Genomic DNA, 56,498 nt, shown 5'->3' with positions numbered 1-56,498 from the left:
TTTTTTTAAATATAATATTTTTTAAATTTTCAAATTTTAATTCTTTCCAAAATTTCAGAATTTCAGAATTTCAAATTTTAGCTATCGATGTAAAACTAGTCCAATTAGTTTAATAGTTATACTAAGTCTTACTAGTTTAATAGTTATACTAAGTCTTACTAGTTATACTTATGTAAGTGTACTGAGTTCTACTAGTTATACTCACATAGTTGTACTGAGTTCTACTAGTAATACACACGTAGTTGAACTGAGTTTTATGTAGTTGTACTTATATAGTTACACTTAGTTATACTGATACAGTTCTACCAAGTTATACGAGTGCTACTGAATTCAGATCTACAAATATAATCAAAGAAACACACGACGAAATACAAAAAATATATATCCATGACTTATAGAATAAGAAACAAACTTAAATAAAGAAAACATTAAAAAAACCCCAAAATTGAAGAAAAACCCTAAATGAAAGAAAAAACCAGATTTTTTCATCAACACCGTTCTTCCATCTTTGTAGTTGATTTTTTTTTTTCTGTCGTCAGTTCAATTTTTTGTTCAGTCTTAAATAAAGAACGTGACGACGGATGAGATCCGAGATCTGATATTTCGTAGAAAGACATATCTAGATGAATGAAGAAGAAAGAAAAACTCAAACAAATGAAGAGAAAAAGAAATAGTGAGAAGATAAATAGTTGTAGTTTACAGAGAGAATCACACAAAAAAAAGAGAAGAAGAAGAGAAGAGAAGAGAAGTAAATGGAAGTGAAGAAAAAGAAACTGAAACACTTTATAATTAGGGTTAGGGGTAAATTGGTAAATGGATTGATTTTCAAATTTAAAATAAATCAAAACGGAATTATTATCAGAAGAGGGATATTTGAACTTTTCCATTTTGATTGAGGGATAATAGAGACAATTTTTCAAAAAATATGTCTCTAACACCAAAAATCCAATAAATATAATAAAATTGAAATAAATTCAATAAAATCATAGAAAGAAAGTGTCAACAGAAAATGCAATAAAATAATCTCCAAAGCATGAATCCGATATGAATCACTCTTGCTTGTCAATTTCACCTAAAAAGGAGAAGGAGGGTAAGTAACATGGGAGTTACTCTGTGAGATATGGATGCTAAACACACAAATCACTGACTTAGATATGAAACTCTAATCATGGAGTCTATCCCTAACACGAACAAGCATGTCGCCTAATGCGTAGCAAAAAACAAGAAATACGCCGATAGTACATATATAGCTAGTCTCTGCAACCTATGTTCTCCTCATATACAAACTTGTGTATACACAAAGTATGTGGGGGTACAAAAGTCCCTCTCCACACATCCAAATTCTCTTCGTATACATCGCTATGTAGTACAAAAATCCCTCTTTATACTTATGCAGCTCATATGTGGTACATAAGTCCCTCGATGTACTCACGTATGCCAAAATAAGTGTTGTACAAAAGTTATTTTGTACTCCCACATGCTCATGTGTGGTATATAAGTCCCTCCTTGTACCCCTGCAATCTACACACAAAACATCAGTCGTCACTATGAACTTGTTGTTATAGTCGGGTAGATGTTTTTTTATAATTAGTGGAGACATAAAACTATTTGTAGCACCACTATTAATTATCACAATGACACTTAATTTCCAAATAGTTCCTCTGATCTTTGTTTTGGTTGGAGTAGACCATCCCGAAAATGAATGTAATGATAACTCCATCACTTCTGTTATATCTTGTTGACCATTCTCTTGGGCATCATGAAAGTCTTCCTCATGCATTTCTATATCACATCTCTTAGCCATAATCATGACTTGTAATTGTTTGTTCTTACTAACATGTGTCTTAGACCATTTATCTGGACATTTAAAACAAAGACCATTCCATCTCTTGAAGTCACATCAGAGAACCTTAATTGACTGCATGATCTTGTTGCTTATTAGGCCAAGTTTTATCCCATGGTTTTTGGTTGTACTTCCGATAGTGGTTGTCTAGACTTCCAGCCTTGTGAATTTCCCACAGGTATTGTACGAAAAGATTGACCCGCAGCTTTGCTTTGGTTATAAACATCCTGACTCTTCATCGAAGTAAACATCCTACAAATTCATCAATGTCCTCTATCTTGATAACAACTGCGATGTGTCCTGTTAAGGTATGAGGTTCTTTGGTTTTAATAACCTCTTTCATTTATTTCTTCAGTCTGTTAAAGAAAATGTCAATCAAGTGTTCTTCATCCACTTTTACCTGAGAAGCCAACTCTTGAAACTCTCAAAACATATTCAGAAATTGTCACCAGTTATTGTATACCGAAAAACCTCTCCCCTGGAGTTTTCTCAAACGATTACAAACCTTGCTAACATTCTTCTTTTGACCTCATTCCAATCTGCAAACGCAAACAGTCTATATTCAGTCTCATAATTGTACCAGCTTAAGGTGTCTTCCTCTAAACTCATTGATACTATATCCATTCGAGCTGACTGTTGTAATGAGAAATCTAAAAATATCTCTCAGCTATTGCTAACCAACCATACGGATTCAAACCTCCAAAGATCGACATTTCTACTTTGCGAAATAATGCTTCATGACCTTCCGACATCTTATCTAAGGACCGATAACCTACCTCATGATTCATTCTAACAGGTTCCGAGCATTTACTTGATTGTTATGAAGCAAATCAGATTCAATTGCTTTGTATGGCGATTGAACAGGTCTTAGTGTATCAGACTAGAGCTTAATGTAGCTAGAATTGCCATCAAAGTTCCATCCATCGCCTCAATCTCCGTTTGTGACCTTATTCACCGTAACCACACGATTGTAACCATCGTATAAGTACTTGAACTTCTGATTAAGATACACTACCGAAGCGTCCAATTCACTGATCCGTTGATTGGAAGACTCGACATGCCGATCTTCTTCGGTTGATTTCGTCATCACGCTGAGTTTAAGAAGTAGAAAGACATTGTATTACTATATACGAATTCAAATGCAAATCTCAGTACGAAAAGGAAGATTTACATTTAAAGTAGGTAAATACCGTAACTGAGCTTAACCCAAAGCAAAGCTAATGAATTCCTTAACTACACACTTAAAGCCCAATCCCATAAGAATTATAAGCCCACTTATTTATTGCCAGTAAGAATTTGTTACAAGCTCTAACTAACTCTCCAGCCAATTCTAACGGCCCTCCTTCTCCATCAACTCTAACATAATGTCTCAACGCCTCTTCTTCTTCTTCTGCATTCTTTCCTCTAAGTCTCTTGCGGTAGTAAGCTCTCCATGGAAAATCAAATTTCAAAATATCATCAAGCTGAGTCTCTTACAGTGCACAATGATGAAAATAAATCTGACAAGCGAAAACAATACTTTGGAACCGTTAGTTTTGCAACGCAACTTTCTTAATCTTGTGTAACTGCATAGTTTTCCTAAGCACTTGGATTCGTGATATATATTCACGCCCGCCCGCCCGCTGCGGAAGCAACATAAGCGGCAGTCTAGGGAACAAAAATGTTTCAATTGTTTTTTTACAGCTAAATATGTCATTTAAAAAAAAAACTCACCCAGTTGATTAAGATGCACATATTAATTTTGATTGGGGCATCTAATAGTCATGAATTGTTGCGGAAATGGAATCCCTTAAACCCATTTTCCTTGCCTCTTTACTTGTTTTCACTAAAACATCAAAACATAAATGCGTGATCTACAAGACTACAAACGTCAAAACCATAAATAATGTGTGCTTAATAATACACATCATTGTGTTTTATCAGAAACCATGCGTTCGAAATTTTCTGAAACGACAGAGATTTTTCATATATACATAAATGGATATATATCATGTATCCCTTCCTACTTTTAATTACGAAAAATCAAAAGATTTTAAAAGATTTTTTTTTTGAAAATTCGAAAAAAATCTTGAAAACAAATATTCGTATACGGATTTTATTCTCTATATGCAGGTCAACTTTCTATATAATATTTAAGGTATTTACGTTTAAGTAAGTTTTTATTTTGACTAAAGGTTTAAGTTAGGACTAGAAAATAGGGGTTCGACTAACATGGTATAGTTCGTATTACTGTCGGGTAAATATTTTCAAATATGCCATATATTCCTTTTCAAACGATATACTTATATTATTTTTAAGATTAGTCAAAAATAAATTTAGTGGCAAAAAAAACTTTGGTCAACTTACTATATATTGTTTCAGTATTTATATTATGTAAAGATTAGTCAAAAGTAAACTTAATGACAAAATTAAACTTTGGTCAACTTACTAAATATTTTCGACGACTTTGAACCACTTACAATTACAGTTACGTATATTTTACCACTATAAATAAAAAGCTATTCAGCATATTTGAGAATAAGTTCATCACAAACTAGAAAGAAAAAAAAAAGAACAAAACAAACGCTTGAAGTAGAAAAAGATATGGGAATGATGAAGATAATAATGGTAACGATGATGATGACGCTGTTGGTTGGGACCATACGAGAGACGAAGGCTACATCTGCAGCATATGCGGCATGTGTGAAACATTGTAATGACTTGTGTTCACCCAAGGTTGGGGATAGGAATTGTGTCCCTAATTGCATCTTTTTTACATGCGGTCCTCCTCTTCCAAAAAAATATTCGTCATCCCAAGGTAAATATACTTTTATAATTAACTTTTTTCTACATGTACTATATGTATACTGTGTAAATTTTTATTTAATTGTTTATAGTAATTTTTAATATATTTTGTGGCTCTTAACAGGATGAAGGATCCACATAATCATTAAAACCCCGAGGATCAAATGTTATTGACTTTTTGGATCTAACTGAAGCTGTTAAACTTAAAGATCAATCAATTACACTATTGTTCCTATTTTCATAAGACATTATGATGTTTTAGATGCGTGACGGCTTATTTGTTGCTACTACTATACGATTTATAATATTTTGGTTTGGATTGGCAGTTTTTCTGTTTGATTTATATATATAATTTTAAGTTATGATATTGCTAGATGAAAAATACCACATCAAATGACAAATTACTATAAACACCAAACATGTAAATACAATATTTTTCTTTGACCGGTCAGATTAATTGCAAGAAACTCTATTGTATTGCTTTATACTTTTAATGCCAATTTCAAATATTATTACAGTTAAGAGTAAAGAGATCATAAGATGAAAATATATAACAACACAAACTATTTACTGCAAACATTTTAAAATATATATATTTTACATACATTTATCTAATTGATTTTATTTTTACTATATTAAAAACTAATTATTAAAATTGTAATCACACTTGATCATAGTTACTAGAGCTCTAATCATTTTTCTCTGCTTAGAATATTCTGTTATTCTATTGGTTTTTAAAATTTACTAGGGTTTTTTTTTCTGTGCTACGTGGATTACATTTTTTTTTCACTTTTAAAAATCTGTTTAGATTTAAAATAGTTTTACATAATTTAACCCAAATTTTTTGGAATGTCTAACACAAAAAAACAGACAGTGATAGTTCTTGATATGATTGGGCGTTCTGGTACCCATTCGGATTCTGTTCGGATCTATTCGGGTTTCTGGTTTTCGGGATTAAAGATTTTAGCCACATTCGAGTATTTATAAATTCCGGTTATAGTTTGGGTTCGGTTCGGATCTTTGTTGTTTCAGTTTGGGTTCTGATAACCCATTTATATTAATTTTTAAAATCTAAAATTTATTATATACTTTAATTTTCTCAAAAACTGAAACAAAATAATATATTGCATATAAATTTTAATAATGTATGCCAAAATACCTAAACTTAAAATATCAAGTTTTGGCTTGAATATTTGGATAGAGAGAATAAATAGATATTTCAAGTATTTTCAGTGTTTTGAGTATTTTCTAACTATTTTAGATATTTACTTTTAACTATTTATATATATTTTCAAGTATTTTAGACAACTTCACATTTTGGATATTTTTTGATATGTTAAATCTAAATTAATTAATGTATTAATGTATATAAATCTATTTCGGATATATTCGGGTACCCAAAATATTTTGGTTCGAGTTGGGTTCGGTTCCAGTTCTCTAGATACCAAAATTTTGAGCCAGTTCGGATATTTAACCAATTTAATTTCTGATTTTGTACTTTACTTTGTCGGACCGATTCAGTTCGTTTTTTTTTTATTTAGATTTTTTCCCCAGCTCTAGCTCTTGATTTGATGAACTTTACTTTGTAGCTGACGCACTACAATAAAACAAGGTGATTTAAGACGAAATTCCAAATGATAAAAACATTGTTGAAAATTCCTAAAAAATACCCGATGAAACTCTGTAAAAAAAAAAGCAGAGAGAGAGAGAGTCATCGGGAATTATTTAAAAATGTTTTCTGAAATTTTCAAAACTTGTTTTAAAAACATTTCTATATTAATAATTATTATCATATTTTAAAAACGTTTGAATAAAATTAAATCCATCTTGATTTTTTTAAATATTTATTACATTTAAAATGTTTTAATTGTTATTTATATTTTCAATTTAAAACATTTCAAAAAATTTACATTTAAAAAAAAAAAATCTTACAAACTTTTCAAAAAGGTATGGATCTCCTATACAGGAACGCCGTTCCGGGTCTTGTGGACTGATAGCAATACTTCTTTGGGCCTTACCCCCAGAGTTTTCACCAACCAAACCTTCTCAAGGTTTAATACAGGGATTTCGGACTACGATGAGCGTACAAGAGTTGGTTCAGCCACCGGGCCAAGAATCCTTCACGTGTCTCCATCCTCATTATCTGCAAGTCCCAAACACTAGGTATGATTTCCTTTTTAAGAGTATTTTATTATTGTATATTCAATATTTACTATTAATTAACTGTGTTCAATTTTGGCTTCGGAGGTTTTAAGTTGTCAAACAACAGCATCAGCAAAAGCATTCTAAGGATGGAGTACCATATGCCAGAGAATAGTTATCCAACGTACAATGACTTTCATAATTTTAAGCGCAATCGCTGGTTTGAGAAATTTGCTGTAAAATTTTCTCAATTTTTTTTTGTTTTTGCTTTTAAACCTTACATTTTAACCTCATTTATCGTTTTTTGTTTTGTTTTTAGCAAGAGTTCACTTGAGATTTAAGATTGACAAAAACGGTGAAAACCGCTTTACACCAGTACGCGAGTGGCCTCTACAACAGTCAAATCAATGAGTAGAAGCATAAGTGGGAGGTTCAGAAAGTGTCGAAGCACATAAACCCGGCCGTTTGGGAGGATAAGAAGCATTGGATTAAACCAGAAACGAAATCTCAGTCAAAAACTAACTCCGGTAGCCGGCGAAGCGAGCGTGGAAGGAAAGGGGTTTATGTCCACAACTTGGGGTCGATCAGTTTATCTTCTCCGGAACTTCAACTAGTAAGTTTTAAAATTCTTATACAAATTAATTCTTTAATATCTATTGTTTTTAGATTGCAGCAAACTATGGTAACCCATCAACAATTTTGAGCTGTTGAAGTGTGCCCACACCAACAAGCAGACTGGTGAAATTCAGGAAACGGTTATGAAGGAGGTCATCCAGCTGGTCCATTCTCAAGCAGACAAATTCATTTTGACACATGATTATGTGTCCGAAGATGGATCTTCTACTTCTTCCAACAGCTTAACTCGATAGCAACTGAACAACCTTGTAGTTGGGTTACATTTCAAATACTTCCTTCATATTATATGTCTAATATGATTGTTATTATAACTTGGTTACTTTTCCTCACATGCTGTTCCAAAGGAGAAATGTCGTTACGTCGGGTTAGGTTGTCCAACCTGATATACCATGAATTTTACCCGCTTTTAGCCATGGTATATATGTGTTTTTAAATACATTATAGTTATTTTGCCGTCTTTTTAGTATGTTTTCAGGTTTAGGTACGTTTTGGAGGAAAGTGGTGATTTTGGAGTATTTTGAGTGCATAAATGCACTGACGTGTCAGATGTTTAGATATGGATGGAGAACTTACCACGGTGCGATTGAGCTGATCTTTTTACACAAGATATATCTTGGCATTAGCTTTCCAATGCCACCGGCGGAGGTTAATCCAACGGTTAGATCAGAAGTTATGCCTGTTTTACCGAAGAGTGATCAGTCTATCTCGCGAGAGAGAGAGAGAGAGCTGTCGAGGAGATGAAGGAATGTCGATCGATGGTGCACCCTTGGTGTTGATCGATGGTGATTCCATAACGTGGGCCGAGTATGTTTTAAGGCCGACTTAAGCCCATAAGCAACCAAAAATTACCAGAATACCCATGGACGACCTAAAACTCTATTTATGTGTATTTCTAAGCCATTGTTGACGGCTACGCTTTCTTTACATCTTGTTATTAGTTTATGTTAGGAGAGAAGGGAGGAACTCCTCCAGAGTCCTCCTGGAACTCCTTTGGTTTTATCATTTCTTTCTATTTTATATATATTCATCTATGATTTCTGTGACAAACTTTATGATTGAATAGATCCACCTGTTAGGTTTATGGTTCAGATATTCATGAAGGATTAACCAAAAATATAGAATTGCTAAGTGTCAGGATATGAATCAACTAAACCGTTCTTAATTCATGTGTTCTAGAGTAGCTAACTAAGAACTTGCATATAGATATTAGGGCGCAAGCGGAAGTTAGAAAATTCGTAAAAAAATGCATAATTCGTAAAACGGTCCATAACGGTCTAAAAAACGAAACAGCCCATTTTCAACTTAACACGTAAAGTAGCCCGATCTCAATGGCAGTTTAATTTACTTGGAGAAGAATAAGGAGGAAAACAGGATAGTGGAAGATTTTTGAAAGGGATAAACTTGAATCTGTACCAAAAAGGAAAGATCAGAGGAAATGTGGAAAGAAGGAAGATGTGTATATACGGGAAAATTGCAACACGGCTGACCTTGGAGGAGTATATAGTTAAGGGCGGGATAGAGAATAATGAAGACATAAACTTAGCTATTGAAACTCTTTGCAATTAGAAACCTTAGGCTTTATTTTTGCTTCTTTGCTAATCAAGCTGCAACTCACATATGATTTATTTGCTAATCTAGCGGATTTGTTTAGATTTTTCTAACTCTGCTCATTTGATTCCCTTAAAATCTCGCTTCCAGACGGACATCATGTAGCGTTTGGTCTCTGAAACACTCTTACGAAAATTCAGAATTAAGTCTTTTGTTTTCAAGAACGTTTTTCTTATTTTGTTCTGCGTATATTTTTTCGGTTGGCTCTCATAATTGGCTTTTCTCAAGTAATCAATCCTTGATCTCTCCATAAACGTCTTTCGATTAATTCACCGTTAAATTTGTGCTTTCATTCTGAACGCCCCAAATTCAGATTCAACAATTGGCCCTGCCTTTGGGAATTAGGAAACAAATCCAAGAAAGATCAAAGATGACCGGAGAAAACAATACTAAAACGGACGGTGCCACCGCTCCACCAGTTGCAGATCTCTCCACCATGATGAGCATCATGCAAAACCTCATGGATCGCTTTGAACAAAAAGATGCATCAAACAATGAAACTAATAAATGACTGGATGCCCTAGCTGCAGCTTGCACACAACCCCTTGCCGATGAACTAGATCCTAAAACTGAAAGGAGACAATAGTTAGAAGAAACGTCAACACAATAGGGCCCTAAGTTGCGGCGAATCGAGTTGACCAACTAACAACTCAAGTGATCAACATTCTTCGGAACTAGATACATAATATCTATTCTAAATCCATCAAGAAACAAAATTAGCTCCTGAGATAGAGCGTGTTCTTGCTGCAACGCAAAATACACCCTTTACGAGGAGAATCACGAAAGTTTGACTCCGGAACTAGACAAACTCAAAGTCTCGTCTTTCTTGGAAAAAAAACTGATGCTAACGATCTTATGAATATGTTCAAAATAGCCATGAGAGATGCATACTTTAACGATGAGGAGAAAAATGCCTGCTACTGTCAACTATTCGTGGAGAGCCTTACTTGGCGGGCGTTGAATTGGTTCAAGACTCAGGTAGAACTCCAACGATAGTTTTTGCGAACTATCCGCCAAGTTTTCAAAGATTACTTGATGTTAATTAGGAAAGTAGCTTCAGAAACGCAATTGTGGAAGATGTGTCAGGGTCCCAATGAAGGACTCATGGTCTTCGTTAACAGATTCAAGGGTCTAGTGTCTAACACTACAAGAAATAGTGTGATTTGCAAGGAAAATAATTCTAGAAATTCCCTTGCAAATGGCCATTTGAAAGGAAATTTCTAGAGAAACACTCTCCTCGAAAATCCTTACTCGCAAACTGCTTTTGGTTGCTAATCCCTAGCAAATTTTCCGACGGAAATGTTTTCCTTGTAATTTGCGACGGAAAAATAGTAATATGTATATATATATATATATATATATAAGACAGGTTCATATGAGGGATTCACAGATCCTCTAGATGCAGAGCAGCTGGAGCTTTGAACCCAAATCCGTTACCCACGTATATCCTCTACAATTGCAATGGAAAAATTTCCCTTGCAATTCTCTTGGAAACATTTTCTTGCAATTCCCTAGCAAAGGGAATTATTATTTCAAAAAAAAATTACAAAATACAAACTATATGTAATTAAAAATTAAATATGTTTTAAATTAGATACCTTTATAAATGAAATACATTTATAAATTATATATAATTATAGATTAAATACAATTATAGAATACAATTATACAATCATACTATTAATTGAAAAGATGCTTAATTGAAAAGATTATAATTTGATTGGCTGCCTTATTTACTAATGTGACTAAGCAAAGATGACATGGGAGAATGAGACATATGTGACTCATCAATACACTTAGGATTAGTCTCTCTAAACTTAATGACATGACTGATGCGGTATTAGCTTCCCTAAACCGTTTGATTTACCGATTTCTCAATCTTGGTTTGTGTTAATCTATCCTTTGGTTATCCTAATCAAAACTCGCTAGGTTTGTTATCCTCTAATTCAAATCGTAATTTCAAATCATAGTACTGAAAATTTACTGTAGAAATCTAAGTTCCATTGTTGGTTTAAATTATTTATATGTGTGTGTGTGGTTTAGATATACAAAATTGTATTGATGCTATTAATTTATGATTTCATGTCCTCATAAGCTATTCTTTTATATACATACAACATTATAATTTTTTTTTGAGTGGTATAATGTTTAGGGATTCGTATTCCATACAGTTAGAGTGTAATATTTAGGGTATATGGTTTATGGTTCTTGTGAAACATATGAAATATAATAGATTATGTCGTTTAGATATTTAGAATATTATGGTATTTGATTGATTGATAATCACATATAATTTGATATTCAGTTTTGATATTGTTTCCGAAAACCACACTTCTAGTTTATTCAAGTTATGAAATTTTTCTTCGTAAAAGAGAATATCCCAATGCATATACCATAAATCATTTAGGCATTCATTTAAATATCACATATTATGGTAGTTTAGGTACTATATTTACTGTAAATCTTTTAAACAGAAAATTATGATATACTTAAGAATATTCTTCGGTCTCCTAGGTTAAGAAGTCGAAAACTTATATATACTTCCTTACATTTACAACCAAATCGTTTGACTCTCTCTCTCTCTCTTCTCCAAAACAATGTCGATTGCCGCGAGAAATGTTCCACACTATGTTCTGGTGAATCTTATAGAAGCATCCAGTGACTCAGAAAATTCGCAAATGGACTTTGTACAACTCCAAAGCGGGAAACTGATGCAATCATGGACAAGAACAATCCAGTTGATGGACATCCAGCTGATGGTCAGGACAATATGGATGAGCAAGTTGTTGGTCAGGACATAGAAAACCATGTTGATGGTCAATCCATACATGGTCAATAATGGGACGAGCCAGTTGATGGTCAATCCGTAGATGGCCAAGCTGATGATCAGACCATGGACGAGCCAGAATGGTCAAGAAAAGAAGATGGACGAGACAGCTCTATTTTGACCCAAAATGATTGTTGGGGTCAAAATCGGTTACGACGAAATCAATGTCAGAAAAGACGTCCGAGAAATTTTTTTCCTCATTAAAAAAATGAAGTCGGAAAAGAACGGAAAAACTATCAAAGGTCTAAAGATTAGTTCGTGAAAACAAACAAACTTGATCATCGAACACGGATTCAAATCGACCGTTCACCGAGCTGGACCAGTCCAGTTCGGCGAACGGCCGAGCTGGACCCAACACGGATTCAGCTCAACCAATCGCCGAGCTGGATCAACCGAGGATTCAGCTCGGCCGTTCACCGAGCTGGACCTGTCCAGTTCGGCGAACGGCCGATCTGGACCCAAGATGGATTCAGCTCGGCCGTTCGCCGAGCTGGATCAACCGCGAATTCAGCTCGGCCGTTCGGCGAGCTGGACCCAAGACGGATTCAGCTTGGCCGTTCGCTGGGCTGGACCCAAGACGGATTCAGCTCGGCCGTTCTCCGAGCTGGACCAGTCCAGTTTGGCGAACGGCCGAGCTGGAACTAAGACGGATTCAGCGAACGGCCGAGCTGGACCCAAGACGGATTCAGCTCGGCCGTTCGCCGAGCTGGATCGACTGGATCTGTCTTCACATCGTCCTCGTGACTCCTCTCCCGAGATTGCGTCTAAATCATTCTTGTTTCGTCTCGATCGGAGGCATCGTTGGAACTCTCTGACTTAAAAACCGCGGGAACTCCTCTTTTCTCGAAGACATTCGGATTGATCGTATTGAATGGCAACGGTTAGCTGAACATCCAAAGTTGCCTACGCTATACGAGGAATTTGAATGATCTTCAAAATTGACGTTGATTCGGAAAAATACTTATCATAAAATCATAAAAACGCAAAAGTTGGGAAACAGCCCAAAAAGGGCCAGAACACGGCAAAGAGCCCACTTATGATTTTATGAAACCAAGCCCAATCATTATGACGGTTTATCATCTGTCGCCCAGAAGAATTTAAAGTCAAGTTTCCGAAGATAAATGTCAAGTTTCCGAAGATAAATTCCAAGTTTCCGAAGATAAATATAGAGATCGAAGGAAAATGGAAGATTTCCGCGAAGCGATAAACTCGACCGGGGGCAGAAAGGGAAAAATGTAAGCCGCCTTAGAAGGAGTATATAAGGAGATCGAGGCTGAAGGGGTGAAGACACACAAGAATTATCATTCAGAGCAATACTTAGAGCAATTTAGGCAACTTTCCGTTTTTGTTATTCGAGCTGCGACTCAATTAGGGTTTTTGCAGTCTTAGGTGCTAGAACTAGGGATCTCGCCGACAGCTCTCGTAGCCAAGGCTCTTACCTCGTTGTAACGCTCATACGCAAATTCAGAATAAGATTAATTTCTCTCTCTTTTCGATTCTCATATTTTTTCTATCTGTCTTTTCGTGTTTTTGATTGCTTGGCGTGTGGTTTAGCTGATATCCGGGACTTCTGGGAAATTAGAGCTTTCCTAACTTTCCTAATTCAACGGAATTCGACAGTGCAAATTTCGGTTCCCACAGTTTGGCGCTAGAAGGAGAGAAGGGGGGGGGGTACGGATCAATCTAACTCTCAGCCACCAACGCTCGATCAGACATGTGCTGACGATCTCAATAGCCAACCAAACTCGTGGCGGCACTGTCGCCGACGACAACGTTGAGAAGACTCCAGCAACAAACGTAACCGCAGTCAACGCTGACGCAAACACTGCAGCATTCGAGGAAGTCAAGAAAATGTTCTCAAACTTCGAAAAGAAGTCAGCAGAACAAGACAAGGCTATGAGTTCTCTCGCTAAACAGGTTGAAAACCTAACAGCAAGAACCAAGGCCGTTCTTCCACACGGAGCAACCCGAATCCATGGAAGAAGACTCGATTTCGCAACTCCCATGGACCGATCCGCCAACGCACAAGGGAAATCATCTGGACAAAATCCCGACGAAACTACCCCCGCGCCAACTCGGAATTTCTCAAGCAGTACTCCATGTTCATAGACCGAGAAACCTCTGATGTCGATCTCTAGAGCATGTCCCAGGGAGAGGACAAACCTCTCTGTGACTTCATAAAATGATTTAAGATCGTCATGGCCAGAGTCAGCGGAATAAGCGACAAAGTAGCATTAGACGCACTCCGTAAGACGCTCTGGTACAAGTCGAAATTCAGGAAGTGGATAACCTTGGACAACCCGTGTACGATTCAGGACGCGCTCCATAAAGCCACGGACTACATAATTATCGAAGAAGAGACGAAAGTCTTGTCGCAAAAACAGAGGCTGGCGAAAACATCATCGAAGGATCCTGGGTCGGATCGAAGGATCCTGGGTCGGATCAGAAGCCTAAAAGGAGAAACCCCCGTAACGACAAAAACGTCCATCACGGGGAGAAAGAGATCCAGGAAGCGCATAACTATGCCATCAGATCTGGACCGGAGCAAGGCCGGACGACGGGTAATACATGCACCCGAAATCCGAATTACGACGAAAACGCCTTCTGCGACTTTCACCAGGCTCGTGGCCACTCGACTGTAAATTGCAAGGTTCTCGGTGCCAGGTTGGCTGCAAAGCTGTTCGCGGGAGAACTCGCCGAAGTATCTAGCGTAAAAGACCTCATTTCAGAGCGCCCTCCGAGAAACGATAAGGCCCCTCAAACAGAGAACCCTCTCCAAGGGAACCAATCGGGAGAAAAGCGCGGGAGAAGACAGAACGAGAAGGGCAACGACAATAGTCGCCCCAGGGTCAACATGACCATCGAAGGATCACAGTACTGCAGCGATACCATCTCTGCCATCAAAGCTTATGAGCGCAAGGCTGAGACGAGCGCGAATTCGCTAACCTGGTCCGCGCCTGGTGACTTCCCGAAAGGAGTGATCACTTTCGACGAAGAAGATGCCGGCGGGATCGATCAGCCCCACTGCGACCCGCTCGTGATCGACCTCATGATAAGAGACCTCGAGGTCGCGAGAGTTCTCATCGATAAGGGTAGCACGGTCAATGTTATGTTATGCGATACCCTTAAAAGGTTGAATGTTGAGCTAGGAGAAGTCGTACTGTCCCCCAAGCTGCTAACTGGTTTTGAGGGGACGACATCTATGACTCTCGGGTCGATCAAACTACCCGTTGCGGCGAAAGAAGTAACAAAGATCGTCGATTTCGCAGTCGTTGACCACCCAACCATCTACAACGTCATCATGGGCACACCTTGGCTGAACGCCATGAAGGCGGTCCCGTCGACTTATCAAGTAGGCATCAAATTCCCGACTCATAACAAATCGCCGCAATCTGGGGATCCCAAACACAGTCGAGACGCTGCTTCCTGGCCAAACACAAGCTACGACAGATCTTGACCACCGCAATGGTGAATCCCAAACGGGCAAAGCTGACTCAGACGTTGACTAAAAACGCTTCGAAAAAGATGATCCAGAATCGTCGACTCAAGCAACGGCCAAAGAACAATCAGTTTCAGAGCCTAATGCTTCTACCTTACCGGAGTAAACAGATCCGGTAAAAGACGTCGATCCTGCAACTAACGCGACCGACGCAGTAGCAGAGTGAACATACTCGCACAAACAAACAGAACTACGATATGGCTTGATCCTCGAAGAGGGTACGTAGGCAGCTCATTCAAGGACGAGTTCAGCTATCCTCCCTCTCCAAAAAGGGGGGGAGTGGGTACATATACGAATACTCGTAGATCCATCCTAAGGATAGGTCCTCTCACATCCGACTAGGATAAAATAGCGCGCTGTAAAAGAAAACCGAAATTTCGGTCAACACTTTCGGGAGACTTAAAAATTGTCCTCGAAGAGATGCTCGATTCCTACCATACACGTCGTATAAGCCGAGAACATATCGCGGACTTTAAAGCGGAATGAAGTCAGGTTAAAATCGCAACAGGCTGAACGACAGCCAATTAGTCATCGCAAAAGCCTTCAACCGAGAGTAAACCTAGGTCTCACCCTAAACCCAACACACTGGTCTCCAATGTCTCAAGGCATGATATCGAAAAGATACGAGATTCTGAAAGCATGTCTCTTCGTCCCTAACCAAAAACACGCTCGAAGCTTCAATGAGCAACCGGTTTGACGATCTACCAAAATAAAAAGAAAGAGGCGAAGGACGAGATGATAACTCGAACCCTTCTCCTTACACTTAGCAAGAATTCAAAATCCATAAAACCTCATTTTTATAATAGCATGGTTCAAACACAAAGCCGGTAAAACGGCAGGGATTCAAAGCGTCACTCGGCCAGTCCCGTTACTTAAAAACAAGGCCATACTAGGCCAGCACACGAACAAATAACAGAAACAAATTACAAAGTCGAGGAGATACTTCCTCAAACAACTCACAACAAGCCGTGCAATCAATCACCAAGATCAAAGTTCCCACTCATCGACCTTCCAATCGAGTAGTCGTTCACATCAAGCGGAGCCACCGGCTGGTCCACCTCACCCATCTCATCGAGACCTCCCGTCTCGGCCTCCGCCGTGTCGGGGGAAACGGGAACTGGTTCCCATTGCTTCCAAATCTCTTCTTCGACCTCAGAAATTTTGGGATCTTTGTCTTTCTCCGCTATGAGCCCGGTCTGCTTCGCATACTCGCTAGAAAACGGGTAGTCGGGAAGATGCGTAAAATACAAACCACCCACGGTTCCACGACACTCGCGATAATCCGCGAACGCCTTGTAACGCCCTTCGAGCTCTCCAAACGATTGCGAGAACTTATCACGACGGATTTTCTTAACTTCAACTATCTCCCTCTTCCCCTGCCTATAGGCATGGTTGACCTCCTTCTCAAACGAATCTCTCTCACGACGACGAGAACTTTCCAACTCATCTTTCAAACGAGCAATCTCTTTGTCAGCCACCTCGGCTTTGAATCGAGCCTTGTGAGCCTCTTGTTTGCTCGTATCAAGGGCTCGGTTTATCATAAGAAGGCCCTGCAAGAATTCTCAAAGTCAATAGATCTTAGGACAAAGCAAAACCCGAGAATGTTAAAAGATGAGAACCTACCCCATTGACCATCCTCGCCGCTTTGGAAAAATCTGACACTTCGTTGGATCCACCTGCGGTCGGAGGAAAGTCGAATTCAAACAATCCGTCGAGACTAAACTGAAGATAGGAGGAATCTAGTTAGCTTGCCTATCAAACCAGATCGGAGGAATCTAGTTAGCTTGCCTATCACTCTACCCGTTCAAAACAACCATCAAACAAAATTAACCAGCTACCATCAACCCTATTTCGATCCAACCAAAATCAGAGTGAGATTCATTGGGATAGTTGCATCAAGTGGTATCAGAGCACCACTCTGAAGATCGATTTGTTTTAGGTTTATTTCTTTAACCCTTTCTCTGTTACAGATTCTATGTTTTCTGGGTTTCTATTCAGTTTCTGTTTTCTCTGGGTTTGATTTTTGTTTCTCTATTGTTTATGGGATTGAATTTCGAGTTCTCTGTTGTTTCTGGGTTTATTTCTTAGTCCCTCATCTGTTTCAAGATCATCTCTTTTTGGGTTTATTTTTTATTTTTGGTTAATTTCGAATTATTTGTTTCTCTGGGATTGATTTCTCTGAGTTCTGGGTTTGATTTCTCTGAGATCAAGAGATCTATCACATACCCAGCAATATTCCATGTATTTTTTTGTAATCAAGAGAACCGAGAAGGAGAGATCTGACCCTAAAGCAACAATGGAGTTTTTTTTTGGGGGGGGGGGAAGGAAAAGATCAATCCAGATTCCTTCCTTATATGGGAAGATTGATTCAGATGCATACCAGGAATGAGAGAAAGAGATGGAGTTAGTTTTTTGTTGCCATGACTACACCAAGAAGAAGGTACATCTAGCAGTCACTGGTTTCTGTGGATATGCATTCACTTGGTGGGATAAAGTTTCTAAGACCAGGAGATTCAATGGAGAACCACATGTTTCTTTTTGGTTTGAAATAAAAGCGATCATGAAGAAAAGGTTTGCATCCAGAAGCTATGGTCAACTTGATTTGAATGAGAGTCCATCAAGTTTATCCAGGATACTTCATCCACAATTTAGCAGCAGCAAGACATCTTGTTCTTCTCATGATTATGGTTCAGTAGATATGAAAGAAAAGAAGCCAAAAAGATGCAAATCCATGGGTAATCAACAACCTGCTAGAGATAATGAGATTGGATAGAGAAAGAACAAAGCTGAGAAAAGTTCAGATCAGGAAGAACACAAAGACAAAGCTGAAAAGAGTGAGCAGCTGATCATGAAGAAGTGTCTCAGGTTCAAGGGTTTTAAGCTTTCTACAACTATGGTTAAAGTTCACCTCATCTAAACCCTAAACATGCCTTAAATTTCAACATCCAACACTTATAGTAGATTTCAAAATGAACATTTATAATTATCAAACTTTAAAAAATTATAACTTTATAACTTTATAATTTATTTTTTTAATCTTGATTATAAAATTTAACTCCAAAACACTAAGTATGTTTTAACCCCTAAACTCAAAACATAACTAAAACTCTAATTTGTGTTACAAAAAAATAAATAATTAAAACTCTATTTTTTTCAGACCATAACCTATAATATTAAAATTAAACTTAAAATTTAGTCTTTTATTGTTAAGTTATAACTTACAAACATAAACCTTAAATCTTCAATCAAACTCCATACCCTAAACCCTAACTCCTAATATAAACCATATTTTCACTTAATAAGAACCTGAAATCTAAATTTTAATTCTTTAAAAGAAAAAACTTTATACAAGTGTGTTATAGTAAAAAAAGAAATGTTATAGAAACTAAAAAGTTAAATAAATAAATAACAAAACACAATTGACAAAAAAAAATAACAAAATACAAACAACAGAAATGTTTTTTTGGTTAATAAACACACAAAGGGACTGAAAATATGAACCACTAATACAAAAGTGCGCGGATCACCATCTTAACCGTTGATATACTTTAATCCAATGGTCAGATTTAACCCTTTTGTGTTTATTCTCTTGTCCCTCTCTCTCCTCTGTCGTAACTTTTTCTCCTCTATCTCCCAGTTTTTTTTATTCTTCCTCTGTCAACCTCTACCACCGATTTTCCTGATTTCTTCCATCTTCATCCTCTTATCTCACTGATTTCTCTTTTCCATCTCTCTCCCCTGTCGAACTCATGAATTTTGTGGCTTTTATTTAGGGGTTTCACTAAGCTTAACAAAGCAGACTTTACTAAGTTGAGGCAAGAGAAGCGTGTTGCTCCTACGTCCATCTTCTCCGACTCCCTCTTTCTCTCTCCCACGGCTCCATGTCTCTTCATCTCCATACTGGCTATGTCAATGGTAATGAATCCCCTCCTCCTTTTTAGAGCTACAAATAACTACTATCTCATCATCTCTCTTATGTGTGTTTTTAATTTTGGTGAAGGTAGAAGAATTGAACGTGTGAAGAAGAACCAGAGGAGGTATGCGACTGCCGTAAGCGAATAGAGGTTGTGGAGGCTGGAGTAAGAGAACAAAGGCTTGAGGCGGATGCTCTAGAGGCTGGAGGCGCTGCATGCGGAGGCTGGAGGCGGACGCTCTGGTAGCGGCGGCTTATGTTTAGGTTAAGCTTAATTATGTTTTGGTTAGTTAATTAGTTTTAAACCCGGTTTGTATGTAAACTGGTTTAATTTATAAACTGAAAACATTTGTAATCTTCTGGTTTAATTTGTAAACCGAAATCAGGTGTAAACCAAATTTTTAATATCAACCGAAATCATTTGCAAACCGGTTTAATTTATATATCGAAATCAGTTGTAAACCAAAATTTAATATTTAATAATAATAATAATCAATTTTATTTTTTTAAATTTTCAGCAAACGATTTTAATTTTCATAGCATTGAAAATATGTCAATATAAATTATGCCATGGCAAAATAAAAACGCGATAGAAAATAATGTCCTAGCTAAAACAAGGTGCTATTAAAATAGTTTAATATAGTACTGGGTAAACGCTATAGCATCTTTATTTTTTATAGCACACGAAAATACGCTACGATAGAGGAAGGATCTACCATAGCTGCGGCTGTCACGGCGTTCTTCGAAACGCTACGAAAACGATATGGTTGCACATTCTCGACGCTATTAATGCCGATATTTCTTGTAGTGGGAACATCCTTGAACAAGTTTGAACTGTTCTGCATTAATTGCATTGAAGATTTCATAGATGGCTTTGGAGTTGTGCTTAGATGCTAACTTATCAGTTTCTGTTCACTGCTCCTTAGGTTTTGGAGCATACTCTCCATCCTCCGTTTTGACACATGGCTCTGTCCATCCTGACTTGACCGCAGTCCACACATCTTCTTCAATACCTTTGAGTTTTTGTTTCATTCGAACTTTCCAATGTCCAAAATTGTTTTCATCAAGCATAAACGTTCTTTGCACAGCCACAAGCTTCTTTGATGAATCCATGCTCACCTCAGGATCTCTACCTATTGTAGATCAATGGATCTAGATAGGTTTCTACTCTGATACCAAAAGAAAAACCTTGAGCACAGATATTCAATTGTAAAGCTTGAATGAATTGCAAAACAATACTTTTATTAGAAACTCTTTAAAAAAATTACAACCAATCTGTTTAATCAGGTTTACTTGACTTCACCACGCGTGAATCAACACTGACCAGTTTCTAAACACTCACGAACAAACTCGTATCCTTCTCTCTCTCACACACTTTCTAATACTTCCAAAAGCGCAACCCGCTTTTTCACATGGCATCACCTATTTAACTTCAATAAGTGATCTGATCTTCTTGTTAGAGATAATCTCGAATCTTCAACTCTACTCCTAGAATCTCTCGATTTGATGTATATCCTCACAATTGATAAGTCTTCATTTGCCATGTCATCCTCCTTCTTTGAATGACTCCCGCCAAACACTCCGACTTGCTCATCATTGTTTCGGTTGAACACTTTGGTGATTTTCATGTCTCTACATTTTGAATTAGGAAAAAAATCTTATTTGCTCTTTTTTCTAATTTAGTTTTTTTATTTAAAATGAAAATAGAAAAAGATTAAGAAACCAAAGCAAACCTAACTAATTACAACTTTACAAAGTGGACTATCCAATCCAAAATTATACCCACCCGTTAAACAGGGATTCACTCCCTTAAAAATGACTATGAGTGTCTAGATTTACCTCTTTCACCCGTTTTCTGAAATCGACAGTTATCAATTTCTTTCTTCTACAGTTTTATTTAATTATCTTTATCACCATCAATCCATTGAAATTCAATTGATTTACAGCCCAAACACCGTCCAAATCAAACATGCATCAAGGGAGAAAGGCCCGTACGAAGAATGCATATGTACCTTTGGGTGCAGTTAATCTGAAGAAAAAAGCTCTGAAATGGTTTGAACGAGGGATGGAACGAATCCGGATATTTACGAAATTTAAGGTATCCGGATCCGAGTAGATCTAGATATGCTGCTTCCGGATATCCGTCTAGATATCAGTCTAAATATTATACTATACTCGAGTATTTGGATTCAGATCCATAAAAATAATTAAAATATTTTTTAATAATAATTCTAAAATAATACAGAAATTAAATATTTATACCAGATTTATAAATACATATAAATATATAAATAATATTATAAAATTAAAATATAATATTATAAGACTAATTTTATGCATAAAGATTAATATATCAAATATAATTATTAATATAATTCAAAATTTAATATATTTTTAAAATATGAATCCAGATATCCAGACTTAAAAGTTAAGATATTCGAATCCGGATTCGATTTTGATGGATCCGGAATTTTCCTATACGGATCCGGATTCAGGCACCCTAAACATTTTATTTTTGGAGCAGATCCAAAGCAAATCTCGGATCAGATCCGAATCTCGGATAATAAGTTCCAGCCCTAGTTTGAACATGGATCTATAAACAATTATGAGTTGAAGCAAATGCTGAAAGACCAAGATGCAATGTTACACGATGCAAAGGTCCATTAATTAAGAGCTCAAGCAAGGATGAAAGATAATGCTGTCAATCACCTGCATGAATACTTGGTGTTTCCAAACCTGAGACCGTATAGACAAACTTCACTCACAAAGAACTTTTTCAAAAGATTGCACTAAAATATTATTGCCTTTTTCTGATAACATAATGCATTGAAGAGACTACTTATCGTCTTTAACTTCTACTGGATTGTAAGATTCATCCGGTTTCCATGTTTTTCAGCTGAAACTAGCCCTTGGCCAAGGCCATACGTTATCCACTTTACCTACATCGTTAGAGGAGTCGGAGGAGTTTATTCTGCAGCCACTTATTGTTTTTATTTTAGTTTATATAGATTTTGTTGATGTGACAAAAAATGATTTTACTCTAAAACTTCTATACTACTTCACACTTTTTTCTTTTGTGATTCAATTAGATTGACCATTGATCAAATGGAAAAGTATAATGATAAAATGAATATTGAATTAGGAGATATTGGATATTCGAACCCGAATAGGTAATGTATGAGTTTGAATGGATATCCGAAGATAACCAAATATATGTATAATTAACCTTATATTTCTAGTTTACATCTCCTATTTTATTTAAAATATTAATATTGATGCTAAATATACTTTAAGATCATATAATATACATACAATTATGGACAAAATGATTTTAAGATCATATAATATACATACAATTATGGACAAAATGATTTGTTACTCACTTAAATGCATGTCAAGCTTTTTGTTTCATGCATTAACAAAAGTTACATCCAAAATTTAAAAACAATAACCAAATTAGTGTTTTTTTATTTTTAAAATCTTATCTCCGAATCTATTAATCATTCAATCTAAACATCTAAGTGAAAGTTAAAAGATTTAATACAAGGAACTTGAAATTTGAAAAAAAATATTCTTTTCTTCAAAATCTAAATATCTGAACCCGATCCGAAATAACCGAACCCGAACTAAAAATACTCAAACCCGACTTGAAGTACAGAAATACTGAACGGGTTTTATACTCTTATATCGAAATACCCGAAATACCTTATCCGAACCTGAACGCCCACCCCTAGGTAGTATATTCTTAAAACATAAAAAATAAAATAAAGGAAGATCACCTGACATTACTTTTTCCATGAGTATATTATTAGAATATATGGGCATTAATATCGGATCACCTTAGTGCAGATTTTACCACTTACGAATATAAATAAGCAAGTCAATATATCATTTCCGCCAATTAGCCTCTAAAATTATATATAATTAACGTTATATATAGTATATATTTAACATATGGACATCACCTGCGTAAAATGATTTCATTGTTCTTACGTTGCTTTTGCCATGTGTAGTCATACATTATTGGCAGAATTGAGTCTTTTCAAACATTTGCTTCCAGTTCGTGTTAAGATTATCTGTAAGGGGAGGACAGAAGTTGGAACAAGGTTCCAGAAATCGGAACTGGTTATAGAGATGAGAAAGTGAGTTGTATTTATTGTACAAATTTACAGTGATATTTTCTAGGGAAAACTGTTTTTTTAGAGCAAAAAAATAGTAACTATGTCTATTTAGACTAATCTATATTTTGTGTCATATTTTCCTATAATACCCTTTAATATTTATGAAAATAATTTTAATAAATATTTTTACAAACAAAATTTTTTTGGAAAAATAGTAACATTTGTTAAAATACCTATATGAACTTAATGGTATATTTTCCAGTTATAAAAAGGTTAAAATTATAAATTTCAGATTATGTTCTAAAAAAAGTAGAAATGACATTCTACGAAGTAGAAAACGAAATCTACTTTTTTCATTGAATCTACAATGTTTAGAATACGTGATCTACGTAAATAGGAGTATTCTACAAATATGTAGAATACACATTCCGCGCTTAACCTACCATTCTAAAATTCTTAGAAATCGAAATCTACACATTAATCTCATTCTAAAACATGTAGAAACCGACTTCTACAAATTTACTATAAATCTAAAACATGTAGAAATCAAATTCTAAACATTACTATAATTCTAAAAAACTGTAGAAACTGATTTCTACATATTAGTTGTATTCTACGGATAAGAAATCAGTTCCTAAAAATATGGAAACAAAATATTTGAGAATATTCACTTTTATATTTTTTTTAAAAATCGATTTAAAAAAAACGTAAAAGGAACAAAAAAAGCGACAAAAAAAACTTTGGCAACCTTCTTCGCCGTCTTCTATATTCCATTGATTGTTCACAAAATTTTCACATTATTTCTACCATGATTCATGTCTATGCTTCATGTGGTGTTTGGGAATTGGTTGTATCTTCAAGTTGGAGTTTTAATGTTGATAAAAAGAAAGGGGGAAGGTTACTTGCTTTGGGTGAAATAATCGTCCAAATCAGAGTGAAATTGAGTGAGTTAGGGTTAATGAACTTGGGTGAGAATTTGATTTTGTCTCCCTTTATTCGTGAATGGGAAATTATGGGTTTCATCCCAGAGAAATCGAGTTTAAAGAGTTGAAATCATGCTTGGTCGGTTCAAATCAAGTGGGAATCAATCCGGATATAATCGTACAAAACCAAAAAAATCGATTTGGGATTCTTTCCTCGGCACGGGATCGATCGATCTATTCTTACAAATCGGTCGATCTGTGTAAATCGACCGATCTGTGTAAATCGACCTTCGCCGATCGAGTGAAATGGACCAGGTCGATCAGTATATATTTCGCGTTTTTTTTTGTTCTGAATAATGATCGGGATCGATCGATCCACTATAACTTGTAAGGTGGGATCGATCGATCCCCCTTGTCGAACTCAATATATATCTTTTTAAAAAAATTACAATTTTAAGGGCATTACTGCCATTTTGGAAAAAATTAGTCTAATAGGACATAAAGTAGTATAAATTAGTCTAAAGGGACATAGTTACCATTTTTTGCTCTAAAAAAACAGATTTCCCTATTTTCTAATACTTTTTTTTTTTGCTACTAACGCATTTGGAGTTGTCCTTTTTTTTTAACGCTAGATAATTATGCTATTACAACTATGAGAAATATTAAAGACGATTCTACAGTCGACAATTCTACCTGCCGTATGAAGATTCACGCCTGACTGCATCACCTGAGCCGTCCTATGGGATCTACGATTGACGGTACTCCTTGCGCCATGCTGCAGATCTCTTGTAAGTTTTTTCTCTCTTAATTCGCATAATTCCACCTTCTCCGGGAACTAAAACTCAGACCTCATGGTGTGGAAGTATTAATGAACCCTTGGTCAAACCACTGGACCAAGGGGATTTTATTTGGAGTTGTCTCAAACAGGGAAATACCATTCAAGTTATATTAATTAGAGATTTGGATGCTTCAACTGAAATGCCTTTGGAGAAAAGTCACTCCTATGAAATTAAAAATTTCAAACTAACTCATGCATCAGAGCGTGTTCGGTTGACAAAGAACCTATACCATATTAACCTCAGTAACTCCTTTGTCATTTTGAAGATTGATCCAATCCGAAATTCCAACTTTTATTGTTTTCCAAAATTCATTGATGTCTATCGTGGCTTAGTTCATCCTAAGTTTCCTATTGGTATGATTTCTATTCTGTCTAATTTAATCTAACCGTGAATCTGTTAATATTTAGTGAGCACTGTCTAAATTTGTGTAAATGTTTTTTCACATATCAAGCCGATATTTATGCGGCTGTGGTTGGAGGAGGATTTCTTGAAGAATATATATTACAGAACCTATTGATGGGAGCAATGGTTTCATCGACCATAAAATACGTAGTCAACATAGAGTAAGTATTCACCATTTGTAAATAGAATACACTTATTTTTATTCTATCATTATGTGCTAAATTATTATGCTTTTCATTGATTACAGTAACATCGCCATTAGTGTGTTGCTTATTTTCCAATATTTATGGAATTTGACTGATGCAAACGTTGTATTCCTGTGTTTTAAAATTTTGGTAAATTAATTGGGGAGTAGGTAATGTATTGTGCTTATTTTAAATCAAAAGTGTTGGAGCTTATTTTATCTGTATATTTTGCTAACATTATTTTGTCTTTCATGATAAGGTCGATCGACGAACGTTACTAACACTGATGGATTTTCCAAAATTGTCGTTGAGCCTAATGATGTTCCAGAAATCGATGCTTTCAGATTGAAGTAATACATTTCGTTTACTGATTTTTTAAATAACTGTGTTTAGTTTTGTAAGCTGATATATTTTATTATTGCTCTCAATAGGATTGCAAACGAAGAGTTCTGAAGACATTTTTCACAGTAGTTGTGGTTTTATGAGTTTCTTATTTATTTGATTCCTTAGAATTTTTTCCTTTCATATATTATTATTATATTGCATATGTTTATTTTTATCTTATATTCATAATTTATATTATGAAAGCAAATTATTTTGCCTATGTTTAATTTTTGCTTTAATTTATAACTAATTTTATAGAAGTCTTTGCTTACTCTTATAAGTGTTGGAGCTTATTTTATCTGTATATTTTGCTAACATTATTTTGTCTTTCATGATAAGGTCGATTGAAGAACGTTACTAACATTGATGGTTTTTCCAAAATTGTCTTTGAGCCTAATGATGTTCCAGAAATCGATGCTTTCAGATTGAAGTAATACATTTCCTTTACTGATTTTGTTAAATAATTGTGTTTAGTTGTGTAAGCTGATATATTTTCTTATTGCTCTTAATAGGATTGCAAACGAAGAGTTCTGAAGACATTTTTCACAGTAGTTGTGGTTTTATGAGTTTCTTATTTATTTTATTCCTTAGAATTTGTTCCTTTCATATATTATTATTATTATATTGCACATGTTTATTTTTATCTTATATTCATAATTTATATTATGAAAACAAATTATTTTGCCAATGTTTCGTTTTTGCTTTAATTTATAACTAATTTTATAGAAGTCTTTGCTTACTCTTATAGATTCACTTCCATAATCTATACTTCGTTTACACATAATCAATAACACAAGTTAAAAAAAAAACGAGGCTTGCCTTATATAGACATACACAATTTCGTTCAATCGTTCATTGTATAACATATAATATTGGAAATACGACTTTTACATTTCTAATACCTATAGATTAAAAGTTATAATTTTTTTAGTCCATTCACTCCGTGCAAGGCGCAGATTATCACCTAGTACTGGAAATTTCAAAAGTAAGTTGAGTCTAAAATCAAATTATGGTCATCTTCGGAGGAAAACCAAATTAATAGATTTTTCAACAACAAAAATAAAATCACACCACACATAACTGCCAAAATTAAGCACAATTGTTTCCAAATAGTAGATAGATGATGGGATCATGAGAATCGTATATTGCAACTTGCCCCCATTTCAACTGGGCCATTAATGGCCATTGCTGTCATTTGCCTAGAAACGCTATATGGACAGACGTCAATAATTCATTGGCTTCAAGTAGGACAACTCTCTGCCAATCAGAAATTAGTTATAGAATTTACAGAAAATATTTGTAATTTCTTACACTCGCCCGGAAAAGAAAAACAGAAACGTAAAACCCACAGTCAAAACAAATAAAAAGGGCGGGGGGGGGGGGGGGGGAAGTCTCTTTACGTCTCTCAACATTCGCCGTCTTCCTTTCTCTCGATCGATTTCTTCTCCGCGATTCCAATGTCGAGCCGTTGGTTGAGACCTGAGGTACTTTCATCCATCTTTGATCAGAGTCATTCCATTGATTTTCTTTTGACTACGCTAACAAGTGTTAGATCTGGTATCATCGATTCTTCTAAGATTCGCCTCGTGTGTTTTCTTTGCCCTGTTCAGGTGTATCCCTTGTTCGCCGCTACAGGAGCTGCGGTTGGGATCTGTGCGTTCTCGTTGATTAGGAACATCACCGGAAACCCTGAAGTCAGGTTTGTCTCTCGTTGTAAATATTGTTATTTTGCAAAACGGTGTCGTTTGGTCTAGATACTGAAACAGAACTTATCCCTAGGAATCACTTCAAAGGCTGTTTCGAAGTGTCTTCATAGGGAACCAGTAATGCAGTTCTGTATTAGATTATACTTAATGTGAACTTTCAGTATAGCTATCTATTTAGACCAAACTTTTTTTGAGCTTTTGGTTCTTTAGCATATCTTGCAATACTAGAATAGAGGTTGTGTTCTAAAAGTTGTGTTTTTTTTCTTTTGGTTTATCTCTGCAGATGTACCAAGGAGAACAGGGCTGCCGGAATATTGGATAACCATGCAGAGGGAGAGAAGTACAAGGAAAATTTCTTGAGGAAGTATGTTCGCGACAAGCGTCCAGAAATTATGCCTGGACTCAACAAGTTCTTCACTGATCCTACTTACTGAACCAACATTTTCTCAAGACTTTCTTGTATTGTTTTCTGGAATTGGGATTTTTATTGAATCTCTCTGTGTCTCTTAATAAATCTCATTTGTCATGTAGCCCTCCAGCAAATGGCTACTTCATTTTGCTGGTGGCTTATGTTGTTTCTATTAAGCACAATTACAACTATTTGGATTGAACTGCTCTTTGGATACATAACTGCAGTTTGTATTGACAGGATCTCAAGTTTATAAACTCAAGCTCTTATTTCATGATTTTCTCATTGTTTTCTATAATACGAAGCACTAGCCATCTTTAAACCAAGGGTCACGGAACAACCATCTTGATGAAGTCTAAAGGAGATCTCCGAAAGAAATTCAACTTCAATTTTAGAGTTTTAAGGAGAGAAACTTCATATTTGGAGTTGAGTTATTTTTTTATTCACTCCCAAGGTGAACCTCTAGGATTTCATTATTTCAAATTCGATATCTTTTTTGAAAAAAAACAAAATATTATCAAGTTATATTATGCTTTTAAGATAAAAAAGTAAAAAAAAAAAATCGTAGTAGTAGTTACAGAAAAAGAATTAAAAAAAAAAAAATTTTAACCTCGTCAGCAAAACACTAAACCCTAAATCATAATCCCTAAACCCTAAACCCTTGGATAAACCCTAAACCGTTGGAGAAATTCTAAACTCTAAATAAAAAAAACATTAAACACTAAAACCCTAAACCCTAAATCATAAACCCTAAACCCTTGAGTTTTTTAGTGTTTAGTGATTTTGATTTAGAGTTTATGATTTATCCATGGGTTTAGGGTTTACCTAAGAGTTTAGAATTTATGATTTAGAGTTTAGGGATTAGAATTTATGGTTTAGTGTTTTGCTGACGACGTTAAAAATATTTTTTTTTTTGTAATTACTACTATCTTTTATTTATTTCTTTTTACCTTCTAATTTTAAAAACATAATATAATTTGACAATACATGTTTCCTTTTTTAAAAGATATCGAATATGAAATAACACTACTCAAAACTCCAAATTTGAAGTTTCATCTTTTTATTTGCATTTTGGTCCTAATAATTAATTACACATCACATTTATGATTCTTAAGTATTTTCACATTTACCGTTTTATTCTTTAAAACTTCTGTATATCATAAATATTTCGAATTTATTTTAATAAACTCAAATTGTACACATAAAATTGAATATATTTTTTTAAAATGAAATTTATAATATTTAAAACTAGAATTAGACAACAAGAATATTACAAAAGAACACTTAATAATTTTTTTTAAAAAAAAAAGATACACGAAGACATCATTATTACACAAATTTAAATATTTTGAACAACACTAATAGTCTAGTAAATTTTCGCCGGACCCTCTAACATATTGTCTAAACAAATTTTGTGTAACAGAAGATAGAGCATATACGAAAATAATTTTATGAAATAATGTGGTATTTTGCTTGTAGTTTAATATTTAATTATGTACTTCTATTTATAATTTTATACTTTAATATATTATTTTATTAATTAATATTATTGTAATATTTTTATATATGTGCTAATTATTTATAAAAGTTGTATGGATTTATATTAATTATGACAAATATAAGGACTATAGTGTAAACTACAAAAAAATTTGAAGTTAAATTTGAAGTTTTGTTTTTGGAGAAAAACACCTTGAAACTTTAAATATAGAGTTTTGCAAACTCTAAAATAGAGAATCCTTTTGGAGATGCTCTAATCTAGAAATAAAGTTATAAACTACTAGAATTTGATGTTGACACCAAAGAGACAACCAAACTAAGGGTGTGACTGGTAATATAACTAGGGGCATAACCCCCGCGCAAGTGCAGAATCGTGGACATAGTTGTTTCTCTAGCTAAATATGTGGAGATGATGCCGTGTTTTGCTGTAGTCTTTAGTTTTTAAGATTTGTATTGTAATAGGATTGAAATGGGACGATGAAGTGGGGTAACTTTTTGTGTTTGGTGTCGTGAATTAAGTAAAATATGCCTGATCTAGATGATTAGAATACTTACCGAACATTGTCATATTAAAAATGTGATTGGTATTCTTCATATGGAAATCATTAAATCATGGTTTTTTGTGAAACACACGCGATACAAGCCAATTAGTTTATTTGTTTCCTCTTAAAATTATTGTTTTAGTCTTCTTTTGTGTGAGTATTCCCATGGGTTCTATGGCAAATCTGGAACAGAGGAACATGATAGTCTTTGCAAAATGTCCAATATGATCCCATTTCAATCATTTCAAAGGCAAGGAAAAGGCTGACATTTGGTTTGCTACCAATAGCCACTCGGGAGGTTTTAAAAGAAGGAAGACGAATGTTGTTCAGCTCGTCGGGGGTTCGCAAAGTTCTCCTCTTGAGCTGTCAAAATGCAATACTGGTTCTTCTTGGGATGCTATGAGGAAGATGAGTGGCACCTCTTGGATTGTTCGTGACCATATGGGCTCAACCTCTGTTCATAGCCTCGCTCGTATTCTAATGTAAACTCCGAAATGGAAGTAGAATTACTTGTAGTGTTATGGGCTGTGGACATCATGCGGAATATGAAGCGGCCCAGCTTCATTTTTGAATCCACGTCCACCTTTTCAAGAGTGGCTATGCTTTAGCCTCAGGTCTTTCTGTGTCATGGTGCTATTATATCTGAAATTATCTCTCGCCTTCATTCCTTTGGTCAATGGAATATAGAGCACGTCACTTTTTTTTTGTTTGCTGTTGATTTTTGTTTGCTAACAGCAGGAATAATGCAGTTTAAGCAATCTAATCTATTAAAAGAGAAGTACAAATTAGGACTAATCCTTAAACTTGCACAATATTTACAGCTTAATGCTACTGAAATAATTAAATGAACCTATTTTTGAGTAATCTTTGTCTTTTCTAAAATTAATGAAGTAATAATTACTCCTAATTATATAATTATATGCTTTACATGTCTTTTTCAAAATTAATAAAACATTTCCTAAATTAAATTCACAATCAATTCAATATAAATCTTTTAACTTATCTATGTCATATTAATATTATAAACATTAATGAATATCAATAATATACACAAAATTTATGTAACGATATAAGTTGCATTTTGTCTCATTCTCCCCCACAATTCACGTTACTCTTCTTTTTTTTTTTTAACAAATTCTTCTTCTTACCAATATAAATATATTACATGCACCATTATAATTATTTACAAACTTACCATGTATATAAAATAATTTATTAGACATTTTCATAAAATTTTGATCCACAAAAAATAAAATAAAACATTTATATAGATGCACGGATCATATTCTAAAAATGGTGGTAATACAATTGACGGTTTATAAGATAAAATTAAATTAAAAAAAAGATAAACTATAAAATTATTATGCTTATAAATGTTATTAAATCATTATTTAACACATGTAAAGTTTAAAAATACATATTATCACTTAGACAAAATAAATATTTATTTACAAAAATAAAAGCAAACATCCGCAAGGTTGTGGTTTAAATGTACAACAATTTAAACTCATTTATAATTTCTTATCAGTTACATATTTTCTTACAAATTTAAATCATAATTTGTATATGTTCCAAATTTGATAGAAGTTTAACAATCATTTTATTTTCTTACAAATATTATAGCTAATGTTTCATTTATAAATAGTATGGTAATTCACAATTGTCTATTTTTGTACTTTTTATTTTAAAAAATTGTTCGCTATATATCTTAGACATGGATCTTATTATATAAATGTTAGATTTGTTTATATAATACCCAATATTGGTGATACATTTTACGCTAAAATATAAAATTAAGTACAAATATACCATTTAAATTTACAAATATGACTACATTAACAAATATATCATTAAATACAAACACAAATTAAATACTCGCGCGGTCGCGCGGATCAAGGTCTAGTAACTATTAAAATATGTTTGCTTATCAGGTTTTAAATGAACTTTTAATATAAATAAATATCTTGTTTTGGTTAAATAAATATCTATTTAGCTCCATTTAGTTTAATAGATTTTAAATTGGTAGTTCGAATTAAGACTCATTTATTAAATGGTGTTTTGCTTAAAATTGACATTGATTTTATTAACATGTGTAACTTAATCTCTACTATATAAAAGGAACTAAATTGAAGTAATTCTAGGGGTGCCACATAGGACAAAATATTTCTAACCAATCATTTGTCCATGTAATCAAAGATGTTAAGCTGTTGGGTCACGAATCTGTGATGCGTAATAGACTCATTTCTTTTATTGATCTGTTTGTATCACTTTACTCTTCCTTACGGCGTCTACAGACCCTCCAAAACTCACTGTCTTTCCATTTCCTCCGCATAACGCCTGCGACGGAAACAATGATGAATTAAAGCTATCCTACAGACAAATCGGTGTGTAACTCTCCACGTCCCTCCTCTTACTCAATGATATTGATGCCTCTTGAAGACCCCTTAGTTAATCACTCATATGAAATATCCCAGCTCTCTCCTTTCCGTGTTGAGACTATATATATATATATATATATATATATATATATATATATATATATATATATATATATATATATATATATATATATCTCAACCCAACAATCCCTTGCTCAGCAAACGCATCCCAGCACTATGGCAAATCAAACGGCAGTCACCACCGTGCAAGCCATTCTCCACTTTTGTTTCACCAAGACCAGGAGATTCCAAGTTGATGTTTAGGCTAATCCATTTATGAGAAACTTCCATTAAATCCAAAGGAGGCATCCTTATCGGAACCAAGTACGTGACAGTCGATTTCTTTAATCATCATCATCCACAGTAACTTGATCGCTTTGGTTACAGAATCGACCGGTGGAGAAAATATTAGAGACTTAGGCTCAATTCTTCATTGACTTCGTCATGGAGGAGAAGACTAGGAGTGGTTATGGGAGTTATAGAAGGTATGTTTTATCTATTGGAACAATGGCATGAGATTACATTTGATCTGAATACAAGCAGTGTTTTGTTATTAATGATGATCAAGAACCATTGATTTCTCAATTCATGATTGGAGATGAAACCAACTCATCAAGTAATGGCTCTTTCTTCGAAAATATAAAAAATTCAAAGTTAAGTGTGTTTTTGTTTGTGTTATCATCTACATATATATTTAACTTTGGATTGTTTATTTTGGAAAGGATTACAAATCTGAAACCTGGTGAGGAACAAGAAGATCCAGAAAGGAGGTATGTTGAGTAAATAAGAATTTATGGTCGGATAACTTAGAGATAGTGGTTGATGAGAATATGAAGATTGAAGAGAGAACATTGTAAGCAAGTAATTACACTTGGACTTATGTTCACTGACAAATCCCCGTTAAAGCAAACCAAGCTTCAACGCAGATTTATGACATGGTGTTTCTTCGTATGAGTCTAGCTCAAGGCATCAATCAGATATTGTAATTAGGTTGTGTGTATTGAAGAATTTAAGCTTTATTCTTTTGTTTTGATTTTTAATAGATAAGATAGTTCTGTTACGATTTGAAGACATCATTTGTGTTCCTTTCTTAATGAAATTAAATTTCTATGATTTTTTTCTTTGATCTTAAATTTCACATAAACTGGATCCAAAGTTACATTGTTGTCGGTACAACAGACATATACAAGTACAACCAATACAATTTACTTTTTAGGTAAGATTTGCACGTGCACAAATAAACATACATGTTGTCTGGTTTATCAGTCACCATTTTCAGTCTAATGTGATCTCTTTTATATAATTAATAGGCAAAACCATCTGTGGATACGAAAAAAGAGTTCTAACTAGGTATCTAATGAGTATATCTAATGAATCTAAGGTTATAGGAAAACATGGATGAGATGACATGATGAAAAGTTTTGCTCAAGTTTGCGGGATCAAAATAAATTCTAAAAAACACATGTACCTATTATTTGTATAACTAGGTACTGAAAATATGAAAAAAATTTCAGCATACAAAAATAAATACTGTAAAATTCCGAGATAAAAAATCATATTAATATGCCTATGATCAATAAACAAAACTTTCAACAAAAAAAAAAATAAAATTTGTATGTATACAAGAGAAAAAAACAAAATATACATTTATTCCTATAAATTAAAAGTCATGAATTTGAATAGTACTCACTCCGTTTCAGAAAGATGTACATTTTAGGTTTTTCATACATATTAAAAATATATATATCAGATTTTAGTTACCAATGCATTATTTTCAGTAATCAAATATTCTCCATAAATTTTAACCAATAAAATTTTAATAAACACAATTATGTTTTTGAAATTTACAATTTATAATTAATTTATGCATTGAAAATGTAAAACATGTATCTTTTTGTAACAATTCTTTTTTCTAAAACATAGATCTTTTTGAAATAGAGGGAATATTGTTTAACATGAAAACTCAAATATTGTAACAACAAAACATATATACAATCACCAAATATAATACTACATTACTATGAACTGAAAAACCAATCAAACAAATCTGTTAACTATGAGCAATAAATCAATCAATTTAATATTGTCCAAAAAATCACAAATAAAATCATAAGCTGATCATATGATTTATTTTCCTTGCTATTTTTACGTTTTTTTGGTATAAAATAATGTAAATCAAACGTTAAATATTTTTAAAAGTTTCAATTTAAAAATAATTATAAGATACTATCCGCGCGTAGCGCGGAAAAAAAATCTAGTATATTTAATTAGCTTTAAAAAATTAATTAAATATAAGACTTCCAAAAATCCAAAAAATATATATATTTTAAAATCATTTTCTCAAAATTTCGTTTTTTTTTTCCTTTTTTCGATTTTTTCTTTTTGAACTTTAAAAGAAAAACTTAATGTTTTTTTTGTAAAAATCACTCTTTGATTTTTTATAATTTTAGAAATTAGAGTTTTCATTCCAGATAATATCACTTTAAATGGATCTAAACAGGTAAATATACGGATCTAAATGGCTAATTATAATAAACCTTATAACTAAATAGGTCTAAACATGTTTAAAAAAATTGAAATTTAAAATTTCATGTAAAATCTCCATTTTAGAATTAATGCCTAATGATTAATTAAGAAGACACCGCTTGACTAAGGTGTTGATTGGTTTCCCCGCTACCACCGGCAAACGCAGCTTTTGCGGTTGGTAGCAGTTGACAACGTTTCGAAACAATCATATAAACCGCTACCAATCGCTTCAAACCGCTCCGAACCTCTTAAAATCAAAAGCTGGTTCCAGCTAGCGTTTGCGGTTGCGGGAGGATAATTTTTTTTCCTTTTTTTAAAACATATAAATACAAAAATAAAAATATTCTGTAAAAATTTAAAATTGGAATTATAAAAATACTAAAATATATCTATTATATTTTAATTACTATTATAAATTTTTAAAATAAAAATATTTTCTATAATTTCAAAAAATTTAAAACTATAACTTTCTAAATATAATTTTCATATTTATTATAATATTATGATTTTTGATATTTTATAATTAAATAAAATGAAAAAATTGTTAATTTATTATTTAACTGCTATTGTATTTGGTAGTTAACCAGTCATAAGTATCCCGCAAACGCACCAATTTCTAAATGCAGAACCAGTCGTACAAATCTCTTAAAACCGTTAGAAACCGCGACCACCCGCATCCGCAAATTCCCGCAACCGCTGCGTTTGAACCAGTCAGACCCTAAGACCATCTTTATAGCTGAGTCCTTAGTGGGTTTTTAAGTATAATAAAACATTTAATTAAATCAAAACCAAAAAAAAATTAGATAACCGATCCTTAATAGAGGGTTTTGGCAACCGATCGTAAAAAGAGTTCTTAATACACCTGTCAGCAAACTGTGAACTCTGATTTTTTTTTCTTTTCTTTCTCTCCTTTCTCTCCTCCTCTCTCGCGTTCTCCGTCGTCCCGATGACTGCTTTTGTGAAGAGAAGCGTATCTTCCGTGCAATCGGCGTCTTCTCTGTCTTTCTCTTCTCTCGTCTTCTCCTCTCCGTCGCGAAGGGAAGCGGCGACGAAACAGAGGGTTACAAATCGGCTTCTCACGGTGAAGTCAGCCTCCGGCAAGACTACAGCCAGTTAGCAGCGGAGACAGGACTAAAACGCCGCACTTCCTGGGAATCGGTCTCTCTCTCTTCCCCGCAAAGTTTGATTCTTTTCGTTAACCCGCAAGCTAAAGTTTCGTGCTTTGGCATTTCTTTGGATCGATTGAACATGTTCTCAGCTGTTTCTCTTATTAGCCTTTGTTAGATGGATTGAGAATCTGGGGGGTTTGTCCAATTGTTCAGACACAATGTTGGGACTTTAGATGTTTACTTGTCTGAATTGCGACCAAATTATTTTGGAGTTTGGGGTTTGTCTATTTTTTTTTCAGACACAATATTGGGACTTTAGAGAGTTTTACTTGTCTGAATTGCGACCATTTTAACTAGTGTGTGGGAGTTTGAACAGTTGGGGATCTGATTTTCAGTGTTTTTATTGATCTGCTGCAGAGATCATATGTTCACAAGAAGAATGAGGGAGAAGCAAGAGTTATTGCGTGGTGTGAATGCTTTCGCAGCAAACTTGTTTACGGTATTACCTCATCTGTGTGTTCTGTTTTTTTTTATCTTGCCTCATATGTTGTTTGTTTTTGTATGCACTTGTTGCCCCTCCTCTTTGATTATTTGTAGAAAAACTGGTTTGCTTTACAGATTGAGCTTCTTGAAAAAAAGTACATACAAATTTAGTGTTTCCTACTTTGCTTCTCCCATAAGCTGAAACTTTGTCCTATAGGCCACTGTTGGTTCTTCTTATGCTCATAGTATTAGCTTCTTCAGTTACTAGAATGTTCTTTGTGAAGAAATTAGAAGGTAATATTTGTTAGTTGTTCCTCTTTATGAATAAGATTGCTAGAAGCCTTTGAGTCTCTTTTAGTGGATTCCATTAAAGCTGAGCATGTTGTAACATTGTTGTGTGTGTATTTAGCTGTTGATTGAGTGGAAACAGGAGCTTGATGCTGTGGTGAACACTGAGAGGAGAACTACTAAAGGAAAGAAAATTGTAGCCACTTTTAAGCAGTGTGCTAGGTATCTTACTCCTCTCTTCAACTTATGCAGTAAGAAAGTATAAAGCACAATCCCTTTTCCTTTTATTGCAAGTTTTTGGTTTTGCTTGTTGTTTGGGTGTGAAACATATTAGTAATGAGAATGTTCGTGTACTTGTTGTTTATATAAGGTAGCAAATTGTTATGTAGTTAAATTTTTTTTTTTTAAGAAACCCAAATTAAGAAACTACCATTGTAGGTTAAAAATTAGGTGATTCTTAACTAAAGTTTTTAGCTAACATTTATTAGTTAAATAATCATTAAAGTGTACTTAAAAAACCTTATAGGGATAATCATGCTCTAACACTCTTCTCTGTTACATCTTTAGCGGTGTAGAGTGTGGGAACTGTATGCCATAGATGTTGACAAAATACGTGCCATGTGTTTTAAACTGGATAAAAAACGTGTCGTTTCCTCGACACACTCTCTTCTTTAACGGCCTACTTCGATTAAACATGTTCAGATACCACAATTTACACTTTAGACTACATACAAACTCAAGTGTCGTGGAAAAATATCAACTGTAAATGAATCTGGTATTGCGAGACAGAACATGGACAAAAGGACAAAATGATAAAATTTTAAGATTGATCACTGTCTCTGAAACAGAGCATTGTTTTGTTTCATACAAGGACAAGATTAAAACTTTTCTCAACGGTGTGGATACATAAAGTATATTGTAATCCAACCGTAGTTATTATTTTATTATTTTCGATTGAAAAAGAGATTATTCTATAGAAGGGAAGACATAAAAGAGAGACTCAAAAGTCTGCTTTATCTCAAAGACTCACTCACTTAACCGGTGTTTTGCAATCCTGCAGCAATACCCTTCAAGAAGATATGTGTCCAGCAGTCTGCAACAAATAGATTTTAATGGCACTGCAAAGTAAAAGGAATAAGAAACAGAGTACTTTGTTTTTGCTTTTGTTTATACCTGGAGAATGAGACTCTTGGTTTCTTCAAAGTTGTTTCTGAGTTTCTCTCCAAAGGCCCATAAATATTTCGAGACAAGAAGTTTGTTATACAATGACTGCTCAATGACTTCACCTTAAACTGTCACTCGGGGTGAGCCATTAACTGGATCCGGTGGCTGAGACAATATAGCAAGATGGGTGGGACCACCTCCTCTTCCGACCACGCCACCACGGCCATGAAACATAGTTAGCTTCACTCCATATTGCTTAGTGACCTTCACAAGCTCTTCTTGAGCTTTGTATAGCTCCCAAGCAGCTGAGAGACGCCCAGCGTCTTTCCCTGAATCTGAGTAACCCATCATAACCCTTGTTTACCGATAATATGGTTTTCGTACCAGTTTAGAGAAAAAAGTCTTGTAACATAGGCAGGACACCAACTTCCTGTTGCATCCGTTGTATGAGACAAAAGACTATCCATTTTGTTGGAGGACACAAGGAATCCGAGTTTTACAGAGAAAATCAGCTTTCTATGTCTAAACAGAGAAAATAAATTTGCTATTTTGAAGTCACTAATAACAAACAATATATTATTAAAGCTTGGCTTATACTTTTACTCGTTGGAGTTAGAGATAAATGTGTTTAGATCCTTTTTCTTAATCCCTTCCATGGTATCAACACAGGGGAAAACCTCTGTCCTCCCGAACTGCATAGAGAACGTATGTTTACATCAGATAATCAGACATTTTGGTTGTTGAATACAACAGTATGATGACTTACTTGGTGGTGAACTCTTTAACTACAGGAAGGTCAGTGTCAAATAGAATTTGGTAGCTGGTGTGGAGATGAGATAGAGGTTCCCTGCAGAAATCTGAATGTTTCCAAGCTAACGTTAAATATATATGGAAAGTGACATGAGTGGTTTGAAAATCATAACAATCAGACATGTTTTAATCACAAATTTAGATGCATATACCTCCAAATATCTTTGGATAGACCGTATTGACTACCACTACAGACTGGGATTTTTCCCCTGAATTCAAAAGACCTCTAAAAGTTGAGGCAGCCTCGTCCCACAAAGATAAGTAGACGATCACAGTTCTTGTGGTGGAAATATAGAAAACATAGTTATAAACTGGTAATGAAGAGTAATGTGAGAATTTTTTTTGGCTGCATTGTTGTTGAGGTCTGAGCCTTCGATAGAACGTATTTGGCCAACTACATCTGCAAGTTGAAATCTAGGTTAATGATCCAAAAACATAATATAAATAAACTTTCAAGATTGGATTTTCAGTAATCTTGTACATGTGCAGTGTGAAACGTGAAACCTCAGACCCATCAACTTTTACAATGGAGCCTGCTCGCAAAGAAAGACAGTAGTGATTGGTACAACCAGTGGATATGAATCTGTGGATCACTGAATTCTGCAGATTGAGTCAAAATAGACATATCAGGCAAGAGTTAGATAATTGATTATAGGACAAATGCAATAGATCAGTGGTGATAGAAAAAGATGTCGCTACATTTTCATCTAGGAAGAGAATAATGATTTCCATGAATCCCAGAAGCTGAGAAGGCGAACTATAAACTGAGTGGTAAGACCAAGGCGGAAAGAGTCAAAAACGTTGTGTGGCGGACGGCGGTTTGAGCAGCTGGAGCATATCAAAGGCAGACATCTTGGAGGAGTTGTTAAAATCAGTGACGGCGTTGAGTGGATTTGAGATGAAGGGTCAAGTTTTTAACATGAGGTATATATTGGGAGGAATAACTTTGTTGTTACAATTCAGAATCACTAATGATGGACATAGTAAAGATGGGAAGATGTAGAGTTAGAGGAAAGATTCAGGGTTCTACTGGTGATCATTCTGGAAACAAGAAAAACGAATAGAAAAGGAACCTAAAGGAATAAAATTACAGGAATGAAAATGAATGGTTGTTTCTTCTCAAATTTAATAAGAAATATTTTTGTTCTTTATTTCTGTACAAAAAAGGAATGGTAGAGAATGAAAAGCAAAATTTATTTCTTGTGAATGGTTATATTTTTTAGGAACGTTAAGAAATGCATTATTCCTCACCGTTCCCTGATCACCATTCATACCCTCAGTGTTTTGGAACCCAAAAGGGTCACTTTCTATTTCCCAGAAGAGACTAAAGAAGTTGAAACCCTAAAATCACCATTGAAGAGGACGATAAGAAACGGAATAGACTTTCGACCAAAAAAACAGAAGAGACTTTGGTTCTAAATATCTGGTTTTTATTTTATTGGGCCACGAGTTTATACAAATAACATATATTGAAACCAACAGAAGAAGTAATCAATAAGCCCAATTCATAAATCACTTCACTCGACTAAAACACAAACACTTTTTTTTGTGGGACCCATAGTACTGTCGAGGTGGACACACTTAGGGTGAGAGAAACTCAACTATTATATTATGAATATAGAGTAACATAAATGAATAATAGAATAGCTTTTTCTTAAACATGTCTATGGTTTTACTCTAATTTACTCTCATTTATCTAGAGTAACAAAAAAGGTGAAGAAAACAAAAAAGACAAAAGAAAGATTCCATTTTCTAACGCAAATGGGAGGAAATATTTGTTTACCTCTTTCGTCCTGTAAGATTACGAATTCATAGTGTACCTAATGGAAAATATTATCTCTCAAAGAGAAGGATCTTTAATATCTTTGATGGGGTGCCATCCACCTAAAGGATCATAACCATCCACTTCCTTTTCCAAAATTGAAATAATATTATGCAAAATACTTTTTGACATTAAAAAGCTATTCTATTATTCATTTATGGAATATTAATTTAAAAATATTATGTAGAATTATACATAACTTAGAAAATTTTGAAACATTCTAAATACAATAATAAGTAACTTAAGATCTACTTAAGCTTATAGAGTGTATAATTCAAAAATATTATTGAAATCATATTAAAAATATATTATTATGTACCAATTTTAGGTACTTTTCTGTAAAAAGAGATAAAATCTAAAAAAATTATAAGTTGAATTAAGTTTTAATAGGAGAGATATTCCATTTTCTAGAAATGTTATATTTTCTGTGTAGATCACATATAAAAATGATTAAATAAAGCTATTATGGTACATTATATGTAAAAATTAATTTATATAGTAACTTACATTTAACAAGATATTTTTAGTAAAAATATTATAACATAAAAATCACTTAAAATCTCTAAATAAATTTGCAATATTCTTTCTGTTTTGGTTTTAATTTTTCATTTAAAGTAATACAAATTTGAATTGACTTTCGTGAGAAGGTTTTAAATTTTAATATCTTTAGGAGTGTAACGGGGCTTTTTTTTCACTCAGTCTATTAAAACACGAAAAGGAATAATAAAAAGAAAGGAAGATCTGGTCTTGTTAGATGAACTCTCAAAAATATTATGCTATTCAGTTATATGTTGTAAATCTACTAGTGGTTCAATATTTTTATTTCAAATTTAATATAAATAATAAAATAATCTAAAAATATCTTTAAAAAATTGAATGTCTTCTCAACATTGACGTTCAGTGTTCTTTTGGGTATATGGTTGGAATTCTTTTTCTTAGAAATCAAGATATTTTCTAGCCCAATCTATTTAAGTTTTAAACCATTGGACCTGGGCGTTCGGGTCTTCGGGTCGGATTCGGACCAGTTCATTTCGTGTCCGGATCCTTCGGGTCTTAAACATTTGGACTCAATAGGTACTTGTAAATTTTCGGTTGGGTTGGTTCTTCTCGGATCCGGATTGGTTCAGATCTATAATTAAAATACCTATAAAATACTAGTTATTTTTGGGTCCATATCGGATATCGGCTTCGGATATTTAGGATCTGAAAAGGACATGACATACCCAAACTCCATCAAATTTAGTCGATATTTTTAATATATATTTAAAATTTTACAAAATAACTTAAATTAAACTATTAATAATTAAGATAAAACATTTTAGACTCTACATTTTACATTTTAAAGGTTCATATTACTTAAAAATGCTAAAAAAAAAAAAAAAAATGGTTAACAAAAGATATTTCAACTAAATCATAAAATAATATATATAAAATAGAATACAGAAAATCATAATTTTGGATATGCATATTTTTAAGTCGGATACAATTCGGTTCTTATCGGGTCGGATCTATTAGGGTCAGTTCTTTTCGGGTTCAGATCTATTCGGGTTGGTCCTTTCAGTTCTGGTTCTTTCGGTTAAAAAAAAATTAGATCCACAAAGTACTTGTAAATTTCGGTTCGGTTTCGGATCAGGTATTTTGGATCGGTTTCAGTTCGAGTTTTCGAGAGTCCAAGTTAAAATGCCAAGCCAATTTCATCTTATTTGAGAGAGAGAAATGTTATAGTTCGCCAAAAACGGATCTAGAATCTCTAATTTGGTACAGAATAGAATATGCAGTATATTAAAATTAATAATAAGATGACATTTAAAAATTATAATAACTGTATAGGAAAAATAAATTTGAGTGAGGCACTAAGCAAATCCATTCTTTACATGGCCCCGTCTCGAAAAATCATGTTACAAAAACATTCAACTGAAACTTTAAAGCTTCAAAAAGAGACCAATCAAATATATGAAAAATATATAAAACTCAATCATTTATTCATTTTGTTTTTATTTATTTTTAAATGAATACGTAGAAATATAAATATTTTAAGAGAGTGCGTGGATTATTTAATAGGTTTCATGTAAATGAGTTCCCTATAATCATCCCAAGCCCGTTCGTATACTTTTGCCTCTTAGATCTTATAGTACCTTCGTTGCATCCATCATTGACATTCAAAATTAACAGGTACTTCATGCCTGCTACCTGTAGTTCATCACCAGAAACAACTGTGTCAAAATTGAGTCTTAAGTTTTTCTGTTTGCTGTATTCAGAAATGGCAAACTTGGAGATGACTTCAATAGAAGGGTCTTTAATATCTTTGATGGGGTGCCATCCACCTAAAAATCATCACTATAATCTTCCTCTTCCATTATCTTTTCCTTATTTCTTTTGTTTTGTTTTCTTTAGATTTTTCATTGTATTTATAATCAGAATCGGCGACGTGTGGGAGATAAAACAAATTTGGATAGTTACAACAATAAGAGATCACTCAAAATCCTAAAAGAATCTAAATTATAAATTATATTCAAATTTTAGCATTATTTATCAAATTAATATAATAATTTTAAATTGACTTACATTAGAATATATTTTTCACTTTCTAACAATTTTATGTTTGACATGTGACACATATCAAAACTGTTTAAATTGCAATATTATAATATCTGTTACAGTCAATTTTAATAGTGATATATATATATATATATATATATATATATATATATTATTTATTGTAATGAGGTTTTTAAATTTAATATTGGTATCTAGTTTTAGTTTCTTAAATACTTTTAAGTAAAGTTTTGTTTGTTTAAAAGATTGGTATCTATTCTAGTTTAATATAAAATTAATATGAACAAATACAACAACAACAAAATCTCACAGTCCAAAAAAATACAAATTTTATAATATTTTATATTTGACAAACTCTTCTCAACATGTTAATGATTGTATATATATAATTATATATATATATATATATATCATTGTTGTGAAAATATATTTTTCTATGGAAATAAGCAAAAAAGGTTCTATCATATAACCTAGAAAATAAGTAATTATAAATTTAATATTTTAACATAGTAATACTATATATCCTTCATTGCTTTAATATATGTATATTGTGTTGTGGAAACAAATAAATAATAAATATAGTAATTTCATGTATTTATATCTTGACATAGATATAAATACCAATATTTGCAGTAGTATCAAATATATAATATAATCTCTTGATAGTAAATATATCATCTAAACTTTTATTTTTACTATAATTTCAAAACAAAATTGAAAAATATTATGCATATTCTTTTTGACATCAAAAAGCCATCCTGTTATTAATTTATGGAACATTAATTCAAAAATATTATTTAGAATCATACAAAATATGTTAAACATAACTTAGAAAATTCTGAAACAATTATGTACAATTCTAACTACAATAATCAGTAACTTATAATGTACGTAAGCTTATAGAGCTTATAATTCAAAATTGATATTGAAATCATATTGAACATAGATTATTATTATTATTCTATTTTAAGTACTTTTTTGTAAAAAGAGATAAAATCTAGAAAATTATAAATCTGAATTAATTTTTAATAGGAGAGAGATTCCATTTTCTAGCAATTTTATATTTTCTGTGTAGATCACATAAAAATGATGAAATAAAGCTATTATGGTACATTATATGCAAAATTTAATTTATATAGTAACTTATATTTATATAACATATTGTAACAAGATATATTATAACATAAAAATCATTTGAAATCTCTAAATAAACTTATAATATGCATCAAAAACCGAAGCTGAAACCAGCTGCCACATCAGTGGTTTATGCTTCCAACAATGCCACACGACAAAATGGACTCCCTTGTCCATATATTCCAAGGACAACAAGAGAATAACGAGTGTCGAATCTCTCATGGATACAAGGCCTCTATATCAAATTGAACAACAACACCCAAATGTTATAAAACTCTTTGTTCTCCTGATTTTGGTGCGAGGCCCGTTTCACAAACTGATGAACAACAACACTGGTGAATTATCCTTGTCGTTGATTGAAAAGAGAAAGCATAGCTGCTGCTCCACTGCCACTATGTCGTTCTCGTGAACCCTTCTACCGTAGCTACCAAACATAATTTTTGTGAGTAACCAGTCACGTTCCTTCCCAAAATATACTGATAAAGTGTATTTCACTTCGAATCCTTTATAGCATGTTTCCAGTAAGAATGCTTGTTTACGCCTGAGAGTGACAAACTATGCTACACCAACAACACAGAAGAACACATAGAAACCGCTCAATCTCAGGCTCTGAAATGCGCTTCTCTTGCCCTTAGTTCTTTCTTGAAATATCGGATCATTGTTAGTCAGAAGTAACCACTCAAGTCGCTTCGGGAACACATAATAAAGTTGTGTCCCATGTTTGAATAAGCTCGGGACTGTCTTCTTTCTTGTCTTTCTGTTCCATAAGATAAAAATCCAGAAGTTTAGACCCCACGCCACAGACCAGGCATACAAACAACATACCATCTCATAAGGCTCTTGCCTGCATGAATGAGATACACTTACTGCCCCAAAATTGCAAGAATCAATTGTTCTACTTTAATATCCTTTGTATCACCAGCTTCTATTGTCTCATTATACCAAAGATTTGCATGGGAAGACTCTCTTGTGGCTTTTGTCTTAAACTTGAAGTGCCATGATTTGGAGATTTTGAGCTGTTGATTATTATACTGCTCTCTTCTGCTGCTGAGAAGCATTTTATTGAACAACTGGTATGCAAGATGCTTGACGTTGACAGCTGTTGGCTTTTGAATCAACTGAACTCTTTCAAACAAGTCAGCAGTGCCAAAACTATCTTTACCACCCCCACCCAATAACTCATGAAGCTGAAAGCTTGGTTCCCAGTTAGAAACTTGTACCTGAGGATTGAGAGTTGTTATTTGATAACGAAAACAATCCCTCTCCTTGGTATATGTTTCTCTATCCTTTGGCTTCGATACTATTGAGAAGAAGATTCATCCGCAGCTACCTATCCATGCTTGATCATCCAGCAAGCTATCTCCAATGTCACCCATCCACAGAAACGTATCCATTCGACCGTTGGAGACATGCAAATGAGTTTGGAAGTTGTGTCTTCTCCCTTTACTCAAGAAGCTTGCATGTTGATTGTATTTATTGTTATGTTCAGATCTAGATTAGTTTAAAAATGTGTTGTAACCAAAATTTACAAGTTAAGGAATTAAGTTTCTCCTTCTTTACTCTCTCTCTCTCTTTTACTTTCTGGATTCACAACTCTCTCTCTCTTGTTCTTGAGCTGTTCATTCTGATTTCTTATTTTCTTATATGGTGTCAGAGCTTCTAAGCTCCTAAAACATCTTTCTACTTCCGCAAATCTCTTTACTCTTTTCACTCTTTTCCTCACTTGGTTCAAAATGGAGCAACACAGCTACAAACCTATCAACATTCCAGTTGTTCTTAAAGGATTAAACTATCTACTCTGGTCAAGATTGACCAAGACAACTCTTGGTGGAAGAGGTCTATGGGAGCACATCACTTCAAGTGAAGCACCAAGATAAACCATTCAAGGAGAAGATGGAATGGAGATTGTAGTAATAGATGAAGGCAAATGGGGTTAGGAGGACCTTATGGTGCTGTCTGTTTTACAAAGCTCGCTTGACTCTTCTATTATGGAGGCATATTCTCACTATGAAACCGCAAAGGAATTGTGGGATACCTTACACAAGGTGTATGGCAACACTTCAAACCTTACCTGAATTTTTGAAGTGAAGAAGGCAATCAACAACTTACAGCAGGAAGAGATGAACTTTACCAAGCACCTTGGGAAGTTCAGTCAATTGTGGTCTGAGCTTGAAATGCTAAGGCCAAGCACCACTGATCCAAATATCCTCAATGAAAGGCATGAGCAAGACAAGGTCTTTGGGTTACTTCTCGCACTCAATCCAACCTTCAATGATGTTATCAAACATATCCTGAGAGCTAAGGAGCTTCCAAGCATGGATGATGTTTGTTCTCAGCTACAAAAGGAACTTGGCTCATATGGATTGTTTGGAGGAAAAGGAGAGCTGTCTATGGCAAGCAAAACTGAGAAGGTGGAGACTGCTGTAGCAAACAAAGTTGCGTACAAACAAGGAGGTGATAGGCGTGTGACTTGTGAACATTGCAAAAAACAAGGTCACTCCAAGAACAACTGCTGGGTCCTTCATCCTCACCTCAGGTCACCTTCAACATCCAAGTTCAGCCAAACTAGAGCTCATGAAGCCGTGCACAACCATGAGGCTGGAAAGGCTATGGTGTCTACTTCTCATTCTGTGGGGGCTACCTCTCAGATTCCTAATGATGACACCTTCATCCGCAAGTCAGACATTGAAGCCCTTATCAAGGCTCTCAATGCAAACTCTGGTAACATTAGTGTCAATGCTCTAAACTCTATTCATAATGCATCTCACACTGCTAGACCTTTAGTCATTGATTCAGGAGCTTCTCATCATATGATTAAGGATGCTAAACTGATTAGTGATGTTAAACCTGCTCTAGGGAGTGTAGTGATTGCAAATGGAAATAAAATACCCATTGAGGGAGTAGGAAATCTGAAACTATTTGATAAGGAGTCTCAAGCTTTTTATATGCCTACTTTCACATCTAACTTATTATCTGTTAAGAGAATAACTAATGATCTGAATTGCAATGTTATTTTCAGTCCTAATGATGTTTACTTTCAGGATATTAAGACCAGCAAGATGCTGGGAAAAGGTGTGAGCAAGGGAGATCTTTATTTGCTTAAAGACACCAAAGTTTCTGATTTATCTTGTGCTTTTAATTCTGCTTATATTTTAGCTAGTGATGTGTTATGGCATGCTAGACTAGGCCATCCTCATTCACGTGCTTTAAGCTTAATGTTACCTAATCTGTCTTTCAAAAATGAAACTTGTGAGGCTTGTATTTTTGGTAAACATTGCAAATCGGTTTTTCTTAAATCTATGACTATTTATGAGAAGTTTTTTGATCTAGTTCACTCTGATGTTTGGACAGCACCTTATGCATCTAGAGAAAACCATAAATATTTTGTGACATTCATAGATGAGAAATCAAAATATACTTGGCTCACTCTGATTCAAAGTAAAGATAGAGTTTTTGAAGCTTTTATTAACTTTCAAAACTATGTATCTAACCATTTCAATGCTAAGATCAAAATTTTCAGATCTGATAATGGTGGGGAATACACTAGCCATGTCTTCAAACAACACCTAGCAAAACATGGAATTATCCATCAAACAAGCTGTCCATACACACCTCAACAAAATGGAGTTGCTGAAAGGAAGAATCGCCATCTTATGGAGGTTGCAAGAAGCATGATGTTCCATACTAATGTTCCAAAGAGGTTTTGGGGAGATGATGTTGTATCAGCTTGCTATCTGATCAACAAAATTCCCAGCAAATTTCTCCAAGATGTCTCTCCCTTTCAGGTATTAAACAAAATTAAGCCTCCACTAGATCATTTGCGTGTGTTTGGGTGTATGTGTGATGTTTTGACACCAGGAGAACAGAGAAACAAGCTGGAAGCCAAGAGTGTCAAAGGCATGTTCATAGGATATTCCCACACGCAGAAAGGGTACAAGTGCTACATACCTGAATCAAGAAGAGTTATGGTCTCAAGGGATGTTAAGTTTGTTGAATCAAAGGGGTACTATGATGAGAAGAGTTGGGAAACCCTTCAGGATCTCTCACAAGGACCTTCAGATAGGGCAAACAACTTGAGAATCATTTTGGAAAGCCTAGGCATCAGCCAGCCTCAAACCAGTGGGGTACCGAGCACTTCAACTATACCTTCAGTTGTTGATGAAGCTGCACCAGTTGTAGAAACAGTCCATCCTGATCATGGGGGGGGGGGGGAGGAAATCAACCTAATTTACATATTGTCTATGAAGAAGCTATCCACGAAGAAGCTGTCCACGAGGAAACTGTCCACGAGGAAGCTATCCAAGAAGATGCTATCCAAGAAGAAGCTATCCACGATTCAACCGTCCATGATCAAGAAGGAATGCAACAAGAAGTTCAACCATTAAGGAGGAGTACAAGGATGAAGAAACCTTCTCAGTGGCTGAACACCAAAGTATACTTTAACAACAATGCCATTGCTCATCCTATCCAAGCAACCTGTTCTTTAGCAAGTTAACCTCAAGAGCATGTAGTCTTCATCAGCAATCTGGATCAAGAGTATATTCCAAAGGCTTATGAAGAGGCAATGGAGCTAGATGAGTGGAGAGAGTTAGTTGGAGATGAAATCGGTGCCATGATCAAGAATGATACTTGGTATGAAACTGAGCTTCCCAAAGGAAAGAAAGCAGTAACAAGTCGCCTACTCTTCACCATCAAGTATCTAGCTAATGGGAAACCAGAGAGGAAGAAGACAAGGCTAGTTGCAAGAGGATACACTCAAGTCTATGGAGAAGACTATCTGGAAAATTTTGCACTAGTAGCTAAGCTCCACACGATAAGAATTCTACTCTCTTTGGCAGTCAATTTGGAGTGGGATTTATGGCAGATGGATGTCAAGAATGCTTTTCTTCAGGGAGAATTGGAGGATGAGGTTTATATGAGGCCACCTCCGGGTATGGAAGACTTTGTGAAACCAGGGAACGTCCTTAGATTGAAGAAGGCTATCTATGGATTGAAGCAATCACCAAGAACTTGGTATCACAAGCTGAGTACAACTCTCAATGGAAGAGGGTTTGTAAAATCTGAAGCTGATCATACACTCTTCACCCTCACAAACAAGCAAGGAATTGTGGTGATTCTGATTTATGTAGATGATATTATCATTACAGGAAGTGACAAGGAAGGTATCATCTCAACCAAAGCTTTTCTTAAGTCTTCTTTTGATATTAAAGATTTAGGTGAACTAAAGTACTTTCTAGGGAAAGAAATATGCCGCTCTAAAGACGGGATTTTCTTATCTCAAAGAAAGTACACACTTGATCTTTTAAATGAGGCAGGAAAGCTTGGAGAAAGAATAGCTAAGACACCTCTTGAAGAAGGATACAAAGTCTTGTGTAAGGGGGAGATTGAAGATAAGCCATTTGGAGACTTCAAACTCTATAGGAGAATGGTTGGGAAGCTGATCTATCTAACCATTACAAGACCAGGCATCTGCTTTGCTGTGAATCAAGTCAGCCAGCATATGCAAACACCTAAAGTTCATCATTGGAATATGGTGGAAAGGATCATGAGGTATCTGAGAGAAGCTTCGGGTAAGGGCGTATGGATGGGCAGCAACAAGAGCACGGAGATAGTGGGATATTGTGATGCAGATTGGGCTGGTGATAGAGTGGACAGGAGGTCTACAACAGGCTATTGCACTTTCATTGAAGGCAACTTGGTAATTTGGAAGAGCAAGAAGCAAAAGGTGGTTTCATGTTCAAGTGCTGAAGCAGGGTATAGAGCAATGAGGAATCTCACTAGTGAACTTATTTGGATCAGAAACTTGCTTGGAGATTTGGGCATAGAGACAACAACACCAATCACAATGCATTGTGATAATCAGGCGGCTATTCATATAGCATCAAACTCAGTATTTCATGAGAGGACAAAGCACATTGAGGTGGATTGTCACAAGGTGAGACAAGCTGTGGAGAAACTAATCATATTGCCTTGCTACACAAGGAGTGAAGATCAACTTGCTGGCATCTTCACCAAAGGAGCAAGCACCAAAGTTTGTGAGTCCATTCATCCAAGGTTAGGACTCATAGACTTGTCCAGATCATGATCCTCTTGGTCATGAATCGTCTACTCTTTTTCCTTAGTGTGTTTTTGTCCCACTGGGTTTTGCACACTAACGTTTTAATGAGGGATGTGTTCATGACTTTCCAAGCTTGACCATTCCTTATGCTCAAGCTTGAGGGGGAGTATTGAGAAGAAGATTCATCCGCAACTACCTATCCATGCTTGATCATCCAGCAAGCTATCTCCAATGTCACCCATCCACAGAAACATATCCATTCTACCGTTGGAGACATGCAAATGACTTTGGAAGTTGTGCCTTCTCCCTTTACTCAAGAAGCTTTCATGTTGATTGTATTTATTATTATGCCCAGATCTAGATTAGTTTTAAAATGTGTTGTAACGAAAATTTACAAGTTAAGGAATTAAGTTTCCCCTTCTTTACTCTCTCTCTCTCTCCCTTTTACTTTCTGGATTCACAACTCTCTCTCTCTCTCTTGTTCTTGAGCTGTTCATTCTGATTTCTTATTTTCTTACAGATTCTTCCTCCTTTTCTGAATTTGATTCATTGTTGTGAAACACTTCGTTTTCCTTTGATTTTGGTGCCTCAATCGTCTCAAGCACTTGGAGCATTGTTTCTGTGTTAGTGGCCACAACCTCTAGATCCAATTCTGTTATCAAGATCGATTCTGATATTTGAATTGTCTTTGTTTCCAGAATCGCTCATTCATCCTCTATAGCTTCTTGCACCAAAACTGAATCATGAACAACTTCAGTTTCAAAAAACGTATTTGATTCAGTAAGCACCTCTGGTGGAGATTGTTTCTTAATTGTGCCAAACCGAGCTAAAAGGCGTGTCTTAAACTCTCTCCAATCTTTGAATGATTCTCTTCTCACTTCTTCATTGTACCAGCTATGAGCATTACCTTCTAAGCTTAAGGAAATCAAATCTAGCTTCTTCTAGTTTGGACACTGATTGATACGAAAGTATTTGTAATACCTGTATCCTCCAAAATAACTTAAGCAGATAAAAAGTCTGAAATCTTCATTTATTACTTTTCGAAAGCCAACTCGACTCCAATAAATAACCATAAATCCAATAAATGCAATAAATTCCGAAAATATCGATAAAAGTATAAAAAACAGAAGTTTGAAAAAGAAAAAAATAAAAATGCCCAAAAGCACTGATCTGAAATGAATCACTCTTGCTAGTCAGTCTCACCTGAAAGGGAAAGAAGGAGGGGTGAGTAACAGGGGAGTCACTCAGTGAGGTATGAATGCTAGACACGCAAACCACCGACTAAGTAAATAGAACTTCCACTATGGGAGTTTAGCTCTAACAAGAACAAGCAAGATGCCTAAAGCATCACACACACAAAAAATTCGATGATAGCACACATTTAGTCCATACACCCCGCATTCTCCTCATAAGGATATACGATATCAATTGCGCCGGTAGTACAAAAGTCTTTCTCTGTACACCCCGAAATGTCTGCTCTACTTCGATATGCAAACGTCTTTGCACTCCGCAATCTCTGCTCTGCGTTACTATGCAAACATCTATGCACCCTACAATCTCTCAAACATCTTTGTCGCTAGCTCAGACGTTTCTGGTCCCCGCAATCTCCACATTGTCTTTATATTTATAACTATATATATATCGCTATTCAACATCACTCAATTCAATTAACAGTTGAATCCTCTGGACCCCTAATTCTGGTTTACAATGAATATACAAACTACCAAGCAAGACTCAGACAAACTCAATTCATACAGACAGATCATGCTTCGAAACTAAATTACCATAGAAAGACTTCTACACTAGTTCGGGATTTAACGGAATAGCCCTCACCTCAGCAATGTGGAAAAGTAGTACATGTAAACTCCAGATGCTCAAATAGACTCCAAATCTGAAATCAGGGCAAAAAATCGAGTTAAAACGCCCTTTCGAACGGTTAAAATGGATAACCGGTGATCTTAACCATGATCTTAACCGGTGATCTGGTCAAAAAGTCAACTCGCTGATCAATGGTCAACCCAGTCAACTCTGTCCCAAGCCGGTCAACCTTTGACCAGATTGAAATCGATTTGACCAATCGGTTTTCCTTAACCGAAATCGATTTCAATTGGACCAATTGGTAACGTGTTGAAATTAATATTGTAAATGTACTTCATAGAGAGAAATTATATGCTTCTACATTTTTGAGGTATAAATACATTAAATATAAATTGTAAGGACTCCAAGTTTTTGGTATATGACAAACGCGAAAACACCATGCTTCAATAATCTTTAACTTGATGTTAGAAAAAAAAAACAATCTTTAACTTAAATTTAATTGAATTACTAGATTCTGACCCGCGCGGTTACGCGGGATTGTTTATATTTATAATTTATGTTTTTTAACTAAATTTTATTATTTGATTATATTTTATAAATTTTTGTTCGCGTTCAAATTGTATTTTTGTGTTTTGGTTTGCTTCCGGTTCGGTTGTAGATTTTTTTTCGGTTTAAAAAGAGTATTAGTTTAGTTATTTATGAATTTGGGTTTGGTTTGAATTTTTTTATATTTTTATTTGGTTCATCTAATTTTGCAGCTAAAATTTATTAATAGTAAGCTTAGGCAGATTATTTTTTAACTTTTTTTGGTCAAACCATACTTGTATTGATCTTAAACATGTTTAAACTCCAACAAAGGAGAATACAGAGAAACTATTGAGAGCCAACCAAACAACAACAATGATAACATAAAAGATCGAATGGTGATATAGATCACAAAAAGAAACCATATAAAATCGTATCACAACGACGATTTGTATTTATATTAATTAATAGTTACAAATTTATATTTATATTAAAGAGTATACGATGTTTGTTATGTATTAAGTACATAATAGTAATTTTAATTTGTTTTTGTGATATTATAATTAGGAAATGTATTTTCTTAGATTACATTTAAAATATATAAGTATTACATTTTTATATTTTGAACATTTTATATTATGATAAAATAAGGGTTTAATCTGGACAATAAATTTTTGATATTCGAAACCACAAATTAAGTTCACACTTCAAAAAACATAAAATGTGTTTTAGTAAAATACACAAAGCCATCAAAATTATACAATCTCCAGCATATTACTATTGAATATTTATATTTCAATTTGTTTAATTTTTGTTAGCCTTTTACGTGACCATATGTGAAGCCAAGTTATACAATCTATCATGATGCTGCTTCCTGTTATAGCGAAGTAATGTTAACACCATTTTATTGATTATCCAAATGATTCAACATAAAACTAAAATATTCAAAACCCTAGAAATTGATATATAAAAAACCCAACAAATCAAAAACTTCTCAGACTTCATAACATATATTCTTTTTTTTTTGTAAAAAACTTCATAACATAGTTTCTCAGAACCTATTCTTTTTTAATCTTCTTAAGATTCTTCTGCATATGTCCGTAGCAGAATTAATCTCACCCCAGCAAGTTGAGTTTAAAACCACTGAAACTATACGGTTCTAATCTTAGAAATATTAAAATGAGAAGAAGACTCAAAGTGTGTTCTTGTGTTCAATAGTTTTAATAACGTGTTTTATGAATATTATATGTCTATATTTATAGTGTAAACAGTTTCTTTAATAAATAATTAGATTTTGACCCGGACACCCGTGCGGGTGTTGTTTAACTTATATATATATGGAGTGACGGATCAAATACCTTTTAGATACAATAACTTAAATAAGTTTTTTTTATAGTACGCTCAGATATTTCTCCTCAAATACCTAAGTCTGGATCCGAGCTTTGTGCATCACAAATACAAAAGAGTATAACACAAATCAGAAGACACACTTATTTCTTCTCTTTTTTGAACTAAGACACATTACCTAAACCACGCAAATTCATGGTTTTGGAGGTTCCAATTCTAATTGTGGAGCCGCCATGAAGCTACGGTAAAACCAAACGAAATTCTGTCAATGAATATAGAGTAGGAGTAAGTAGTCCAAACAACAAATAAATAAAACGATGAAGATCCATGGAAACGTACGATCGTTTCTTAATAATCCTCTCAAATTTGGAATTTCCAACGTTTGAGATCTTTCTAGAGCTTCGGGAAGTAAAAGAAAGATCTTTGAGAGGAAGCAGTTTGTTGGTGGTGGTTTGAGCAGTATTAGGGGTTCAGATGGCTACGTGGCATATATATGGTAAGAGAGGGGAAGTCGAAGTGATCCATGAAGTTTTTGTCTTTGATCTGAGGAATGCAATTAGAGTTGAATTACTCGGAGAAGAAACTGAAAGGTGAAGAAAATGGAGAAAGAAGTGGAAAAGACGATAAGTTGAAAGCATAGTGGTTACGAAGACGAAAATTGAAGAAAGAATGATAACGAACCATAATTGTGACCCATAAAGTTCAAAGACATGGCTGGTTTGGTGAATACTGAGTCTTCAGCAGAGTTCTACTAAAAACATTTTTTTCACAACTTACAACAATAGTTATTCTGATATTTAATTCCGGCTGGATTACAAATCTTTCATTTATTTTTCAGTAGCTAATGCACATTTAATTTTCAGAGCTCTGTGCTAATGTTGATGTGTGTGTGTGTGTGTGTTGATCATTTGGACAGGACCAAACTACTTTGAGATTGATTTGGATATGCAAAAGTTCAATTACATATACAAAAAAAGACGAGAATATTTCAGGGATAGGATCAAGAATGAGATCCTACATCTTCGTTTAACTATCAAAAACTTGAATAATCTATCAAATTTTTGGTTTTTATGTCTTTTGTTTGTAGAGTGTAGTTGAAGTAAAAAAATTGTTCTTTCTAACACAATTTCTTATCACACAAAAGAACATTATAGCAAATGATGTGTTGTGTTAAAAACAGAATGGTGTGCTGGGTTAGGGTGAACAAGATTCATTTCGTGAATTACCGATATGTTACACTTATAACTAACAAACAACTATGGATATTCCAGATCTCATCCACTACAAAGATAACATAAAGAGAAAATAATCGATCAACTAATCACCGGGGGAGCAAAGAGACAAAGACAAAACAGAGAACATGTTCACGTATTTAATTTTATTAAAGAGGTGAAAGGGAAAAAAAAAACTGTCCTTTTCATAAACCAATGTAACCAGAATTGCTCTGACAATGAGAGACGAGCGAAAGCAAGCAAATTTTAGGTGAAAAATTGTTTCTATATATATTTGAAGAAAAATTTATATCGTCAAATGGCATATGATATTGCAACTAAAGCTGTTTTTAATTATTCTCAAATCTAACACTTCAACATTTTGTAAAGATGCAAAGCATTTATATCTATAGACGAAGAGACCCTCTATCTTGGACAACGTCTGCTATGTTCTAGGACACAACCAAACCGAAAACACTACCGAGTAGCACCAAATATAGAACTACAATTTTAAGATGAAATATTAAAAAATATAATAAAACATATCACATTAAACACTAGAAAAAGAACAAAAAAAACAAATAAAACACATTCACAATTAGCTTATAATCAAATTTTTCCACTCTAATTGCTCACCCAAAATACAATATAATTACCAGAACAAATAAAATTTATCGAACTCATATGATGTATGCACATACCCAAAAATTACATCATCACTTCCATCTAGATTAATAAATCACACAAACTTCGAATCCACATCACGTAATAAATCTGTTAAAAAAACAGACAAAAATAAATATACATGATGTAAAGTATAAAGAACATATAAGCTGATAAAAAAACTTCAGTTGAAGATATTGTATTTGTTAAACAACTCTGTGAGCTTGTGTTGATGGTGGTCTTTGGTTTAATTTTATATTGAGAATTACTTTGTAACCAATTTTTA

General features: G+C 34.3%; 2 protein-coding genes and 2 long non-coding RNA genes across 4 annotated transcripts; 2 read left to right on the top strand and 2 right to left on the bottom strand.

Annotated features, from left to right (window-relative positions):
* Nucleotides 1-16,110: 16,110 nt before the first annotated feature.
* Nucleotides 16,111-17,857, bottom strand: LOC106434298. The gene is made up of 3 exons (XM_048752878.1): nucleotides 17,720-17,857; nucleotides 16,963-17,015; nucleotides 16,111-16,889 (listed from the first exon to the last, which is right to left on the bottom strand). Exons 2-3 carry the CDS (start codon nucleotides 16,972-16,974, stop codon nucleotides 16,314-16,316), a joined length of 588 nt encoding a protein of 195 aa, XP_048608835.1. The 5' UTR covers nucleotides 16,975-17,015; nucleotides 17,720-17,857; the 3' UTR covers nucleotides 16,111-16,313.
* A 1,163-nt stretch (nucleotides 17,858-19,020) lies between these two features.
* On the top strand, nucleotides 19,021-19,680 carry LOC106434299. The gene is made up of 2 exons (XR_002662760.2): nucleotides 19,021-19,254; nucleotides 19,340-19,680. It is a non-coding gene; the product is annotated as an uncharacterized LOC106434299 (long non-coding RNA).
* A 7,704-nt stretch (nucleotides 19,681-27,384) lies between these two features.
* BNAA06G20770D lies at nucleotides 27,385-28,500 on the top strand. The gene is made up of 3 exons (XM_013886772.3): nucleotides 27,385-27,590; nucleotides 27,717-27,805; nucleotides 28,096-28,500. Exons 1-3 carry the CDS (start codon nucleotides 27,564-27,566, stop codon nucleotides 28,244-28,246), a joined length of 267 nt encoding a protein of 88 aa, XP_013742226.1. The 5' UTR covers nucleotides 27,385-27,563; the 3' UTR covers nucleotides 28,247-28,500.
* A 9,405-nt stretch (nucleotides 28,501-37,905) lies between these two features.
* Nucleotides 37,906-42,239, bottom strand: LOC125584417. Its single transcript, XR_007321362.1, has 3 exons — nucleotides 39,231-42,239; nucleotides 39,035-39,125; nucleotides 37,906-38,960 (listed from the first exon to the last, which is right to left on the bottom strand). It is a non-coding gene; the product is annotated as an uncharacterized LOC125584417 (long non-coding RNA).
* Nucleotides 42,240-56,498: the final 14,259 nt, after the last annotated feature.

Source organism: Brassica napus, chromosome C3, assembly GCF_020379485.1.
Source record: "Brassica napus cultivar Da-Ae chromosome C3, Da-Ae, whole genome shotgun sequence".
Classification (NCBI taxonomy): domain Eukaryota; kingdom Viridiplantae; phylum Streptophyta; class Magnoliopsida; order Brassicales; family Brassicaceae; genus Brassica; species Brassica napus.
The sequence above is the reverse complement of the archived record's forward strand: the minus strand, read 5'-3'. Positions and strand labels throughout refer to the sequence as shown.

What these genes read in the sequence shown, in the direction of transcription:
- BNAA06G20770D (XM_013886772.3), top strand. Translation starts at nt 27,564, where the DNA reads ATGTCGAGCCGTTGGTTGAGACCTGAG. An exon ending in GCCGTTGGTTGAGACCTGAG is followed by an intron (nt 27,591 to 27,716) that starts GTACTTTCATCC and finishes TGCCCTGTTCAG; the next exon opens with GTGTATCCCTTGTTCGCCGC. An exon ending in ACCGGAAACCCTGAAGTCAG is followed by an intron (nt 27,806 to 28,095) that starts GTTTGTCTCTCG and finishes TTATCTCTGCAG; the next exon opens with ATGTACCAAGGAGAACAGGG.